Genomic DNA, 72,089 nt, shown 5'->3' with positions numbered 1-72,089 from the left:
ACAAATGTAAGTGGTGGGAATTAACATTATATAATATGTGCAGATAAGACCTAGTTTTAAAAATGATATCTGGACCCAGGACCAAAAACAAGAAAAAAGGAAAAGAAATATTATTCCAGCAAAAGAAACAGAAAATGCGAAGATGAAGAAATATAGACAAGCTTGTCTTTTTCTACAGTGACAGTTCTGTGTATTTGAAGTATAGTATACAAGGATAAGGTAGTATATGATGAGGCTAAAAAAGCTGACATGTTAGAGATCCCATAGAGCCTTGAATCCCATGATAAAAAAAAGTTTGATTTCTTTTTAGTGCAATGGAAAGTCATTCAAATATTTTAAACAAGAAGAGTGATAATGGTGTATATTTAAAATTGTGGAGGACCCTGAGTAAAGAATAACTTATTAGGAGATCAGAGAATAAACAGGGATACATGATTTTAGACTATTATGTAGTCCAGGCCCATGTAAGATAGGTTGGTAGTTTATCTTGAGGAAGTTGTAATAGAGATGAAAGGAACTGGGCAAATTTGGGCCATCTTACAGATGTATTGTAGACACGTTTTGCTAGTGGGTCAGATGTTATACTCTCTTTTGTTTATCTTTCCGAACATTTTATAGTTGGCAAACTATGAAGGAAAAGTAAAAACAAAATTGTTCCCTATGTTTGCATCAGTTTCTGATGTTTGGCATACCAGGCTATATCATTTGCTGATATATGTTTGCATCAGCTTATAAAGTTTGGCACACCAAACTACTTAGTTTTTGTTGTTAATTCGATGGATTAAAAATGGTTATCTCTTGGTTAGAAAGTTCATTTTCCACATTTAATGAAGATAAGCAGTCTTTTATTTTTGTTAACCATTTGTTTTGTGTTATATGCATGCCTTGTTAATTTGTAGAAGTTTCTAATCTTTCATAGGTATAAATTTTTATTTTACTTGCCTAAAATGTTTTGTTCAGCTCTATTAACTATTTTTAAAGTATCCTTATGGCATTTTTTGGGTAAAATTTAAAAGCCCATAAATGTAATATTGTTAATCAATCTACTTTTTGGCTCTTAATTTTTCTGGTTAAGAATACTTTTTCTAATTAAAGAACATAAAGGATTATATATATATTAATTAATTGTATGGATTTTTACATATTAGAGTCTTCATCTGGAAATAGTCTCTTGAATGCTGTATTGTGGGAAACATAATTTTTTTCCAAATATATAGCCATTTGTCCCAGTCATCACACACTCCACTTCCATGTATTCTGACAGGCACGTATCTCTTTCTGACTCCCTTTTCTTTGTTTTTCTGATAATTTGGCAATTCTTGTACCAACAGAAAAAAGTTTTCATTACAATAGCTTTATAATATGCTTTCATACCTGATAATATAGTGACTAAGAATGCAGTTTCTGAAACCAGACTGACTATATTTTAATCTAAATTTTTGACTTTATTAATTGAGTGCATTGGAAAATTCCTTAATTTTGTCTATACTTCAGTTTCTCCAATTGTTAAATGGTAATAAGTCCTAAGTGTAAGGTTTATTGCCGAAGTAAAATGAGGAAACTGAGGCATGTACAAGAAAATGAGAAGCTAATTTATTCAGCTCCGGGGCAAAGTTCTGTGGTCCAGGAAGGGGCCAAAGAAGTTGTGCCCAGCTGTTTAGGGCGTGGGGTTTTATGGTGAGGGAAGGCAATTGATTGGTTATTGGGAAACAAAGGGAAGGCAATTTCATTGGCTGTTGAGAGGCAGGAAATGCATGGGGCTAGCTGCCATTGGTTGGCGAGTGGGACCTTAAGTAAGCAGGCCTGCCAGGGGTGTACAGGGCAGGCTGCTGCTAGGCAGGGTATAGTAGGGCTTCTTTAAAAATTTTTCTGCAGGGTTTTCTAACAGCAGGCTAGGGTTAGATGCATAATTTAGTGCTGAGTGTAGTCTTAGTTATAGCATGCAGAGGCAGGGACAGGGAAGCCATGTGGCAAGACCAAATAATGAGCTTAAGTGATGACGTAGTTATCAAGTGCAAAACGTGATAAAGGTGTCCATTTAACTCCCGGCGAGGCAGCCAGCCTTACACTAAGAAAGTCAGAAACTGATGCAAACATACAGGAGAAAATCTGTTTTTATTTTCCTTCACACTCAATATTTAGGGGAAAACATGGTTATAGAAAGTTTTATAGGTAGAGAATTATACCAGGAGATGTGAGTTCCAGCCCAAGTACTGTCACTTATTAGTTATGTGACTTGGAGATAGCCATTTAAATTTCCTGTCACTTAGTTTACCCATCTGGCTAGAGGGCATAATAATGACTTTTTTTGTAATAAGATTGTTGTTAGATTATTAGATATAAATGCTTATCACAAAGCAATAAAGCTTTAAACAAATGACTGATATCACTTTAATAGCATTAGTTGTCAAAACTTTTACATTCTATTATGTTGCATAATCAGAGTTCTATGATCATTAACAGACAATAGTGATGGTGTTTCTTGTAGGTCATAGATATAATACAGCAGTAATACACGTGGAATAGAAAACCTGCATTGCTTTTATGGTGGCTTATTTTTAGTTCAGAGCACCTAAAAGCTGGGCAGCATTCAGCCCCTGAATTACAAAGCACTGGACTGGCTGAAAATTCCTCCACTAGTTCAAGAAGAATTCATTGCTATCTTTGTTCACTTTTCTCATTTACTATCAATAACTCCCATATTTCAGGAAAGCAAATAGGCAAGTATTTTGATAAGAAATGTTCTAACTTTGTAGTGATACAATCACTATTCAAGTATACACTGATCAGACACATTCAAGCAGGAAACAATATTCAGAAAATCTGGGCTCTGTTCAGAGCTATCATTTAGTTCATATAAATCACACCGATCAACAAACAACAAAAATTCAGCCTATGTGGTAGTTTTTATTGCATTTCCCATCTTTACAACCAGATATATTAGTGGTGTGTGGATATAGACAAACTGTTGGCATTGCTCTATAAACATTTTTTTTGCCTATTTTAATGTCATATTAACAAAGAAAATAAGCACAACAAATGACTTTGAAACTTCAATGAATACTTCTTCAGTGCTACATGTATGCTAGGCATCATGCTAGGCCCTAGAGATGTTAAAAAATAATAGTTTCTGGCTTTGAGAAAACTTCATTTGGTACATTCATGCAATTTTCAGTGATGAGTGAAATGACAATCGATATTTTCCTCAATTATAGTACAGAAAACCATCTTCAGTGAATTCCTGTTATCAGATGCAAGCATTGTAACAGACAGACTCCAACTACTTTTCAATCCATGAGTCAATCATCTGTTTTGCAACATGGGCTTACATCTTGGGCATCATCCTTGGCAACCTGAGTTTTTAGGCACATAGGAGAGTCAAATTCTGTCACTGACTTCTTTATGCAATTTCACATTTCTCATATCTGACCCTTCATTTGTTTATATGTTTGTTTTTGCTTTGGAATTTTGGACATCAGAGGACCAAGTCAATTGTACAGTTCAGCCCATAGCATATTATCATTGCCAGATTCCTCTTTGGTTTTATTTCACTTATATCTTATTTTTTTCTTTCATCTGGTCATCATCAACTTCCATTTTAATTTTTCTCTTTCTTCCCATAGGAACTCATTTTATGGTATTTGTATCTATAAACAATCTATATTGGTATGCTTTACATTGAAACACATGTAAATGTTATTTTCAGTAGGTATCATTGCTTTATTTTCTTCAACCAATAGCACATTTTAAAGATCTAATTAGGTTTATATTTGACCTTAAGTTCATTACTTCAGATTGGAGCATACTATCCCATAGTATATGACTACTATATTTTATTTATTTTTCCAAACAATGGACCTCAAAGTTGCCACTAACCCTGTTTCTACAAGGTATGCTGTGATGTATATCTTTGTATGTTACCTTTTGTGAATTTGTACACACATTACTTTTGGATATTAGCCCAATCAGTAATAGAAGCATTGAGGAGAGAAGAGACAGTCTCGGATCACTGAAGCCATCCCTCTCTTGCCTCCCAGCAGTGGCAATGCAGAACAGAGAGATTATCTATGTATGTAGGAGTGGGAGAGCACAGTGATTGGAGGATTTCACATTGAACTGAGTGCTACTCTGCCACAATGAAGAATAAAACCATGCTGGGCTCAACCATCAACCCATGCATGGACCAGCCCTAGCCAGAGGGCAATAATGCTGTGTGCTGATTTTAGGATAAACCCAGTGCAGTACTAGTGACGGTGGCCACAGTTGTGCTTATATCACCTTATCCCCAGTTACAAGTGGATCAGCAATGTGAGGGGGAAAAGAGAGGGAGAGAGAGAGACAGACAGAGAGACAGAGACACAGAGAAAGAGAGACTCTGATTGAGAGAAAGTAAGAGAAAAGAACAAGAGTCTGCCTGATAAGAGAACTTTCATGGATCTTATCAAAGACTATCTGGGCAGTACCTCTACAAGTCTGCAAACACCACATTGTTACTGGGATTGGGACCCAAGTTCCTTTGAATACCTGGAAAACCTTCCCAAGAAGGACAAGCACAAACAAGACCAGTCTTTGATGACTACAATAACTACCTAATTCTTTAATGCCCAGATAACAAATAACATTAACAAGCATCAACATCATCCAGGAAAACATGATCTCACCAAATAGACTAAATAAGACACCAGGGAACAAAACTAGATAGAAGATGTGACATTTCAGACAGAGAATTCAAAATAGCAGGTTTGAGGAAACTCACTGAAATTCAAGATAAAACAGAGAAGAAATTCAGACTTCTGTCAGGTAAATTTAACAGAGATTGAAGTAATTTAAAAAATTAAGCAAAAATTAGAATTGAAAAATACAATTCGCAGGTCGAAGACTGTATCAGACTCTCAATAGCCAAACTGATGAAGCAGAGAAGAGAATTAGCTTGAAGACAGGTTATTTGAAAATGCAAAGTCAGAAAAGACAAAAGAAATAAGAATAAAATCAACAAAGCAAGCCTACCAGATCTTGAAAAACAACAAACAAAGAAGGTCATTATATAATGACCTCTGCTAAAGGGGTCAATTCAGCAAGAGGATTAATGATTGTGACTATATATACACCTAACACTAGAGCAACAAGATATATAAAGCAAATATTATTAGAGCTAAAGAGCAAGCTAGACCCCAATACAAAGATGGCAGGATTCTTCAACAATCTATTTTCAGCATTAGAGAGATCTCTCCAACAGAAAATACAAAGTAACTTCTGACTTAATCTGCACTGTAAAACAAATGGACCAAATAGAAATTTACAGATTATTTCATCCAATAGGTGTAGAATATGCATTTTCCTCCTAAGCACATGGATCATTCTCAAGGAAAGACTGACAAAAAAATTAAGGAGAACACAAGAAAATGGAAAGATATTCTGTGTTCAGATACTGAAAGAGTTAATATTGCTAAAATGGCCATACTACCAAAAGAAATCTACAGATTCAATGCAAGCCCTATCTAAATTCCAATGGCACTGTTTTGTTGTTGTTGTTGTTGTTGTTGTTGTTTTGAGACAGAGTCTCTGTCACCAGGCTGGAGAGCAGTGGTGTGATCTTGGCTCACTGCAACCTCCACCTCCCAGGTTCAAGTGATTCTCCTGCTTCAGCCTCCCAAGTAGCTAGGACTATAGGTGCGCACCACCACATCCAGCTAATTTTTGTATTTTTAGTAGACATGGGGTTTTACCATGTTGGCCAAGATGGTCTCAATCTCTTGACCTGTGATCTGCTTGCCTCGGCCTCTCAAAGTGCTGGGATTATAGGTGTGAGACACCGTGCCCAGCCTTCAATGACACTCTTCACTGAAATAGAAAAAACAATTCTAAAGTATATATGGAATCACAAAAGACCTCGAATAGCCCAAGCTATTCTGAGCAAAAAGAACAAAACTGAAAGAATCATGCTACCTGACTTCAAATTACATTATAGAATTAAAATAACCAAAGCAGCATGGTACTGGCAAAAGAACAGATGTCTAGACCGATGGAACAGAATAGAGAACCTAGAGATACATCCTCAGAGCTATAGTGAACTCATTTTCAACAAAGGTACCAAGAACATAGACTGGGGAAAAGAGAGTCTTCAATAAATGGTGCTGGTTAAACTGTATATTCTTATGTTGAAGAATGAAACCTGGTCCATAACTCTCACCTTATGCAAAAATCAAATTCAAATGGATTAAATACTTAAATTTAAGACTTTAATGTATGAAACTGCTAGATGAAAACACTGGAGAAACTCTCTGGGGCATTTTTCTGGGGAAAAATTTCTTGAGTAATATCCCACAAGCACAGGCAACCATACAAAAATAGACAAATGAGATCACATCAAGTTGAAAGCTTCTACACAGCAATGGAAACTATCAACAAAGTGAAGAAACATATTATATTATGGGAGAAAATATTTGCAAACAACCTATCTGACAAAAGATAAACAACCAGAACATGTAGAGGGCTCAAACAATTTTATAGGGGAAAAAATCTAATAACTGATCCAAAAATGGGAAAAATAATTGAATAGATACTTTTCGAAAGCAAGTTTATAAATAGCACACAGGCATATGAAAAGATGCTCATCATTAATCATTAGAGAAATTTAAATCAAAACTACAATGAGATATCATCTCACCCTAGTACAAATGCCTTACATCCAAAAACAGGCAATAACAAATATAGGCAAGAATGTGAAGAAAAGGAGACAGTCATACATTCTTGATGAAAATATAAATTTATACAGCCACTATGGAGAACAGTTTGAAGGTTTCTCAAAATCTAAAAATTGAGCTACCATATGATCCAGCAATCCCAATGTTGGTTATGTACCTGAAGGACAGGAAAACAGCATGATGAAGAAATATCTGCACTCCCATGTTTGTTGCAGCACTGTTCACAATAGCCAGGATTTGGAAGCAAATTAAATGTCTGTCAACAGATGAATAAAGAAAATGTGGTATATATATACAGTGAAGTACTATTCAGCCACAAAAAAAGAATGAGATTCTGTCATTTGCAACAACATGGATGGAAATGAAGGTCACTACATTAAGTGAAATAAGTCAGGTACAGGAAGACAAACATCACATGTTGTCACTTATTTTTGAAATCTAAAAATCAAAATGATTAAACTCATGGACGTAGAAAGTAGAAGGATGGTTACTGGGGGCTGGGAAGCATAGTGGAGGGTTGGGAGGAATGTTGAGATTGTTAATGTGCACAAAAACAAGAAAGACTGAATAAGACCTAATATTTGATAGCACAGAGGGAGGCTATAGTCAATAATAATTTAACTGTGTATTTTTAAATATCTAAAAGAGCATAATTGGATTGTCTGTACAAAAAGGATAAATCGTGAGGTCATGAATACCTAGTTTTTCATGATATGACCATTGTATATTGCATGCCTGTACCAAAATACCTCATGTACTCCATATATATATGTACACACCCAGGAAAATTAAAAGTAAGAATTGTATTGTAATCATCTAATTTTAAAAAGTTAAATGATTACAATACAATACAATAAATATGTTGTGAGCTTTAACATTATAAAATTATTTTCCTATTTTTCCATCTAATAACTTCACCCAGGGAGTCTTTCATGAAATGAAATTCTTGTTTTATGTAGTCAAATACATTAATGTTTTATTTTATAGTATGTGCATTTTGTATCTTGTAAAGTCATTCCTAATTTAAAGTCCAAAACATACTTTAAACATTTTACTGCCTCTTTTTGTACTTTTCTTTTTATAGTTAATATTTTAATACACCTGGATTTAGCCTATGTGTGTGGTTTGTCATATCATGGCACATTTTCTTTCTCTTATCAATTTAATTCAAGTATAGTGGGCATACAATAAACTGCACATATTTAATGTGTGTGTCTATCTCTATATTGATATTTATATTTCTCCATTTTATCTCTATCTCTGTATCCACATATTTTTCCAACACATCTCACCATAGTCACAATAGTAATCATATCCATATAACTCCTGAATGTTTCCTTGTGTTCCTTAGTAATTAGTTTTCTACTTTTTCCCACCTCCATTTTTTTTAGGCAAACATTGCTCTTCTTTCTGTTTACTGTAGTTTGCATTTTCTAGCTAAATTGAATCATATTTTATGTCCCATTTTTGACTGGCTTCTTTAAATTAATATATGTATTTTTTAGATTTATTGATATTGTTATATGTCTCACTAGCTCACTCTTTTTATTTTTATATAGTACTCCTTTATATGGATATGTTTATCCATACAACTGCATGTCAATTCTATGTACCCACTCATGAATGAATGGGTTGTTTTCAGTTTGAGTATTACAAATAAACCTGCTATGAACATTTGTGCATAAGTCTTTATATAGACATATGCTTCATTTTCTTTTGAATAAATTCATTGCAGTCAAATGCTTGGATCCTATGGTAGGTGTATGTTTACCTTTTTAAGAAACAGCCTACCAGTTTTCCAAAGTGGTTGTATCATTTTACTTTCCAATGTACAGTGTATGAGAGTTCTATTTGTTCTACATTCTGTCCAATGGTTGGTATGGTGAGTCTTTTCAAAATTCTAGTCATTTTAATAAGTGTGCAGGGGAATCTTATTATAGTTTTAGTTTGCATTTCTTTAATGACTAATGATTTTGCACATTTTTTCATGTACTTATGTGTCATCCAGATATCTTCCTGTGAGAAGTATCTGTTAATATCCTTTTCTCTTTATTTACTGAATTGTGGTTTCCTCATTAAGTTTTGAGAGGTATTAATATATTCTGCATGTGAAAATATGATATGCAAATATTGTCTCCCAGTCTGTGGCTTGCTTTTCATTTTCTTAAAGGTGCATTGTCAAGAGCCAAAGTTTTAAATTTTGATGAATTCTGATTTATCAATTTTTTTTCTTTGGATTGTGCTTTTGGTCTCAGGCCTGCAAAATATTTACCTAACCCAAGATCATAAAGATTTTTACTATGCATTTTCTGAAAGTTTTATAATTTAATATTTACATTTAGATCTATAATCTATTTTAGTTAATTTTTTATATGGTGTGAGTTACGGATATAAGTTTTATGTTTAAATATAATTATTGAGTTGTTTCAGAAATATTTGTTAAAAATATCTTTCTCCAATGAATTGTCTTTGTATCTTCATAAAAAATTAATTGAATATATGTATGTGTAGTTCCATATCTGTCTCTCTATCCTGTTCTGCTGATCTCTTTGTCAATTTTTTGTTAAACGGCACACTATATTGAGTATTATAGCTTTATAATAAGTCTTAAATGAGGTAATGTTATAATGTTAGTCCTCAAACTGCTCCTTTTCAAAACTTAATTTAAACTATTCCAGTTCCATTACATTTCTGTGTGCATTTTATAATCAATGTACCAATTTATGCAAAAAAATTCCTTTGGGAATTTTTTGATTGGGATAACGATAAATCAATAGATCACTTTGGGCCAGGTGTGGTGGCTTATGCCTATAGTCCCAACACTTTGGGAGGCTGGCGCCAGTGGATCATGAAATCAGGAGTTCAAGACAAGCCTGACCAACATGGTGAAATCCCATCTCTACTAAAAATACACACACACACACACACAGAGACACACAAATAACTGGACGTGGTAGCATGGGCCTGTAATCCCAGCTACTTAAGAGGCAGAAGCAGCAGATTCGCTTGAACCCAGAAGGCAGAGGTTGCCTAAGCTGAGATAGTGCCACTGCACTCCAGGAAGTATTTCAAATATAGGAAACTAAAAAGCTTGACACATTTTCTCCACAGAAAGCAACAATGGAATTCAACAAAATGATAAGAAACAATTTCATAGTCTGTAAATCAACAAAAGCATAAAACAAATTTGGAGGTGTTTATCCATGGAAAAACTACCACATTTTGGCTAAGAACATAGGGAGTATGTGGCATTCTTGCTTGGGGCTCTTCCTATTAACCTCCAACAGCTCAGCTGGTTCAGTAGTTATACCACAGCTTACTCTGAGAGCAAAGTTGCTAGGTTTCATGACTTACCCTGAATTCTCATTAGATACAATGAATGACAGAAGCAATGAAATGACATCTTCAAAGTGAGCCAAGATCCTACCACTGTACTCCAGCCTAGATGACAGAACAAGACTTTGTCTCAAAAAAATACATAAATCACTTTGGAGAAAATTAGCATCTGAACAATATTGAATCTTTCAAACAAGGTGTATATCTTCACTAACTTTAGCATTATTTAATTTATCTCAGCAATGTTTTCCACTTTTCACTGCACAAATATTTCACACCTTTTGTCAGATTCATTACTAAATAATTTTTGATGCAAAATTTCAATAACCAACTTTTCATGACAATACATAAACAAATGACTTCTGTATTTGACCTTTTATTCTTTAAATTAGTTAAACTCACTTATTAGTTACAATAGCTTTTCTGTCAATTCTATTCAATTTTCTGTATAGGTTACCATGCCATCTATAAATCAAGAGAGTTTTACTTTTTCCTTTCCAAGTTGTCTTTTACTTCTTTTTCTTGCTTGATTACGCTAGACAGAACCTCCAATACAATATTAAATAAAAGTGGTGAAAGCAGATATCCTTATCCTGTTTCTAATCTTAGAGGGAAAGCGTTCCATCTTTTGTTTAAGTATGACGTTAGATGGAATTTTTTATAGAGGACCTTTATCAAGTTGAGGAATTTATCTTCTTTTCCTACTTTGCTGTAAGATTTCTTTTCCAGAATTGACCCTTTGTTTTTTCAAATGTTTTATCAATCTATTGGACTGATCATATGGTTTTCTGTAGTTTGTTAATGTTTTGAATTACATTTATTTATTTTTAAATGTTAAGCCAGCCCTGCATTCATGCAACAAATATCACTTGGTCAGGCTTTATTATCTTTTTCACATACTGCTGTATAAATTTTTTGTTTGACAGTTTTATTCCTTCAGACTTTATGATATGTCATTGCTTCTGTCATTCATTGTTTCTAATGAGAATTCAGGGTAAGTCATGAAACTGGCAACTTTGCTCTCAGAGTAAGCTGTGGTATAACTACTGAACCAGCTGAGCTGTTGAAGGTTAATCAGAAGAGCCCCAAGCAAGAATGCCACATATTTTCTCTGTTCTTAGCCGAAATTTGGTAGTTTTCCCACAGATTAAGCACCTCTAAATTAGTTTTATGCTTTTGTTGATTTACAGACTTCTGAAATTGTTTCTTATCATTTTATTGAATTCCATTTTTTCTTTTTGTGGAGAGAATTTGTCAAGCTTTTTAATCTGCTATTTTTGAAATACTTCCTCCCTATGAGCTGTTTTTCTTCCTTGTAAATGCTAACAAGTAACCTAATTATCTGCCTAGGTAAATGTGGGAGGAGAAAAAAAAAGACTGATGTTAAAAAATAAAGCCAAATATTAAACCTTCTGATCTACCTTATCTTCTATCCATGATTTCAGTCTCAATTATCATGAACTCTTTCTCTTCTCTCCTCAACCTCGGACACAGTAAACTTCTATAATTTTGCAAATTTCTCATAGGTCGTATTAATTTAATAGATTCATCAAATCTTCTTGGCACTCTCCTGGAGTTTCTGTTTTTCGTTCATGGTAGGAAGCCAGCAACTGATGGTAGTTTACCATCGTCTCAGGAATCAGACCTGTGAGTTTTTTTTTTTTTTTTTTTTGCTTTTTTTCCTAGCAGCTTTATTGCTTCTAGCCTATTACAAGCTTCATTATCTTATTCTTGGATGATTATATCTATATTCTACTCAAATTTCATGCTTTCTATTTTTGCTACCTCAATCTATATTAACTACTGCCAAGAGATTACTCATACTAAAATTCTTCTTTGCAGATGTCATTGTTGAGGAAAGTTCTGAAAGGAGGATGCTCAAATTTATGGTGAATTATTCTGGGCCCCTTATGATGTAGTGATCACTGCAGAAAAACTTACCTAATTATTTCCCCCTGTGTTATTCTCTGGATGAGGCATTGTTACACCCACTTTAATATCTTAATTTCCATATCAAGTGACAGAGAAATCAGGAGAAATGTAGTATTCTGTTTTATAAATTGCCAGATATGATTTATGCATCATGTTTCCCAAACGTTGCAAAAGGAATGGGACATACATGGAATTATTAAGGGGATGATTTTTAAGACCATAGATTAAAATATCAACTTTTTCTATGCTTTTGACAAACACTAATATGAGGTTTTAAGGATAAATATGCTCTAATTAGGAGAAAAAACTTGCTCCTAACACTTTGTCTGAAAATATTTTCTCTTTACTCCCTACTTAATTGACTCTGCTTCTTTAATAGAAAATGTTGTGTGCTTTCTCTACCTTTGACATTTGCAGATCCTTTCATGGTTTGGAGTGTGCTTCATCCTTTTTACAGTGCAGAAGTTTGGCAATATACACACTTTCATTTGTTTGTTTTTATTGTAATGCAATTAATGTATTATGACAGAAATAAAACTGCAAGCTGAAGATAATACTAATAATGCAAACATAAGTGAAACAAAGAAATTTATAATTTTCCTATTGTTAGTAGAATCTCTTCATCAGCCAAGTATGTGGTAAAAAATAATGAAGATCTGGCCAGGAACAGTGGCTCATGCCTGTCATCCCAGCACTTTGGGAGGCCGAGGCAAGTGGATCACTTGAGATCAGGAATTTGAGACCAGACTGGCCAACATTGTGAAACCCCGTCTCTACTAAAAATTACAAAAAATTAGCTGGGCATGGTGGCGCGTGCCTGTAATCCCAGCTACTCAGGAGGCTGAGGCAGGAGAATTGCCTGAACCCAGGGGGTGGAGGTTGCGGTGAGCCGAGATCTCGCCATTGCACTCCAGCCTGGGTAACAAGAGCAAAACTCCATCTCAAAAAAAAAAAAAAAAAATACAAAAATTAGCCAGGCACGGTGGCATGTGCCTGTAGTACCAGCTACGTGAGAGGGTAAGGCAGGAGAATTGTTTGAATTCAGGAGACAGAGGTTGCAGTGAGCCGAGATTATGCCACTGCACTCCAGCCTGGGTGACAGAGTGAGACTCCATCTCAAAAAAAAACAAAGATCTAATTGTCTTATAAGTCAGCCAAAATATAAAATATTTGAAATTGTCAAAAAGAGTTTTAAAAATAAGGATGTGTATCCACTACTGTTAATGGTAATCATGTTTTAAATGCATATAATGTAGATATCCTAAATGTATATTAGCTAATGTTAACAGGAAAATATATCTAGGAAGAAATTCAAAAAATAAGCAAACAGAATACATATTTCATTGTTTTTCAGTTATGTTTGAAGTCATGTTGTAGCCTATGTAGTAATTGGTAATGTATCTCAATGAAATCAAGTAGATTCTTTAAAATGCTTATAGAAATAGACAAAGGGGAGGGGGCCAAGACAGCTAATTAGAAGCAGCTATTGTGCATGGCTCTCATAGAAAGGAATGGAAGGGGCAAGTAAACAGAGCACCTTCAATGGAAACATCCAGGTACTCGCATTGGGACTAATCAAGGAAACAACTTGACCCATGAAGAAGAGAAAAAATGAGGTAGATATCACAGCCCATACAGGACTGACAGAGAGCCAAGGGAATATCTCCTACCCAGGGAAGTAGCAAGTGAATGTGCAAACCCAGAAACCTACAACCCTAAAGTCGCAAAGTGTATAAGGGAGATCCCCTCATAAACCCACTTCACCAGGGCCTTAAGTCTGACACACAGAGCTACATGAAGTCTCAGCAGAGTAGCTGCTCAGCCATGTGCAGAGACCCAGGAGTCTTAGATACTTGAGGTTTCTGGGCCTCCCAGAAAAAGTAGCTGCAACTCTAGCAAAGCTGCATGTGAGATACTCATACACACCACTAGGAAAGATGCTGAATCCACAGTGCTGAGCAAACTTATTTCCATGGCATCTCACAGGGTAAGACCTACTGACTCGAAATTCCAGCCAGCCACTGTTAAACCTCTCAGACAGAGCTCCCAATGGGAGGAGTAAGCCACTATCTTTGCTATTTGGACATCTTAGTCACTCCAGTCTTTGGAGAGTCCAAGACAATCCAGGGACAGAGGCAGTCCCTCAACACAGCACAATAACTTCTCCGTGAAAATGCGACCAAACTGCTTTCTAAAGTGGGTCCCCAACATCATTCCTCTTCACTCGGCAGGACCTTTGAAATGGGGCCTCCAGCCACCCCCATAGGTGTCCTATAGCTGATACAGATTTGAAATCTCCAGTGAAAGGGGCAGGCTGCCAGCCCTTCCAACTTTGGGCTTTAGAGAGTCGACGCTGACTGGGGGATGGAGACAGTCCCCCACCACAACACAGCTGCTCTACCATAATGTGGCCAGACTGCTTATTAAAGCATGTCCCCACACCTGTTCCTCCTCACTGGGCAGGACCTCCCAACTGGAGCTTCCAGCTACCCACACTGTTGTTCTCCAGCTGACACAGATTTGAAAGCTCTTTTGGATGGAGCTCCCAGAGGGAAGAGCAGGTTGCCATCTATGCTGTTTTGCAGCCTTCACTGGTGGTATCTCCAGGTACTGGAAAAGCAGAGGCAATTACGGACTGGAGTGGACCCCAGCATACCATACCAGCCCTATGAAAATGTAGCCAGACAGTTAGATGGGTGATCATTTCCATATTTTCTTAGCAGGCAGGTCCTCTAAGCCTAGGCCTCTAGCCACCCTCCACCAGAGTTATTGGCCAGTAGCAACTCAGCAATTCCCTGGACAGAGCTTCAAAGGGCAATTGAAAGCCTCTCTGTCACTGCCTCTGCAGTGAAACTATCTTTGCTACCCTGGCACTAACAAAGGAGCAAATACCTTAAGTACCTTATCCACACCTCCAACAAGCTGCAGTCGACCCGAGGAGAGAAGGCCAGCTCATCTCCCATGATAGGGTCCCACACACCTGCTACTGCTCATCACCAGACAGAGATTCCCTGGCTAAGGCCCACAGCACAAACCTTTCATCCTGGGCTAATTGCACTGAGTGATTACTGCCCCCCATCTCTCTGGGGTAGAGCCACCAGGAGACAAGTAAAGTGGTGGAGTAGCAGGCCAGCTGATGTGGAGCCCGGAGGGTTTGGTACAGAAGTGTTTGAAGTGGAGCACGACCAGCTGTGGCCATCCCCCTAGGCTCAACTTGCTCCCGTAAGACACTTTAGCCCTAGCAGTGTTGGATCTGATCTCTGCTGTTGTCTTGCACATCAAACGGGGCTGCTCTGAACTGAGCACCCCTTTGTCTTCTGGCCTTTTCCGGGGCCCCAGCATGGCTATGCCTGCATACAGGTCAGTCTCAAGTGTCCTGGGGCCTGCATCATAGATTCTACACCAGCATACTGTGCCTGACTAGTGTAGAGCTCCAGTGAGGCAGTCCTCACCGCCTGCACACCCAACCCCTAATCCTACCCCATACTGCAATTTCCCCCAGCTCATGGCAACTTCCCACATCGCTTTTCTGATGAGTGTCTGCACAGGCAGGTTTTGCTTTACTTACTTGACCAGCATGCAGGAGTGCAATACGTCCCCATAACCCCACTAGCTGCCATTGCCGAGAAAGCTTTGGCAGGCACAGAGCCAGCAAGCTCACCCTGGCCATTGTCCTGCCCTTGTGCTAATGTTGCACAGAGAACAGGAGATCCTTTCACACACTGAGTGATAACTCTTGCTTGCAGAGCAGAGAGAAGGCACCAAGACCTCCACTGTCCCAAGCCAAGACCACCTTCAGTGCAACACCACACAGTCTCCAGCAGGGGCCTTCAGCTTCTGTGGCTGCTTGTCTTGCCTCTGCCATTGTGGTGAATGCCCATAGAAAGGAAGGCATCCGTATATCTGCTAACACTCTGCTGCAGCTGCTGCACCTCAGCACCCCACCAGCACAGTGGACTCCAAACCTTGAAAAGCCAGAAAACAAAGTTGGGGCCCAATAAAAGTCCTGCAGAGTTGGAACATGCAGTCTACGAGTTGGGAGATGAGTGTTGGCCCCTAATATGTCCCAGTAATGAAGCCAGTTGGCTAAATCCACCCCCTTTATATCACAATCGAATCCTAAAGGTAATCGAATAGAATTAAAAAATCCCATTCAAAGGCCAGCAACCTAAAAAATTAAAAGTAGATAAGGCCACAAAGATGAAAAAGAATCAGTGCAAAAATGCTGAAAAACCCAAAAGCCAAAGTGACTTCTTTTCGCCAAATGACTGTATCACCTCTCCAGCAAGGGTTCAGAACTGGGCTGAGGCTCAGTTGGCTGAAATGACAGAAGTAGTAATAAGCATATTTAGAGGAACCAAGTTCTTTGAGCTACAGGAGAATGTTGTAACACAAAGTAAGAAAATTAAAAGTCATGATAAAACATTGCAGGAATTTACAAACAAAATAGTCAGTTCAGCTCAATATCCTTGGTAAACATTGATACAAAAATTCTCAACAAAATACCGGGAACCTGAATCCAGCAGCACATCAAAAATTGATTTCACCACAAGTAGGCTTTATCCCAGGGATGCAAGTTTGGTTCAACATATGCAAATCAATAAATGTGATTCATAACATAAGCAGGACTAAAGACAAAAACCACATCATTATCTCAATAGATGAAGAAATGGCTTTTGATAAAATTCAACACCCCTTCATGGTAAAAAACTCTCAATAAGCAAGGTATTAAAGAAACAGATCTCAAAATAATAAAAGCCATCTATGACAAACTCACACCCTGTATCATACTGAATGGGCAAATGCTGGAAGCTTTACTCTTGAAAACTGGCAGACCAGGTTGCCCTCCTTCACCACTCCTGTTTAACATAATATTGGAAGTTTTGACCAGGACAATCAGGCAAGAGAAAGAAATAAAGGGCATCCAAATAGGAAGAGAGGAAGTGAAACTATTCCTGTTTACCCATGTTATGATTCTATATCTAGAAATCCCTATAGTCTCAATCCAAAAGCTTCTTAAGCAACTGAGCAACTTCAGTAAAGTCTCAAAATACAAAATCAATGTGCAAAAATCACTGTCATTTCTATTCACCATTAGAAGTCAAGCCAAGAATCAAATCAGGAACACATTCCTTCACAATTGCCACAAAGATAACAAAATACCTAGGAATACAGCCAACTAGGGAGGCAAACGATCTCTATGAAAATAACTACAAACCACTTTGCTTAAAAAAATTAGGTATGAAACAAATAAATGAAAATACATTTCATGCTCATGGATAAGAAAAATCAACATTATTAAAATGACCATACTGCCCAAAGCAATTATTGATTTAATGCTATTCCTATTAAACTACAATTGACATTCTTCACAGAATAGAAAAAAAAAATCTATTTTAAAATTCACATTAACTCAGAAAGAACCAAAACATCCAAATCAATTATAAGGAAAAATAACAAAGCTGGAGGCATTAAGCTACCTGACTTTAAACTATACCATAGGTCTACAGTAACCAAAACAGCATGGTACTGGTGCAAAAACAGGCACATAGACCAATAGAGCAGAGCAGAAAACCCAAAAATGAGACAGTACACCTACAGCTATCTGATCTTTGAAAAACCTTACAAAAACAGGCAATGGAAAAAAGAATTTCCTACTCAATAAATGGTGCCGTAATAAAATAACTGGCAAGCCATATGGAGAAGATTGAAACTGGATCCTTTCTTTACCCCATATACAAAAATCAACTCAAGGTAGATTAAAGACTTAAATGTAAAACCCAAAATGAAAAGCCCTAGAAAACAACCTAGGCAATACCATTCAGGACATAGGCACGGGTAAAGAATTTATGATGAAGATGAGAAACGCAATTTCAACAAAAGCAAAAATTGATAAGCAGAACCTAATTAAGGTAAACAGTTTCTGCACAGGAAAATAAATTTAACAGAGTAAATCACACAACGTACATAGTGGGAGAACATTTCTGCAAACTGTGTATCTGACAAAGGTCTAATATCCAGCATCTATAAGGAACTTAAACAGATTCACACAAAAAATAATGCTGTAAACAAATGGGCAAAGGTCATAAACAGATTCTTTTCAATGGAAGTCATTTATATGGCCAATAATCATATGAATAAAAGTTCAACATCACTGATAATTACAGAAATTCAAGTCAAAATCACAATAAGATATAATCTCATGCCAGTCAGAATGGCTATTATCAAAAAGTTAAAAAATAACAGATGCTGGCAGGATTGTGGAGGAAAAGGAATGCTTATACACTGTTGGTGGTAGTGTAGATAAATTCAACCATTGTGAAAGATAGTGTATTGATTCTTCAAAGACCTAAAGACAGAAATACCATTTAACTAGCAGTCCGATTACTTGGTATACGCCCTCCAAAATATTGATTATTTTATTATAAAGACACATGCACGTGTATGCTCATTCCATCACTAATCATAACAGCAAAGACATAGAATTAACTTAAATGCCCATCAATGATAGACTGGATAAAGAAAATGTGGTATATATACACCATGGAATACTATGTAACCATAAAAGAGAAGATAAGCATGTCCTTTTTAGGGACATGGTTGGAGTTGAAGCTAATTCTTAGCAAACTAACACAGGAACAGAAAATCAAATATTGCTTGTTCTCACTTTTAAATGAGAGCTAAATGATGAGAACACATGGACACATAGAGAAGAACAACGTACACTGGAAACTACTGGAGGTTGGAGGATAGAAGGAGGGAGACAATCTGGTAAAGCTTTGTGTCCTCACCGAAATCTCATCTTAAATTTAGTCCCTATTATCTGCTTAATCATCCCCACGTGTCAAGAGAGGCCAAGTGCAGGTAATTGAATAATGAAGGCAGTTTCCCTCATTCTCTTCTTGTGATAAGTGAGTGAGTTCTCACGAGATCTGAGGGTTTTATAAGGGTCTCCTCCTGCATTTGCTTCCATTGCTCCTTCCTGTTGCCTCGTGAGGAAGATGTCTTTCTTCTTCTTTGCCTTCCACCATGACTGCAAGTTTCCTGAGGCCTTTCCAGCCATGCTGAACTGTGAGCCAATTAAACCTCTTTCCTTCATAAATTACATAGTCTCAGGTAGTTCTTTATTAGTATCAGGTAGTCCGTACAAAAACGGACTAATAAAGTGAATTTGTACCAGGACTGTGGTGCTGCTATAGAGATACCTGAAAATGTAGAATGACTTTGGAACTGGGTAACAGGCAGAGGTTGAAACAGTTTGGAGGGCTCAGAAGAAGACAGGAAGACGTGAGAAAGTTTGAAACTTCTGAGAAACTTGTCGAATGGCTTTGATCAAAACGCTGATAGTAATGAAGTCCATGCTGAGGTGAGTAGTTTATATCTCACAATTAGTGTTATAATCTGTGTTTTTTTTGGTATGTACTTAATATTTCTAGTGCATTTTAAACCTTTAGGTGATTACTTATTCATTCATATTCTTTTCATTCTAACTGAAGACTGAAGTATTATTTTGGTGCAGAAGTAATTGTGGTTTTTGCCATTAAAAGTAATACTTTTTACATTGCTTGTAGAATAGGTCTGGTGTTCACAAAATCCCTCAGCTTTCATTTGTCTGAGAACTTCTATATGTCTTCATATTTGAAGGACTTTTTCACTGGTTATACTAGGGTAAAGTATTTTGTTTTCTCCCCTTCAGCACTTTAAATATGTCATGCTACTGTCTGCTGACTATAAGGTTTCAACGGAAAAGTCTGCTGCCAAATGTATTGAAGTTCCATTGTATGTTATTTGTTTCTTTTCTCTTGTTGCTTTCAGGATCCTTTCTTTTTTTTTTTTTTTTACTGTTTTTTTTTTTTTTTTTTTTTTTTTTTTTTAATTTTTTATTGGATTATAGGTTTTGGGGTACATGAGCAGAGCATGCAAGACAGTTGCGTAGGTACACACATGGCAGTGTGCTTTGCTTTTCTTCTCCCCTTCACCCACATTTGGCATTTCTCCCCAGGCTATCCCTCCCCACCTCCCCCTCCCACTGGCCCTCCCCTTTTCCCCCCAATAGACCCCACTGTTTAGTACTCCCCTTTCTGTGTCCATGTGTTCTCATTTTTCATCACCCACCTATGAGTGAGTATATGCGGTGTTTCATTTTCTGTTCTTGTGTCAGTTTGCTGAGGATGATGTTTTCCAGATTCATCCATGTCCCTACAAACGACACGAACTCATCATTTCTGATTGCTGCATAATATTCCATGGTGTATATGTGCCACATTTTTCCAATCCAGTCTATTATCAATGGGCATTTGGGTTGATTCCAGGTCTTTGCTATTGTAAACAGTGCTGCAATGAACATTCGTGTACATGTGTCCTTATAGTAGAACGATTTATAGTCTTTTGGATATATACCCAGTAATGGGATTGCTGGGTCAAATGGAATTTCTATTTCTAAGGCCTTGAGGAATCGCCACACTGTCTTCCACAATGGTTGAACTAATTTACACTCCCACCAACAGTGTAAAAGTGTTCCTTTTTCTCCACATCCTCTCCAGCATCTGTTGTCTCCAGATTTTTTAATGATCGCCATTCTAACTGGCGTGAGATGGTATCTCAATGTGGTTTTGATTTGCATCTCTCTGATGACCAGTGACGATGAGCATTTTTTCATATGATTGTTGGCCTCATATATGTCTTCTTTCGTAAAGTATCTGTTCATATCCTTTGCCCACTTTTGAATGGGCTTGTTTGTTTTTTTCCTGTAAATCTGCTTGAGTTGTTTGTAAATTCTGGATATCAGCCCTTTGTCAGATGGGTAGACTGCGAAAATTTTTTCCCATTCTGTTGGTTGCCGATCCACTCTAGTGACTGTTTCTTTTGCCGTGCAGAAGCTGTGGAGTTTCATTAGGTCCCATTTGTCTATTTTGGCTTTTGTTGCCAATGCTCTTGGTGTTTTGTTCATGAAGTCCTTACCTACTCCTATGTCCTGGATAGTTTTGCCTAGATTTCCTTCTAGGGTTTTTATGGTGCCAGGTCTTATGTTTAAGTCTTTAATCCATCTGGAGTTAATTTTAGTGTAAGGTGTCAGGAAGGGGTCCAGTTTCTGCTTTCTGCACATGGCTAGCCAGTTTTCCCAACACATTTGTTAAACATGGAATCCTTGCCCCATTGCTTGTTTTTGTCAGGTTTATCAAAGATTGTATAGTTGTATGTATGTTGTGTTGCCTCCGGTGCCTCTGTTTTGTTCCATTGGTCTATATCTCTGTTTTGGTACCAGTACCATGCTGTTTTGATTACTGTAGCCTTGTAGTATAGTTTGAAATCCGGTAGTGTGATGCCCCCCGCTGTGTTCTTTTTGCTTAGAATTGACTTGGCTATGCGGGCTCTCTTTTGGTTCCATATGAAGTTCATGGTGGTTTTTTCCAGTTCTGTGAAGAAAGTCAATGGTAGCTTGATGGGGATAGCGTTGATTCTGTAAATTACTTTGGGCAGTATAGCCATTTTCACGATATTAATTCTTCCTAACCATGAACATGGAATGTTTCTCCATCTGTTTGTGTCCTCTCTGATTTCGTTGAGCAGTGGTTTGTAGTTCTCCTTGAAGAGGTCCCTTACGTTCCTTGTGAGTTGTATTCCAAGGTATTTTATTCTTTTTGTAGCAATTGCGAATGGCAGTTCGCTCTTGATTTGGCTTTCTTTAAGTCTGTTATTGGTGTAGACGAATGCTTGTGATTTTTGCACATTGATTTTATATCCTGAGACTTTGCTGAAGTTGCTTATCAGTTTCAGGAGTTTTTGGGCTGAGGCGATGGGGTCTTCTAGGTATACTATCATGTCGTCTGCAAATAGAGACAATTTGGCTTCCTCCTTTCCTATTTGAATACCCTTTATTTCTTTTTCTTGCCTGATTGCTCTGGCTAGAACTTCCAGTACCATATTGAATAGGAGTGGTGAGAGAGGGCATCCTTGTCTAGTACCAGATTTCAAAGGGAATGCTTCCAGTTTTTGCCCATTCAGTATGATATTGGCTGTTGGTTTGTCATAAATAGCTTTTATTACTTTGAGATACGTTCCATCGATACCGAGTTTATGGAGGGTTTTTAGCATAAAGGGCTGTTGAATTTTGTCAAATGCCTTCTCTGCGTCAATTGAGATAATCATGTGGTTTTTGTTTTTGGTTCTGTTTATGTGGTGAATTACGTTGATAGACTTGCGTATGTTGAACCAGCCTTGCATCCCTGGGATGAATCCTACTTGATCATGATGAATAAGTTTTTTGATTTGCTGTTGCAATCGGCTTGCCAATATTTTATTGAAGATTTTTGCATCTATGTTCATCATGGATATTGGCCTGAAGTTTTCTTTTCTCGTTGGGTCTCTGCCGGGTTTTGGTATCAGGATGATGTTGGTCTCATAAAATGATTTGGGAAGGATTCCCTCTTTTTGGATTGTTTGAAATAGTTTTAGAAGGAATGGTACCAGCTCCTCCTTGTGTGTCTGGTAGAATTCGGCTGTGAACCCATCTGGACCTGGGCTTTTTTTGTGAGGTAGGCTCTTAATTGCTGCCTCAACTTCAGACCTTGTTATTGGTCTATTCATAGTCTCAGCTTCCTCCTGGTTTAGGCTTGGGAGGACACAGGAGTCCAGGAATTTATCCATTTCTTCCAGGTTTACTAGTTTATGTGCATAGAGTTGTTTGTAATATTCTCTGATGATGGTTTGAATTTCTGTGGAATCTGTGGTGATTTCCCCTTTATCATTTTTTATTGCATCTATTTGGTTGTTCTCTCTTTTATTTTTAATCAATCTGGCTAGTGGTCTGTCTATTTTGTTGATCTTTTCAAAAAACCAGCTCTTGGATTTATTGATTTTTTGAAGGGTTTTTCGTGTCTCAATCTCCTTCAGCTCAGCTCTGATCTTAGTAATTTCTTGTCTTCTGCTGGGTTTTGAGTTTTGTTGATCTTGCTCCTCTAGCTCTTTCAATTTTGACGATAGGGTGTCAATTTTGGATCTCTCCATTCTCCTCATATGGGCACTTATTGCTATATACTTTCCTCTAGAGACTGCTTTAAATGTGTCCCAGAGGTTCTGGCACGTTGTGTCTTCATTCTCATTGGTTTCGAAGAACTTCTTTATTTCTGCCTTCATTTCGTTGTTTACCCAGTCAACATTCAAGAGCCAGTTGTTCAGTTTCCATGAAGCTGTGCGGTTCTGGGTCGGTTTCTGAATTCTGAGTTCTAACTTGATTGCACTATGGTCTGAGAGGCTGTTTGTTATGATTTCAGTTGTTTTGCATTTGTTGAGCAGTGCTTTACTTCCAATTATGTGGTCAATTTTAGAGTAGGTGTGATGTGGTGCTGAGAAGAATGTGTAATCTGTGGATTTGGGGTGGAGAGTTCTGTAAATGTCCACCAGGTTTGCTTGCTCCAGGTCTGAGTTCAAGCCCTGGGTATCCTTGTTGATTTTCTGTCTGGTTGATCTGTCTAGTATTGACAGTGGAGTGTTAAAGTCTCCCGCTATTATTGTGTGGGAGTCTAAGTCGTTCTGTAAGTCATTAAGAACTTGCCTTATGTATCTGGGTGCTCCTGTGTTGGGTCCATATATGTTTAGGATCGTTAGCTCTTCTTGTTGTATCGATCCTTTTACCATTATGTAATGGCCTTCTTTGTCTCTTTTGATCTTTGTTGCTTTAAAGTCTATTTTATCAGAGATGAGAATTGCAACTCCTGCTTTTTTTTGCTTTCCATTAGCTTGGTAAATCTTCCTCCATCCCTTTATTTTGAGCCTTTGTGTATCCTTGCATGTGAGATGGGTTTCCTGGATACAGCACACTGATGGGTTTTGGCTTTTTATCCAATTTGCCAGTCTGTGTCTTTTGATTGGTGCATTTAGTCCATTTACATTTAGGGTTAATATTGTTATGTGTGAATTTGATACTGCCATTTTGATTCTAAGTGGCTGTTTTGCCTGTTAGTTGTTGTAGATTCTTCATTATGTTGAAGCTCTTTAGCATTCAGTGTGATTTTGGAATGGCTGGTACTGATTGATCCTTTCTATGTGTAGTGCCTCTTTTAGGAGCTCTTGTAAAGCAGGCCTGGTGGTGACAAAATCTCTGAGTACTTGCTTGTTCGCAAAGGATTTTATTCTTCCTTCACTTCTGAAGCTCAGTTTGGCTGGATATGAAATTCTGGGTTGAAAGTTCTTTTCTTTAAGAATGTTGAATATTGGCCCCCACTCTCTTCTGGCTTGTAGTGTTTCTGCCGAGAGATCTGCTGTGAGTCTGATGGGCTTCCCTTTGTGGGTGACCTGACCTTTCTCTCTGGCTGCCCTTAGTATTCTCTCCTTTATTTCAACCCTGTTGAATCTGACGATTATGTGCCTTGGGGTTGCTCTTCTTGCGGAATATCTTTGTGGTGTTCTCTGTATTTCCTGCAATTGAGTGTTGGCTTGTCTTGCTAGGTGGGGGAAATTTTCCTGGATGATGTCCTGAAGAGTATTTTCCAGCTGGGATTCATTCTCTTCGTCCCCTTCTGGTACACCTATCAAACGTAGGTTAGGTCTTTTCACATAGTCCCACATTTCTTGGAGACTTTGTTCATTCCTTTTTGCGCTTTTTTCTCTTATCTTGGTTTCTCGTTTTATTTCATTGAGTTGGTCTTCGACTTCAGATATTCTTTCTTCTGCTTGGTCAATTCGGCTATTGAAACTTGTGTTTGCTTCGCGAAGTTCTCGTATTGTGTTTTTCAGCTCCTTTAATTCATTCATATTCCTCTCTAAGGTATCCATTCTTGTTATCATTTCCTCGAATCTTTTTTCAAATCTTTTTTCAAGGTTCTTAGTTTCTTTGCATTGATTTAATACATGATCTTTTAGCTCACAAAAGTTTCTCATTATCCATCTTCTGAAGTCTAATTCCGTCATTTCGTCACAGTCATTCTCCGTCCAGCTTTGTTCCCTTGCTGGTGAGGAGTTTTGGTCCTTTCTAGGAGGCGATGTGTTCTGGTTTCGGGTGTTTTCCTCCTTTTTGCGCTGGTTTCTTCCCATCTTTGTGGATTTGTCCGCTGGTCGTCTGCGTAGTTGCTGACTTTTCGTTTGGGTCTCTGAGTGGACACCCAGAATGTTGATGATGAAGTATTTCTGTTGCTTGGTTTTCCTTCTACCAGTCTAGCCCCTTCACTGTACGACTGTTGAGGTCCGCTCCAGACCCTGCTTGTCTGGGGTGCACCTCTAGTAGCCGTGGCACAGCGAGGGATGCTACCAGTTTCTTTTTCTGCTCTCTTTGTCCCAGGATGATGCCTGCCTAATGACAGTCTTTTGGATATAGAGGGGTCAGGGAGCTGCTTGAGGAGACTGTTTGTACTTTATAGGGGTTTAATTGCTGAGCTGTGCACTCTGTTGTTCATTCAGGGCTGTTAGGCTGCTATGTTTGATTCTGCTGCAACACAGCTCATTAAACAACCCTTTTTTTTTCTCAAATGCTCTGTGTTGAGGGGTTTGGGCTTTATTTTTGGATGTCCGATCAGGTGTCCTGCCCAGCTCAAAGGCAGACTAGCCACTGTTTGGCTGCCGAGGCTCCGCCCTGCTGTTGTGTGATTCGCGCTGTTCCTGCCGGCTCTGCTGTGGTCTCCGCCACGCCCTGCGGCGGAGTCTCTTCGTTGTAGCGTGTTGCCTCAGCAACGGCAGGCTGCGTCAGCAGTGGGCGTGTATCTCAGTAGGGACGGGTTGCCTCGGCAACGGCTGGCTGCGTCAGCAGTGGGCGTGTATCTCAGTTGGGGCGGGTTGCCTCGGTAACGGCTGGCTGCCTCAGCAGTGGGCGTGTATATCAGTTGGGGTAGGTTGCCTCCGTAGTGGTGGACGCCCCTCCCCCACAGAGCGTCTCGGACCGTCTGCCCGGGATAGTTTGAAATCGCGGTTTTGTTCGTCCCACTGGGTATCCCAAGCGATCTGTCCCTGCAATCCCCTGGGCTGGGCTTCTGTGCAAGTCTCGTTCAGTCTTAAGTCCAGCCCTCTCAAGTCTCAGGTTGCCGGTTCAACAAGGCACCCGGACAAGCGCGCCCTGTGGGGATTGCTGGGTAGGGCCGGCCGCCGCCGCCCCGGCTGCCGGCTTCGCCAGGCAGACCTACTGCCTGGCGTCCCGTGTCTTTTTATACTTGGGAGTTTCCCCGTTCTGTGGGCAACAAAGATCAGTCTGGAAATGCAGCACTGACTCACCGTTTGCGAATTCAACGCGGGCTCCAATCCTGGGTTGTTCTCACAGCGCCATCTTGAGTCCCCTCAGGATCCTTTCTTTATCCTTAATTTTTGGGACTTGGATTATTAAGTGCCTTGAGGTAGGCTTCTTCGGGTTAAATTGACTTGGAGTTCTATAATATTCTTGTACATGAATATGAATGTATTTCTTTAGGTTTGGGAAGTTCTCCATTATCCCTTTGAATAAACTTTGTACCCCTATATCTGTCTCTACCTTTTCTTTAAGGCAGAAACTCTTAATTTGACCTTTTGGGGCTGCTTTCTAAATACTGTAGGTGTGTTTATTGTTTATTCTTTTTTTATTTTGTCTCTTCTGATGATATATTTTCAATTAACCTGTCTTCAGGCTCACTAATTCTTTCTTCTGCTTGATCCATTCTGCTATTAAAGGACTCAGATGCATTTTTCAGTACACCAATTGTGTTTTTCAGCTACAGAATTTTGGCTTAATTCTTTTAAGTTATTTCAATCTCTTTGTTAAATTTACCTGATAAAATTTTGAATTTCTTCTCTATTATTTTTAATTTCTTTGTATCTTCTAGACACAGCTACTTAACATTCTCTATTTAAGAAGTCACATATTTCTCTTTCTCCAAGTTTTTCCCTAGTGCTTTAGTTTATTTGGTGAGGTCATGTTTTCCTAGATGACGCGGATGATGGTAGATGTTCTTTGGTGTCTTGGTATTGAAGATTTGGATATTTATTGTAGTCTTCACTGTCTGGCCTTGTTTGTACTTGTTATTCTTGAAGAGGCTTTTCAGATATTTGAAATAACTTGGGTGTTGTGATCTAAGCTTTTTTCTTTTTAGCAGGCACCTCACGCCCCATAATGCTGTGGTTCTTGTAGACTTATAGATTATATTTGTCAGGGTTCTCTAATGGGACAGAACTAATAGAATAGATGAATATATGAATGGGGGTTTATTAAGAGAATTAACTCACATGACCACAATGTGGATTTTCACAATAGGCTGTCTGCAAGCTGAGGAACCAGGAAGACAGTCTGAGTCCCAAAAACCTCAAAAGTAAGGAAAGCTGATAGTGCAGCCTTTAGTCTGTGGCCGAAGGCCCAAGAGCCCTGGAAAATCACTCGTGTAAGTCCAAGAATTCAAAAGCTGAGGCACTTGGAGTCTGATGTTCAAAGGCAGGAAACATCCAGCATGGGAGAAAGATGGAGGCCAGAAGACTCAGCCAGTTGAGTATTCCCGTGTTCTTTTCCCTTCTTTTATTCTAGCTGTGCTGGCAGCTAATTAGACCGTGCCCATCTAGATTGAGGGTTCGTCTACCTCTCTTAGTCCACTGACTCAAATGTTAATCTTCTTTGGCAACACCTTCACAGACACAGCCAGGAACAATACTTTGCATGCTTCAATCCAATAATGATGACACTCAATATTAACCCTTACATAGAGGTATTACTTTGATGATTTTGCACAATATCCAGGAGAATTCTCTGGATTACTAAGAGTAGACTCTTTTTCTCTTTCCTTTGATTCTCCCAAACACAGTCTTTCTCTGTTCTGAGCCCTTTAAAGCTGGGGGTGCATTAATAAAGCACCCCTGTGGCCACCACCGCTGTGACTACAAGGAATTGGACCTAAGACCAGCACAGCACTGGCTTTTGTCTAAGACCTGCTATAATTACTCCCTGCCTAATGTTTAAGTTTACCCAATACCCTTGGGGACTCTGCAATTAGCAGATGGCAAAGCCAGTCACACCTATTTTTTTTTTGGGGGGGTGGCAAGTTACCCCAGGTGCTGTGTGTATTGTTCAGGAATGAGAAATTAGGGCCAAAAATTTTAGAAATCGACCTGGTTTTCTATTGTGCCATGGGATGACATTTATACCACATGACACAGTACTTCCCACTCTTCTCCCCTTTTCAGAGGCAGAGAGGGGCTTTATCCTGGTAGCTCTAACCACCAGAGATCACAGCGTATACTGCCAGGGTACTGGTGATGTTTCCTTAAGGCCCATGGGTTTTTAAGTCAGCTTGTGGTGAATGCTGCCTGGCCTGGGAAACATCCTTCAGGGTAATGGGATCCCGCTCTGGCCAGGCGCAAGTCCAGAGATGTCATTCAAGAGTAAAGTCCAAGAATTGAGGAACCAAGGTTCCACTTAATTCTTTCCCACCCTGTGATTATGTGGGTATCTAAAGTGCAAGACAAAAAGCCTCCTTTGCTTTTCCCTCTACTTTTCTCAAGCAAAGGGAATTATGCCCCATAGTCACCACAGCTAATAATGTGCTGAGTCTCACCTGAAACCAGCAGTTCTGAGGCTTAATTGCTGCTGATTATTCAGGGCCTACAGGCTCTTCAATTAACAGGTAATAAATACTTCCAGGACTGAGTCCTTCCCTTCAAGTCATTGGGTTTCCTTTTAGCTCAGTGTGTGTCCATAAATGTTCTCCAGGAACTATGGCCTGGAATGGGGGAATCAAAACTGACCAGTGCCTTATCTTGCTGTGGCTTAGCTTTTATCCAAGATGCAAGACTAACTTCTCCCCACTCTTCCCTCTCCTCAAGTGGAAGGAAATGGGTCTCTTTTTTGTACTGTGAGCTGTGCACCTTGGGTTAGGGGAGGGGTGATTCAGCACTCCCTTTACTAGCCCAGCTTGTGGCTCGGCAGGTTGTGTTTTCCAAAAGTCCAGTCTCTGGGCCCAGCTTAATAGCCCTTAGTGGTAAGGTTTCCAGGAGCTCAAGTTCTGATCACTGAGACTGGCAATTCCCCTCTGGCATGGCTGGTTTAAATCCTCTATCCATGGGTGGGTATCAGCTGAGTTTGGTCAGTGTGTGTGTGTTTCTGCTTTAATAGCACGGCACTTAGTTCAATACCTCACAGTTAACTCTGTTCTCCCTTCCCAGCACCCAGAGATACTCTTTACACCATGCATTCACTGCTGAGGGGTGAGTGAGGAGCAACATCAGTAATTCAAAACTGTTTTTTATATCTCTTCAATACCTCTTGCAGCAATATGGACTAAAAACTGGGTGTTAGGAGAGCATACCTGATGTTTTATTCTCATGAAGATCTGTGTGTGTGCTGCCTTCTAAACAAATGTATTACCACTGAACTGTGTCCACTTAAAATGATCAGGACAATAAAATAAATATGTATATTTTATCTCAACAAAAATTTTAATTAAATTTTTAAAATAAAATACTTTTTATAATAGTATCACAGAATGCAATGTATCTGAAAGTAATTCAACAAAAGGTATGTAAGATTTCTAAAGCAATGATTAAACTGTTATAAACGTCATTTTAACATTCCAAGTATTAGGAGTATTAAGTGGGAAAATATTGAATATGTCTAATTTCCCTAAAATTAAGTGATATATTCAGTGTAATTAATAAAAATTTCAATTTTTTTTCCCAATGATTCTATAATTTATAAGTAAGAGTAAAGTGTCAAGAAAACAAGGAGGGGCACTTGCATTACTGAATATTTGAGCTTAATGTGAAACCATTAAAATTAAGAATGTGTGGTATTGTTATAGGTTAAAAACAGAATGTTCAATATGATAGAGAACTTGTAAATAGGACTGTATTATACCATTATAATATGACATAGTTAAAAAAAGGATAAGTCTCACAGGTTTTAATGTAGCATGACAGCTTTTCAATAAAATTTAAACATACTAAAATGCATAATATTACATATGTGTGCATATAATACTTTTAAGAAATACATACACACACAAATCCCTTTGCACGGGTCTAATGTGCTTGCATTTTGGTTATCCATGCTTTAAAATGTACCATCCCCAAATGAAAGTTGAAGTTACCATGGTATTTTAGTTATGAGTGATTACATAAAGTATAAACTTTGCTTCTGGCTTTTCATCCCATAAATCATTATGTAAATAAATTACACACATCATTATCAATAACTAATCATGCCATTTCTTTCAGCCTTTTCTTTCCGGTTGGTCACTGCATATCTGTTATTCAGTTCATGTACAGACAGCAGTGTGTAGTTCTGTCACCTTCTGTCTCTCAATAATAAACCTATGTGACATTTGAAAAAAGTAATAATCAAAATAGAGATTGGCCAACAACAGTGAAGGTACAGCAAAGAAACAAAAAAGGATAAAACTAGAAGTGAAAGTAGATATGATTAGAGGATTTTAAATGATTGCTGTAAGGCAGAAAGAAAGACATTCCAGCAAGATGTAAGAACAACTGATAGATAGCCAGTTTGGCAGAAATCATTCTTTTATTCCACATAATAGCTAGAAAGACTTCTTAAATATTTCTATTCTTCACAGAAACTAGAAAAATATGAAATGCATTCTAGATGTTTTTCTTAGTAAATAGTTAATACAGAAATCCTGGATTATTATATTTTTTTCCTCACTGAGTTTGCTTACTCATTTTAAACAATCGACCAGAATTTTATTGAACTTGCTACAAATACTTGTTAAGCTCTTTCTACTCCAGGTACTTTTCTAGGGATTGTGTTATACTCAAAAATTAAAATTTTGCCTTCATGAAGCTTGTATTCATGAAGATCAATGAATCTTGAGATCACAACAGTGAGATAAATAATTAAGTGATATAGCATGCCGTAAGGTAATAAATGTCATGGGGGAAAAATGGAAGGAGAATAGCAGTGCTAAATAGTGGTTGAAATTTTGAATAGGATGGTTAGAAGTTATATCACTGAAGTTACCTATGATTGAATAGGTGAGGGAAAAACTCATACAGATATCTGGGAGAACAGCATTCCAGAGAGAAAACAGCAACTGCAAAACCTCTCAGATGCCACTGTTCCTGGCATAGTCTAGGAACCGCAAGAAGGCCAATGAATCTTTGGCAGAGAAAATGGGGAGAGTGGATACTTATTGATGAAGTCAGAGAACTAAGAGGGACTCAGGTTGTTTAAGACTTTGTAGTTCATTGTAAGGACTTTGACTTGTACTGTGAGTGAGATAGAAAGCCAGTGGTTAAATTTGAGCAGAAAAGTTACATCTGAATAATATTTTTTACTTTTAAAATTATATATAATTTAATTTTTGTTTTTGATAGGCACATAGCAGATGTAAATATTTATAGGGTACATGTGATGTTTTGATACAGTCATACAATGTATAATAATCACTTCAGGGTAATTGTATCCATCACCTTAACCACTTAACTTTTCTTTGTGTTAGGAAGATTTGAATTCTACTCTATTAGTTATTTTAAAATGCACTATAAATTATTGTTGACTGCAGTCATTCTGTTTTACTATCAAATTCTAGATCTTAATAATTCTATCTAACATTTTAATGGGACTGCTAGGACTTCTATGTTGAGAACAAACCTATGAGAGGGCAAAAATAAAAACACAGACAAATTAATAGGCTATTGCATTCATCCAAGTAATACATGATGATGACTTGGTAGCAGTAAAGGGGAGTCAGATATGTTCAGATTGTGGGTATAATTTTAAGATATAATTTAGAGGATTTCCCGAAAGGATGTACAGCATAAAACAAAATGTAATCGAAGTGTAACTCTAAGGATTCTAGCATGTGTAGCTGGAAAGATGGAATTAAATGAAGATGTGAGAAAGAAATTTGGAGTAGGGGAAGATCAGTGGCCCAGTTTAGAGATTTTTCTAAAACACAAATCTATCCATGTTACTTCACAGCTAAAGCCTATTTTTGCTTCTAGAATAAAATTCAAATTCCTTAGGATATTATATAAAGTTCTGAAAAAACTTTGTCTACATTTTTAGGATCATCTAGTCTACATTTTTAGAATCCATCATTCACTATTATATTTCTAAATCATTTGCAATTTTCCTAAGTAACATTGTGTCTTGCATGCTATTCGCTGTCATTGCAGTGGACGTTCTCCCTTTTTCTCATTAGCAACCTTCCAAACATTCTTTAAGAAGTACATAAAAGATAATACCCTCTTTAAAAGGAATCCTCACCCTCTTGACCATGTACTGGTACTGGTCCATGGCCTGTTAGAAAGTGGACCATACAGCAGAACGTGAGTGGCAGGTAAGCAAGCCTTACCACCTAAGCTCCGCCTGCTGTCAGATCAGAGGCACCATTAGATTCTTATGGGACTGTAAACCCTATTGTGAACTGCATATGCAAGGGATCTAAGTTTTATACTCCTCATGAAAATCTAATGCCTGATGAACTGAAATGGAAAGGTTCATGCCAAAACCATCTTCCCCTCGCCCCATGGAATAACTGTCTTCCACAAAACCAGTCCCTGGTGCCAAAAAGTTTGGAGACCACTGCTCTATGAGATGTCTCCTACTTATGTCAAGCAAAGCCAATCAATATCTTATCTGCCTCTCTAACACTGTGATCCTATGTCTATCATAGCACATTTTTATTCCTTGTATCTTACATTAACCTTTGAGGACATAACTAATATGGTTTGGCTTTGTGTCCCTACCTAATCTTATCTCAAATTGGAATCCCCACAGGTTGAGGAAGGGAGCTCATGGAAGGTGACTTAGCATGAGGGTGGATTCCCCCATGCTGTTTTCATGATAAGGACTGTGTGTTCTCATGAGATGTGATGGTTTAAAAGTGTTTGGCAGTTCCACCCTTGCTCTCTGTCTCTCTCTTGCCTCCATGTGAAAAAGGTCCTTGCTTTCTCTTTACATTTCGCCATAATTGTAAGATTCCTGAAGTCCCCCAGCTATGTAGAACTGTGAGTTAATTAAACCTTTTTCATCATAAATTACTGAGGCTTGGGTCGTTCTTTATAGCAGGGAAAAAATGGTCTAATGCAGGAAATAACTACCAGATACTGAGGTACTGCCATAAATATAACCTGAAAACGTGTAAGTAATTTTAAACAGGGTATTGGCAGAGGCCGGAACAGTTTGAAGGGTTCAGGGGAAAAGAGAAAGATGTGGGAAAGTTTGGAATTTCTTAGAGACTTGCCGAATCGTTTTGACCATAATGTTGTTAGTGATATGGACAATAAAGTTCAAGCTGAGGTGTACTCCGATGGAGATGGAACTTATCAGGAACTGGAGCAAAAGTCAAACTTGTTATGTCTTAGCAAAGAGATTGGTGACATTTTGTTCCTGCCCTAGAGATCTTTGGAATTTTAAACTTGAGGGAAAGGATTTATGGTATCTGGCAGAAGAAATTTCAAGCCTCAGTAATTTATGATGAAATTACAAAGCATTCAAGATGTGACCTGGCTTTTTCTGAAAGAGTACAGTCATATGTGTTCACAAGGAGATGATTTGAAATTGGAACTTATATTTAAAAGGCATAAAAGTTTGAAAAATTTGCAGCCTGACCATGTGGTAGAAAAGAAAAACCAATTTTCTGGGGAGAAATTCAAGCTGTCAGCTGCAGGAATTTGCATAAGTAAAGAGAAGCCAAATGTTAATGTTTCTGGGAGAAGGTATCTGAGTTACCAGTGGGGAATCCTTAAGGGTCTACAGCAACCTCAATTCTTGCCTACTCAGTAGAAATAATTTGACTGAGGGGCATAAAGCAGACAAAGAGACTGAGAGAAGTTTTATATCAGGAATGAAAGTTTATTTAAAAATACTTCAGGAAAGAAAAGAAAGTAAACTTGGAAGAGATCCAAATGGGCAATTTGGATAAATGTGGTGTCTACCTTGACCTAGGACTTTGTAGACAGGCCCATTGCCCATTATTCTTCTTTTAGGTTAGACTGCCCACATGTGCAGTGCCCTCCTTACCCTTGTGAGGTAAGCATGTGCAGTATGTGTAGGAAGTTGTATGCATGCCCACCTGAGGCTTCCTTTTCTTTTCTGGTGGTGGTTTATTTTTATTTTTATTTTTTTACTTTAGGTTTTGGGATACATATGCATAACATGAAGGTTTGTTACATAGGTATACATGTGCCATGGTGGTTTGCTGTGCCTATCAACCCATTATCAAGGTTTTAAGCCCCATGTGCATCAGGTATTTGTCCTAATGTTCTCCCTCCCCTTTACCCCAGCCCCTGACTTCAGTGTGTGATGTTTCCCTTCCTGTGTCCATGCGTTCTCATTGTTCAGCTCCCACTTACAAGTCAGAACATATGCTGTTTGGTTTTCTGTTGCTGTGTTAGTTTGCTGAGAATGATGGCTTCCAGCTTCATCCATGTCCCTGCAAAGGACATGAACTCATTCTTTTTTTATGGCTGCATAATATTTCATGGCCATGTGGTCTCCTAATGCACATGCTAGGAAGTTGGTTCTCACTGTCATCTGCAGTCAATTAACACTTTTGTGCAATAGGTTTAAATCATAAGAAAAATGTCCTCTTCCTGGCACCCACTGCAAGTTTATCACTTTTAAAGAAGCAATGTGATAATTGCCAAACTATAACTTGACATTCTTAGTAGCGAGGGGAGAGCCCTCTTTCAAGAGTGTCTACCTGTAACATTAAGAGCTAAGACAATGCAAAAAATGTTTCCAGGGTATTTCAGAGATCTACATGCCAGCCCCTCTCATCACATGTGTTTCTCTGGGCAGGGCCCAGGGACCTGCTGCTCTGTATACCCTTGGGACATGGGGCCTTGCATCTCAGCCACTCTATCTCCAGCCGTGGCTAAATAGGACCAAGGTGCAGCTTGGGATGTTGTTACAGAGGGTGTAAGCCCCAAGCGTTGGTGGCTTTCAAGTGGTTTTGAGCATATGGGTGCTCAGGAAGCAAGAGTTGAGCTTTGGAAACTTCTGCCTATATTTCAGAGGATGTATGGAAACACCTAGATGTCCAGGTGTAAGTCTGTTGCAAGAGCAGAACCCTCATAGAGAATCTCTACTAAGCCAGTGCAGAGGGAAATTTGGGGTTGGAGCCCCCACACAGAGTCTCCACTGGGACATTGCCAAGTGGAGCTGTGGGAAGAGGGCCACCATCCTCCAGAAGTCAGAATGTTAAATCCACAAACAGCTTGTACTATACACTTAGAAGAGCTGCAGGCACTAAATGCCAGCCTGTGAAAGCCATCTTTGAGGCTGTACCGTGCAGAGCCACAGGGGCAGAGCTGCTCAATGCTTGGGGAGCTCACCTCTTGCAGCAGAGGCCCTGGATATGAGACATGGAGTCAAAGGAGATTATTTTAGATCTTTACAATTTAATGACTGCCCTGCTGGTCTTCAGACTTGTGGGTGGCCTATAGCCCCTTTGTTTTGGCCAGTTTTTCTATTTGGGAATGAGAATATTTATCCAATGCCAGTACCTCTATTGCATTTTAAAAGCAAGTTTTTAAAAAATGACACACATGGGTAGTAGAGACTTGCCCTGTCTCAGATGAAACTTTGGATTTGGACTTTTGAGTAAATGCTGAAATAAGACTTTGTGGGACTGTTGGAAAGGCATGATTGTGTTTTGAAATATGAGAAGGACATGACATTTAGGAGTGGACAAGGGCAGAATGATATAGTTTGGCTTTGTGTTCTCACCCATATCTCATCTCTAATTATAATCCCCACATGTCAAGGGAGGGACCTGGTAGGAGGTAACTGAATCATGAGGGCAGTTTCCCCATGCTGTTCTTATGACAGTGAGAGTTCTCATGAGATTTGATAGTTTACAAGTGTTTGGCAGTTTCCCTCTGTCTCTCCCTTCTCTCTCCTGCTGCCCTGTGAAGAAGGTTTTTGCTTCCCCTTTGCATTCTATCATGATTACAAGTTTTATGAGGCATCCTCAGGCATGTGGACTGTGAGTAAATTATTTTTTTATTTATAAATTAGTCTCAGACAGTTCTTTATAGTAGTGTGAAAATGAACTAATACAAGACTACGACTTACTCACATCTGTACTCTTAGGCTCTTCACATATAAATACACAATAGCTGCCCAACAAATATTTGTTTGATGTTGAATGAAGAAATACATCAGTGAATGGTAAAGCACTCATGGTGATTATTTGAAATCACAAGCTTGACACACAAATTTTGTATACTACCCATCCAGAATTGAACAATGCATTTTAAGGCTATGTGAGAAAAAATACAACAAGGTCTCTGATATGATTTGGCTGTGTCCCACCAAATCTCATTTTTTTTTTTTGAGACAGTCTTTCTCTGTCACCAGGTTGGAGTGCAGTGGCGCTATCTCAGCACACTGCAACCTCCACCTCTCTGGTTCAAGTGATTCTTCTGCCTCAGCCTCCTGATTACCTGGTACCACAGGCATGTGCCACCACACCTGGCTAAATTTTGTATTTTTTTTAGTAGAGATGGGGTTTCTCCATGTTGGCCAGATTGGTCTCCATCTCTTGACCTCGTGATCTGCCCACCTCAGCCTCCCAAAGTGCTGGGATTACAGGCGTGAGCTACCACGCCCAGCCCAAATCTCATTTTTAATTGTAGCTCCCATAATCCCCATCTGTCATTGGTGAAAGGTAATTAAATTATGGGTGTGGGATTTCCCATGCAGTTCTCATGATAGTGAATAAGTCTCACAAGACCTGATATAACTACGGCACTGCCTAATGGAACTATGACAAGAGGGCCATCATCCTCCAGACTCCAGAATGGTAGATTCACTGAGAGCTTGTACTGCATGCCTGGAAAAGCTGCAGTCACTCAACCCCATCCTGTAAAAGCACCTGGAAGGGAGAACTGAATCCTGCAAAGCCACAGAGGTGGAGCTACACAACACCATGGGAACCTGACTCTTGCATCAGTGTACCCTAGATGTGATACATGGGGTCAAAGGAGATTATATTGGAGCTTTAAGATTTAATGATTCCCTTACTGGATTTTTTACTTCTATGGGGTCTGTAACCCCTTGGCTTTGGCCAATTTATTCCATTTGGAATGGGTGTATTTACCCAATGCCTGTACCCCCATTGTAGCTAGGAAGTAACTAATTTGCTTTTGATTTTACTGGATCATAGGTGGAAGAGATTTGCCTTGTCTCAGATCAAACTTTTGACTGTGGACTTTTGAGTTAATGCTGAAATGAGTTAAAACTTTGAGGGACTGTTGTGGAGAAATGATTGGTATTGAAATGTGAGGATATGAGATTTGGGAGGGACCAGAGACAGAATGATACATTTTTTTCTGGGTCCCAACCCAAATCTCATCTTCAATTTTAGCTCTCATTACACTCACATGTCATGGGAGGAACCTAGTTTTAAGTAATTGAATCACGGGGGTGACTTTTCTCATGATAATGAATAAGTTTCACTAGATCTGATGGTTTTATAAAGGGCATTTCCCCTGCATGTGTTCTCTTGTCTGTTGCCGTGTAAGATGTGCCTTTTTTTCTTCCTCTGCCTTCTGCCATGATTTTGAGGCCTCTCCAGCCATGTGGAACTGCAAGTCAATTTAAATCTTTTTGTCTTTATAAATTACCCAGTCTCAGGTATTTCTTCAGAGCAGTATGAAAATGGACTAACACAGTCTCTCAGTAGCATCTCTTCTTTGGCAAATTTCTTATATTTCAGGGTGCAAATTATACATATTATAAATAGCATTGTGCAAACTATAACAGGTTTTAGATTGTGCTTCAATGACAGATTTTACCTACAACCCCAGTATCATTAATCAAAATGTTGATCAACTGAATAAGTACAATTTTGCCTTAAGCCATTTAAGTAATGTTTATGAATTAGTCCTCATCTTTTTAAGTGAATAAATTGTTCCATGAAATTTAAAGTACTGTGTATTTGGATTCATGCCAGAGACATTCTGCAACCCGATGGCTCAATGTGGCAGAGACACTAATGTGTTGATGCCAGATATATTCCAGCTAAGATGCTTAAATATGCTAAGGCTTAAACCTCTGTGTCACATATGATGTCTCAGCATAAATTCTTACATATTTTTTACTTAATTTGAGAACTTTGATGGGTTGTATTATATGTTCTGCAAATTCCTTTATTGACGTCCTGATCTTCAGTGCCTCAAAATGTGACTGTATTTAAATATGTCACCTTTAAAAAGGTAATTAAGGTTCAAAGAGGTCATTAGGGAGGGCTATAGTGCAGTAATACTGGTTGTATAAGAGGAGGAGATTAGGACACAGACATGCAACCAGTGTTAGACCATGTGAAAACCAATACAAAAATACAGCCATCTACCCACGAAGAAGAGAGACCCAAGAAAATCCAGCTCTTCTAACATCTTGATTGCAAATTTCCAGCCTCCAGAACTGTGAGAAAATACATTTCTCCAGTTTAACCCACCCAGTCTGTGGTAATTTGTTATGGCTATACTAGCAAACTAATACAGAATGTATATTTTGAATTCAATTTTAAACTGAGACAGATGTTTTGGAGATATGGTATTAACCATAATATCTACTCTTTTAGAGGTCTGAACATTAGCAGCTTTTGTGGTTCCAATTTCCAATGTACACACTTGCATGTTAGCTAAATGGAACTGAACATTTGAGACACTGAGTAGCAAACCTTACTGTAGATCAGAATAACCTGGAGAGATGTTAAAATTATCAGTGTTAAGGTACATTTCTAAGTCTAGTATGGGACATAGACTTGGACATTTTAACAACTTTGTGGCAAGGTGCTGGTAGTCCAAGTATCCTAATCATGGTTAGAGAAACACCAAGGATTTACCACAGTTACTTGAGAGTCTCTGAATGCATTGCTGGAGGAGACCTGACTGGGAGGCAGGTGATGCAACTCCTTACTTTGCAAAGGCTCCTCTGAGCCTTTTGTAACACCAGAACCTGATTGATCAGTTTTCAGGACGTAGCCTGATCCAAAGAGTTCTTCCATGAGACTGCTTTTCTTATCTCTGAAAGTTGTATCTTTTACTTTTGTTCTGGAAGACTTACCAAATGAGGGCTCATACCCACTGTCAGAATGCTCTAGCTCCCTTTCCTCTCTGTTACTGAGATGCTTGCTTGTACTATGACTGCACCTCGTGTTCCTGGCATTGGCTGGCCCACCCGAAGCAGGAAGCTAATGATGCAGGTTTTCAGTTGCTTCTGCGAATAAGTAATGCCTTCTTTGTCTGAGGGGGCCTTTCATGTAGGGAGCAGTGCATTTGCCAGGTGTGTCATCCATGTCATTTCTCTGCATACTTCTTTTAAACTTTTCTCTTACTAGATCATCTTGATTGGTTTCTCTTTCAGGATGAATAACTTCAATTATTTTTAGTGATAGTTCTTGCTCTTCTTTCACTGAAATGGTTTTCTTTTCTTGGTCTTCCTTTTTGTCTTTTTGTCTTCCAGTATTCTCCAGTAGTACTTGTACTTCCAAATGTTTATCTTCCTTTGATAAATCTGTAATTCCAGCACTTTGGGAGGCTGAGGAAGAAGGACTGCTTGAGTCCAAGAGTTTCAGATCAGCTTGGGCAGCATAGCCAAAAAAATAATAAAAAGCATCACACACTGGGATCTGTCGGGGGGAAATAGGGGAGGGACAGCAGGGGGTGGGGAGTTGGGGAGGGAAAACATGGGGGGAAATGCCAGATATAGGTGATGGGGAGGAAGGCAGCAAGTCACACTGCCATGTGTGTACCTATGCAACAATCTTGCATGTCTTTCACATGTACCCTAAAACCTAAAATGCAATTAAAAAAAGAGAAACACCAAGGATTTTACTGAAGTACAAATGATTAACAAAGTAAAACATAATTGTCCCAAAGTAATAGTAAAATATAAAGACTACTCATATGGAGAGCCAATTGTTACCACATCTTCCCACATGTAAGTAATGTCACACTAGTAGCTTGGAATTAGTCATTGTAATGGTAAATACTGTCAACTTGATTGGATTGAAAGATACAAAGTTTTGATTCTGAATGTTTCTTTAAGGGTGCTATCAAAATAGATTAACATTTAAGTCAGTGGGCTAAGAAAGGCAGACCTACCCTTAATCTGGGTAGGCACAATCTAATCAGCTGCTAGTGTGGCTAGAATATAAGCAGGCAGAAAAATGTAAAAAGAGACACTGGCCTAGCCTCCCAACCTACATCTTTCTCATTTGCTGGATGATTCCTGCCCTCAAACATCAGACTCCAAGTTCTTCAGTTTTGGAAGTTGGACTGGCTCTCCTTGCTCCTCAGCTTGTAGATAGTCATTGTGGGAACTTGTGATAGTGTGAGTTAACACTTAATAAATATTTCCATTAGTTCTATCCCTCTAGAGAACCCTGACTAATACAGATTTTGGTACCAGGAGTGGTTCTAGAAGATCAGAATATTGAGGATGGAGTTCTTTAATTGGTTTTGGGGTTTCTGGAGTTAAGTGCTTGATTTGATTAAACCCAAAAATGCTAAGGACTCTACTTCTAATAGTATGGAGAACACTGATAGTCCTTTGTGTGAACTGTTTAGAGAGTTACCAAACATAAAGGCATTTGCCACTCTTGAATAATCACTCATGAAAGACAAGTTTAGTGACTCTATACATAAATACCTTTGACCATATGTGGAGAATCAAGGAACATAATGAAGCTGGTTGGTTGTTGCTAATTTCAGTGGATAAAGTGATATAAGAAAATGATGAACTTAGGGATTCTATCTACCAGCTTCAGAAACAGATACTGAGCCTCAAATATGCTAAGATTCCCGAGTGAGAGCCTTATTTCCTGTAGACAAAGAGCTGAAATTGTGGAAAAACAGACACAAGCTCTTATCATGTGAGTGCCTGACCTGCAATGAAAGGTGCATGCACAGCCTCACCAGGTGTCTACTCTTTAAGTGAGGGCATTTATTGGAAAAGCAATGGACCCAGAAATTTGGTATGGGGACATGTGCCATGACCCGGATAAAGCTTGGGACACTGAGTTTGTAAACTCTGATGAAACTTTTTTTTACCAGAAGAAAGCTTTCCCAACCCAGTAGTGGTAACATCCCTTCCCTGATCCATGCTGCCCTTAGACTTTCCACATTACTCTGGGGAGATAAGCCCTGTGCTTCCTGAGGCAGTTGCCAGGCAAAATAATGTTGATTCTCCTCAGGAGCTGTCCCCAACACTCCTGTTTCCTTCCAGACTTATAACTAGACTAAAGCCCCTAGAGATGAGGTTGAGCATGTGGCCCATGAGGAAGTATACTACACTAGAAAAGAACTTTTTGAGTTCTCTAATTTATATAAACAGAAATATTGATGACAAGCATGGGAATGGATATTAATGGTATGGGATAATGGTGGAAGAAACATAGAGTTGGATTAGGCTGAATTTATTGATTTGGGCCCACTAAATACGGACTCTGCATTTAATGTTGTAGTTTGGGGAGTTGAAAAAGGTTCTAATAGTTTATCTGCTTGGTTAACTAAAACATGTATTAAAAAATGGCCCACTGTGAGGAAGCTGGATATGCCTGATCTCCCTTGGTTTAATATAGAGGAAGGGATTTAAAGGCTTAGGGTGATTGGAATGTTGGAGTGGATTAGTCACTTTAGACCTACTCATTCCAGCTGGTAGGGTCCAGATAATATTCCCTTGACCAATGCCTTGTAAAATAGATTTGTGAGTGCAGAGGTTTGTCCTCACTGGAATAGAACTTACTCCAGCTATCGGTTTGCCTATCTTGCATTCAATGCTTTTGCCAAAACTACCCATCTGTGGACTCACAGAATACCTTATTTGCTATCACATTATTCCACATAGCATTGCCTCTGACCAAGGCACTTACTTTATGGCTAAAGAAATACAGCTGTGGTCTCATGCTCATAGAATTCACTGGTTTTACCATGTTCCCCATTATCCTGAAACAGCTGGATTGATAAATGTGTGGAATTGCCATTTGAGGTCACAATTACAATGCCAACTAGGTGACAAACTTTGCAGGGCTGGGGCAAAGTTCTGCAGGAGGTCATATATGCTCTGAATCAGTTTCCAATATATGGTACTGCTTCTCCCATAGCCAGGATTCATGGGACTAGGAATCAAGGGGTGGAAGTGGCACCACTCACATCACCCCTAGTGATCCACTAGCAAAACTTTTGCTTCCTTTTCCTGTGACATTTTGTATTTTGTTCTGCTGGCTTAGAGGTCTTAGTTCCAGAGAGATGAATGCTGCCACCAGGAGACACAACAATTTCATTCAATTGGAAGTTAAGATTGCCACCTGGTCACTTTGGGGTCCCCCTACCTTTAAATAAACAGGCTAATAAGAAGGGAATTACAATGTTAGCTGGTGTGACTGACCTGGACTATCAAGATGATGTCAGTCTACTACTCCACAATGGAGGTAAGGAAGAGTATGCATGGAATACAGGAGATCCCTTAGGGTGTATCTCTTAGTATTATCATGCCCTGTGATTAAGGTCAGTGGGAAACTACAACAGCCCATTTAGGCAGGAGCACAAATGCCCCAGACACTTCAGAAATAAAGGTTGGTGTCAATTCATCAGGGAGGAAAAAAAAAATGACCTGCTGAGGTGCTTGCTTAAGGCAGAGAATACAGAATGGTTAGTAGAAGAAGGTAGTCCTCGAGGCTAGCTATGACTACGTGACCAGCTGCAGAAAGGAGGACTGTAATTGTCATGAGTATTTCCTCCTCCTTTTTTAAGAACATGTTTGTACATGTATACACTTGTACTAAGAAAATACCTTCATTTTATTTCCTTTCTCCTTTATTATGTGACATAAGATTTATTGACTTCACATCAGCAATAGTAACAGTACTTAATATTGTTTATTTAATAGTCTTTGGGTTGGGGATTAGTGCATTCCTGGTTGTAGGAAACGTAGTTGTATTATGTTAGGCATAATTATGACCTTAATGTTGTCTTTATTTGAAGATTAGGTATAATCTCAGGAGATGTGTATGAGTTCAAGTTAACAAGGGGTGGACTTGTGATGGTTAATACGGAGCGTCAACTTGATTGGATTGAAGAAGACAAAGTATTGATCCTGGGTGTGTTTGCAAGGGTGTTGCCAAAGGAGATTAACATTTGAATCGATGGGCTGGGAAAGGCAGACCCACCCTTAATCTGGGTGGGAACCATTTAATCAGCTGCCAGCATGGCTAGAATATAAGCAGGAAGAACAATGTGAAAAGAAACATTGGCCTAGCCTCCCAGCCTACATCTTTCTTCTAAATGCTTCCTGCCCTTAAACATTGGACTTCAAGTTCTTCAGTTTTGGAAGTTGTACTGGCTCTTCGTTCTCCTCAGCTCCCAGACAGCCTGTTTTGGGACTGTGTGAGTTAATACTTAATAAACTCCCCTTTATATATATGTACATATAAATAAAGATAGATAGATGGTGCATAGATGATTGATAGATGATAGATAGGTAGAGGATAGATAGATAGATATTTATCCCATTAGTTCTGTCCCTCTGTAGATCCCATACTAATACAGTCGTGGAGGATGTATTTGCAAAACAGAAATAGGCAAATTCTGCAACTCAAGGCTTTTCCCCTTGTCCCCACAGAACTGGTTACCAGCAAAATTCTGTTAATGTCTTCCTTTGAATCACTGTTCTCTAATTGTGTCCCCAACTTCTATGTGCCAACTCTCTTTAATATTATTTGGCCTCTTCTGTGGATTAATGAATGGGAGATGGAGAACACAGTTAATCTTTTGCAAGGAAGTATTGCATAAATTATTGGTATGCATTCTGGGAGGCCTTGGAGAGAATTACTGGGGCTGCTTTGTTAAGAATAAAAAGATAAATAGGCTGGGAGTAAATTATCCAATGTAAGACAAAAACAATAATAGTAATCCAGAATTTTAAGCCAGTGAAGCTGATATGTGGAAACTTTTTTTTTTTTTTTAATTTTTTATTGGATTATAGGTTTTGGGGTACATGAGCAGAGCATGCAAAACAGTTGCGTAGGTACACACATGGCAGTGTGCTTTGCTTTTCTTCTCCCCTTCACCCACATTTGGCATTTCTCCCCAGGCTATCCCTCCCCACCTCCCCCTCCCACTGGCCCTCCCCTTTTCCCCCCAATAGACCCCAGTGTTTAGTACTCCCCTTTCTGTGTCCATGTGTTCTCATTTTTCATCACCCACCTATGAGTGAGAATAGACAGGAGAATCCAGTATTAATGCCATGAAATGAAGTACATGGTGCTGGTAAAGATTTTTATCATGCAGAAAAGAGAATAATCCGAAGAAGTGTGTTAGGAGAATAAGTACCTATGTTGCTTATATACTTAGTAATTATGATACCCCATCTTAAGTACTGTCCATAGAAATTTCCAAGGGTCCAGAAATTTATTCTCAGTTGTGCAAAGATGGACTCACTACAAGCTTGTTTTCTAATTCACAATAGATGATTATTTTGACAAAAACAAACCAATATTCTACCACCACCAAAAAAGAAACCAGCAAATGAAAAAAAAAAAAACTAGCTTTGTTTTTTTGTTGTTGTTGTCATTAATTTTAGATTCAGTGGGTACATTTGCAGGTTTATTGAATCGGTATATTCCGTTATTCTGGGGTTTGGGCTTCCATTGAACCCATCAACCAAATAGTGAACGTGGTATCCTATAGGTAGCTTTTCAACCTTTACCCACGTCCCTCGCTTTCTCCTTCTGTAATGCACAGGGTCTATTGTTTCCAACTTTATGTCCATGATTTACCCCTTGTTTACCTTCCACTTTTAAGTGAGAAAACAGTGTATTTGATTTTCTGTTTCTGTCTTAATTCTTTTTGGTTAGTGGCATCTTGCTGCATCCATGTTTCTGCAAAACATATGATTTTATTCTTTTTTTTTTTTTTTTTTGAGATGGAGTTTTGCCCTTGTTACCCAGGCTGGAGTGCAGTGGCATGATCTTGGCTCACCGGAACCTCCACCTCCTAGGTTCAAGCAATTCTCCTGCCTCAGCCTCCCAAGTAGATGAGACTACAGGCATGCGCCACCATGCCCAGCTAATTTTTGTATTTTTAGTAGAGACGGGGTTTCACCATGTTGACCAGGATGGTTTTGATCTCTTGACCTCGTGATCCACCTGCCTCAGCCTCCCAAAGTCCTGGGATTATAGGTGTGAGCCACCGTGCCTGGCCCAATTTTATTCTTTTTTATGGCTTTGTAATCGTCTATGGTGTGTATGTACCTTAGTTTGTATCTCATCCACTCTTAATAGACACATAGGTTAATTCCATAACTATGCTATTATGAATTTTGCTGCAATAAGCATGTGAGTGTATGTGTCTTTTTCGTAGAATAATTTATTTTCTTTTGGATATATACCCAGTAATGGGATTGCTGGGTTGAATGGTAGTTCTGTTTTAACTTCTTTCAGAAATCTCCAAACTGCTTTCTACAGTGGTTAAAATAATTTACATTCTGACCAACAGTGTTTATGCATTCCATTTTCTGCATATTCTCATCAATATCTGTTATTTTTTGACTATTTTATAGTAGCCATTCCAACTGATGTGTGATGGTATCTTATTGTGATTTTGAGTTGTATTTCTCTGATAATTAGTAATGTTGTACATTTTTATATGTTTATGGCCCACTTTTATGTCTTTTGAGAATTCTCTGTTTAAGTCCTATGTTCACTTTTTAATGTTTTTTTTTCTTGTTGATTTAAGTTCCTTATAGATTCTGGATATTAGTACTTTGTCAGGTGCATAGTTCATAACTATTTATTTCCATTTTGTAGATTGACTGTTTAATCTGTTTACTGCTTTTTCTGTGTAGAAGCGCTTTAGTTCAATTATTTCCTATTTGTCTTTGTTTGTGTTACACTTGCTTTTGAGGTCTTACTCATAAATTATTTGCCTAGACCAATGTTCAGAAAAATTTTCCTGGGTTTTCTTTTAGGACTTTTCTGGTTTATGGGCTTACATTTACATCTTTACTCAATCTTTAATTAATTTTTGTATATGGTGAGACGTAGGGGCCCAGTCTTACTATTCTGCAAATGGCTAGTCAGTTTTCCCAACAAGATTTGTTGAATATGAGATAAATTTTTCATTATTTATTTTTGTGGACTTTGTCAAAGATCAGTTGGTTGTAGGTATATAGAAAATGTAGAGAATACATTCTCTATCCTGTTTTACTGAACTATGTGTCTATTTTTTACCAATACCATGTTGCTTTGGTTACTATAGCCTTATAGTATAGCTTGAAGATGGGTAATATGATGCCTCAGACTTTGTTCATTTTGTTTAGAATTGATTTGGCTCTTCAGTCTCTTCTGGAGTTCCATATGAACCTTAGAATTGACTTTTTAAAAGTAATTCTGTGAAAATGCCATTGGTATTGGACAGGAATTTTGCTGAATCTGTAGATTGCTTTGGGAAATGCAATAATTTTAAAAATTATTCTTATTGTTGCTTCAATAGTGTAAAAGTTTATATATGATCATTTTTAACAATATGCTTCCAATCAATGAACATAGAGTATTTTCCCATTTGTTTTTGTTACTCATGATTTCTTTAATCGGTCCTTTGTATTTCTCCTTGTAGAGATATTTCACCTCTGCAAAAAGAGGTAAATATGTTGCAGGGTGTTTTATTTTCTTTGCCAAATGTAATTGGGATTGCATTCTTGATTTGTTCTCAGCTTGAGCGTTGTTGGTGTATAGAAATCCTACTTATTTTTGTACCTTGATATTGTATTATGAAACTTTACTGAAGTCATTTATCAGTTCTAGGAGTCTTTGCGAGGAATCCATAGGGTTTTCTAGGTATACAATCATGTCAATGACAAACAAGTAATTTGACTTCCTCTTTTTCTATTTGGATACCTTTTATTTCTCTTGCAAGACACCTCTGGGCAGGACTTCCAGTATTACGTTGAATAGGAGTGGGAAGTACAGATATCCGTGCCTTTTTGTTGTTGTTGTTAGGGAAAATGATTCCAACTTTTGCTCATTCAATATGATGTTTGCTGTGAGTTTGTTGAAATGGCATTTACGATTTTGAGGTATGATCCTTCAATGCCTAGGTTGTTGAAGGTTTTCATTATGAAGAAATGTTGCATTTTATTGAATTTTCTTTTGCATTTGTTGAGATGATAGTATGATTTTTTTTTTAAATTATGTTTACATGGTAAAATAGTATTATTGATTTGAGTATGTTGAACCATCCCTGCCTCCCAGGAATAAAGCCCACTTGATTATGATGAATTAACTTTTTGATGTGCTGATGGATTCAATTTGCTCATATTTTGTTGAGAATTATTTCTGTGTTCATCAGGGATACTGGCCTGCAGTTTTCTTTTTTGTTGTTATTGTACTCTTCCCAGGTTATGGCATCAGGAATAAATTAAGAATTTCTCCTCTTCAATTTCTTGAGTACTGTTATTAAGATTGGTACCATCTCTTCTTTGTATAAGTGGTAGAATTTTGCTGTAAATTATTCTGGTCCAGGACTTTTTGTTTATTGGCAGAAATTTCATTACTGATTCAATTCTGTAACTCATTTGGCTGTTCAGGATTTCAATTTCTTCCTGGCTCAATCTTGGGAGATTGTGTTTTATAAGGAATGTGTCAATTTCCTCTAGGTTTTTTAGTTTGTGCACATACTAGATAAGAGACGTTCATACCAGTCTCTGAGGATCTTTTGTATTTCTGTGGTATAAGTCATGATGTCACCTTTCTCATTTCTGATTGTGCTTATTTGGATTTTCTCCATTTTTTTCTTGATTAGTCTACCCAGTGGTCTATTAATCTCGTTCATCCTTTTTGGAAAAACAACCTTACATTTTATTGATTCTTTGTATGGAGTTTCTGTTCTCAATTTTGAGTAATTATGCTCTGATCTTTGCTATTTCTTTGCTTCTGCTGGGTTTGTGTGTAGTTTCCTGTCATTTTCTAATTTCTTTAGGTGCAATATTAGGTTGTTAATTTGAGATCTTTCTATTTCCTTGATGTAGGCATTAAATGCTAAAAACTTTGCTTAATACTGTTTTTGCTATATCCCAAAGTTTGTTCTTATTGCATCTCTCTTTGTTTTGTTTCTGTATCAGACCATTCTCACACTGCTATAAACAAATATCCAAGACTAGGTAATTTATAAAGGAAAGAGGTTTAATTGACTCATAGTTCTGCATGGCTGGGGAGGCCTCAAAACCATGGCAGAAAGTGAAGCAGGCACTTTCTTCGCAAGGCAGCAGAACAGAGAGAGAGAGAGTGCAAGAGAGAGCAGAGAAAACTGCCTTATAAAACCATCTATGGCTTTCTTTCTTTGTTTAGCTGTATTTGCTTTATAAATCTGGGCCCTCTGGTATTCAGTGCGTATGTATTGAGGATGGTTAAATCAAACATTTCTCATTATATAATACTCTCTTTTTATCATTATTTACTATTTTGGTTTAAAGTCTGTTATATCTGAGAGAATAGCAACATCTTCTCTTTTTTGTTTTTGCATGATAGATCTCTATTTACTGTGAGTCTATGAGTGTCACTACATAAGAGATTGTTCTCTTGAAGACAACAGAAGGTTGAGTCTTTTTTAAAAATTTAATTTGCCACTCTACATCTTTTAAGTGGAGGATTTAGGCTGTTTAGGTTCAAGGTTAATATTGATACATAAGATTTTGTTACTGTCATAGTAGTTGTTAGCTAAGTGTTTTGTAGTCTCAATTGTGTAAATGTTTTGCAGAGTCTGTGAGGTTTGTACTTTAATGTGCTTTTATGATAGCAAGTATTATTTTTTCATTTCCATGTTTAGAACACCTTTGAGCATTTCTTGTAGTAATGGTCTGGTGGTAGCAAAAACACTTAGCATTTGCTTCTCTGTGAAAAACTTTATTTTTCCTTCACTTATAAAACTTTGTTTTGTGGCATATGAAATTCTTGGCAGATATATTTTTCTTTAAGAGAGCTAAAAATAGGCCCCCAGTCTTTTCTGGCTTGTAAGGTTTTTGTTAAGAAGTCTGCTGTTAGTCTAATGGGATTTCCTTTATAGGTAATTTGGTCTAGCTACCTTTACAATTTTTATCTTTCACGTTGACCTTAGATAGTCTGATGACCACATATCTTGGGGATGGTCATATTGTATAGTATTTCACAGGAGTTCTCTGAATTTCTTGTATCAGTCTGTTGATCTCTCTAGCAAGATTAGAAACTTTCCTGTGGATTATATTCTGAAATATGTTTTTCAATTTCCTTACATTTTAACTCTTCTCTCTTGGGAATACCAATAAGTCAGTGTTTCATCTACTTTATAATCCCATATATCTTGAAAGATTTGTTCATTTTTAATTTTTTTAATCATTGTTTGGGTTAATTTGAAAGAATGGTCTTTAAGCTCTGAAATTCTTCTGCTTGGTCTGGTGTATGATTAAAATTTAGAATAGTATCTTGAATTTCCTGTCATGCATTTTTCAATCCCAGTTCTATTTGTATTTTTTTCCTATAGCTATCTCATCTTTCATATCCAGAATTATCTTTCTGTTTTTTTTCTATAAGAATTCAACTTTCTGTTGAATCTTGTTCATTTTCCTTGCAATCCATATTTTGAAATATTTATCTGTTATTTCTGGCATTTAATCTGGTTAGGATCCATTGCTAAAGAGTTAGTGTGATCCTGTGGAGGTGCCAAAACACTCTGGACTTTTATAATGCCAGAGTTCTTATGCTGATTCCTTCTCATCTGAAGGAGCTGTCACTTCTCATTTATGAATTTACTATTGTTCGGGTAAGGCATTAAAAATTTTCTTCCTTGACGGTATGACTGTGATGTGTGATGTGTTATGGTTGTTTGGCTTCCTTTCTGGGTGCTTTCAGGGGGTCAAGGCTCTACATTGGTCCTTTGTTTTTGGATAGCTTATTTGTGGTGGCTTGCTCAGATAATACTTGTTGTAGCAATATATTGGATACAAGAGCTGACACACTATTTCCTGTAGGGCTGTGGGTATAGGGGTCTCAGGAAGTTTATCTTATGGACTCTAGTACTAACTGCTTTTGGTAGCCAGTTTTTGATTTGGTGGCTGCATTTCAGTAAATACCACTTAAGGGCAAGAGCTGGCAGGTAGGCTGGTACAGAGTGAATTCATATTCCCCTATGGGTTTGGTGGGAAGAAATCATGTTGAGCTGTACTGAGGTCTTGAGGGAAGGTGTGGGAAGGTATGCCTGCATTGGAAGGAATGTGATCCACTTACCTAGCATGCCTCTGTTGTGGTGATTATGACCTTCAGTTTATGAAGGCTTTACTTGATCCTTTGATTCCAGGCTTCAGTGTGGCTGTGGGCCACTGATATGACTCTGATGGTTACCACCAATATAGGGCTTGGAGCAGAACCTTTCCCACCAAGATAGAGCAGGAAATTTCATGGTCTGTCCTTTGTTGCCAAGGTCATGCCACTTTGTGTAAGAAGGGGTAGTTGTATCTGACCCTTTATGAAAACCCAAGCAGGCATATGGGTTCACTTTTAGTGGGAGTGGAGCCACCACAAAAAGCATGAAAAAGGCTTTCAGTGAGTACTTTCCTGGAGGGACCATTGCTGTGTCTGCAACAGTGTATGGGGAGGATCAGATGACCCCCTCTTCATATCTGTTCCTGTGTGTCAGTGCTGGCTCCTTAAATAATTGGTTGCATGCCTACATTTCTTTTGTCCCAAGGGCTATTTTGGTAGACTGTACTCCTCCCTCTCTTAATGGCATCCCGCACGGAGGGTTAGATTTCCAGAAGTCCCACAGTTCCCAAGGGACCCACCAGTACCCTGTGTTTGGCAAAGTCAGAGCAGGTAGTGGGGTATGTTTACAGAGGATATGATGGTGTGGTGGCTCAAGGGCAGAGAATCCCCAGGGAAAGCTGAGTGCAACCATGGGTGCACAACCAATATAATTCCTGCTCTTTCAGTTTGGGTCTGAGGGGAGTAAAGGCACACCTGCATGAGCTGGTCACCTGGTTCTCTGTCCCCAGTAGAAGTTCTCAGATTGTGACCAATGATTGTGACCAATGATGTTGCCCTGGATCATTAAGAGATGAGGGACACCCCAACAGTTTAGTAGTTGGCAGGTCATCTGAAGGGTGAGAGGAGCAGAGAAGCACTCCTACCTATCCTTTCCACAGGGCTCCGAATGCCTTAGGTGTTTATTTCTCCCAGACTCTTGATGCTTTTATTTTCTGCATTCCAGCTTCTCTCCATGGGCAGTCCAAAAGATTTTAACACTCTTTCCTCAGTTTTCTGTTCAGCTGTTGTCCATTCACTGGGTCTTTGTTATTCTTTCTGTAAACGGGCATCGAATGTCCCTAGTCAGCCTTGCCAAACAGAAAAAAAGTAAAACAAACAAAAAAATGCTTATGTGTTAAAGAAAATGATACATTTCCTAAGAAATGTATTTGTCTACACAAAGTCCTTAATATATTAGGCTGATGATGTAAACACTCTGTACCATGGTACAATGAAGGCTTATTTGAGTGGTATTGCCTATTTCTAGGATTGGGCAGTGATATGATTGAACATATAATGCTTTTAATAAAACTTTGACTATTTGAGAAAAATATTAATCTGTTAATATGAGTGATAATGGAAAACTAACTGTATTATACTATTTTTAACTCAAATAAAATTTAAAGATTTTTTATATAAGTTACAAAACAAATTTATAATCATTTTTTAAAATTGGAAAACACAGAAAAGCTGCCGAGTGTGGTGTTTCACACCTACAATCTCAGCACATTGAGAAGCCGAAGTGGGCTGATGGCTTGAAATCAGGAGATTGAGACCTGCCAGGCAACATGGTAAAACCCCATCTCTACAAAAAGTACAAAAGTTAGCCAGGTTCCACGTACCTGTAGTTCCAGCTAATCAGTAGGCTGAGGTGGGAGGATGGCTTGAGCGTTGGTGGCAGAGGTTGCCCTGAAACAAGATTGTATGCCTGCACTCCAGCTTGGGCAATAGAGCCAGACCTTGTCTTAAAAAAAAAAAAAAAAAAAAAAAAAAACCCAAATAAAAACACACTGTTACTTGTGATAGCACAATCTACACATAATTGATGTATGCATTTTGGTGAAAAGCTTTCTAATCTTTTGATAAAAGACTTCTTTAGAAAAGTTTTAGGTTCACAACAAAATTATGAGGATGGTATACAGATTTTCCATATACTCCCTACCCCCACATATGCACAGTTTCCCACATTATCAACATTACCAATCAGACTCGTATATTTACATTACAATTGTAAACCTACACTAAAACCTCATAATTACCCAAAGTTCACAGTTTATCTTAGGCTTTACTCTTGAAATTGTATGATCTAAGGGTTTGGACAAATGTAGAATGACATGTATCTACTATTATAGTACCATACAGAGTATTCTCACACATCTAAAATTCCTCTGGGCTCCACCTATTCATCCTTACCTCCTTTGTAAATCCTAAAAACCACTTATCCTTTTACTGTCTTTATAGTTTTTCCTTTTTAAAAATGTCTTATAGTTAGAGTCATATAAACTTTTTAGATTGGCTTTTTTTTCACTTAGTAACATGTGTTTAAGGTTTCTCCACACATTTTTATGGCTTACTACCTCATTTAGAGCTGAACAATATTTCATTGAGTGCCCTACAGTTTGTTCATTTACCTACTGAAGGACATTTTGGTGGCTTCCAAGGTTTTGAAATTGTGAATAAAGCTGCTGTAAATATCTATGTGAAGGTTTTCGTATGAAAAGAAAGTTTTTAGCTCTTTTGGATCAATACTACAGAGCACCATTGCTCACTTGTATAGTAAGGTTATGTTTGGATTGTTACAAAACATTTAAAAGGTCTCCCAAAGTAGCTGTACCATTTTGCATTTTCACCATGAATGAAGAGAGTTCCTGTTGCTTCACATTCTTACCAGCATTTGCTGAACATCAGAAACCAAGGAGACGAGTGGAAAAAATGAAACTTAGAAAAGATAAAGGAGTCAGATTATGTAAGGTTTCATATATCTGTTAAGGACTTTGGGTTTTACTCTGAGTGATGTCAGTAAGGTGGAAATGCATTGGAAAGTTTTTAGCAGAAAAGTAACATATCCTTACTTAGGTTTTAATAAGATTGCTTTGGTGGCTGTGTCAAGAATAGAGGGCAAGGGGTCAAAAGCAGAAGCAGAAAGAACAGTTAGGTGGTTATTGTATAATTATTCAAGGAAGTGATGTTGGTTATTTAAATCAAGCTCATGGCTGTGTGAGCGATGAAAAGTGATGGAATTCTAAATATATTTTAAATATAGAACTGACAAAAATTGTTGGGACTTTAGATTTGTATGTGAGAAAAATAGAAAAAGGGAACATTAAAGGTTTTTGAGAACACAAATTTAACCGTGCAGTCATAATTAATATAGACATTCTAAATTTCTAGACTGTTATATCGAAAGCACAAATGTTTGTTACCTAGAGATTGAGAAGACTGCAGAGTAGCTAATTTTGGGTTGAAGAGAAATAATAGAGCCTCCATTTTGGATAGTTTCAGGTTTCTGTTGGACATTCATGAGTCAATGTTAAGTAGAAGTAGAGATCAGAACCCCAATGCATACTAAATTGGTACTAATAAGGGGGAAAGTGGGAATCCTGTTACCTCATCCTCACATTGTTTTCAAGATTTTCACCTATAACTTATTTTTGTGGGGGTTAACACTCACTTTTTTATATAATTCAACTCCCACCAATAAAGTAAAACAAAATAGTTGAGGATAAGAGCAATCTTGATAGCCACCTTAATTAATATAGCTGTCCTTTCTCTTCAGTTACTCCTCTGTGGGATTTGCTAAGAAGTGCTCCCTAACCTTAGATAATTTTCTAGAGCAATTTCTACAGGTCTGTAGCTAGTCTTATTTGCTAGATTTATGAGCTCCCAGGACTTCCATGTATATTGTCATCCATATTCACATTCCTATCTAACCCTTTTTGATAATACATGTAGCATATTTTTTTGAAAATGCCGTAAATGCCATAAGAGTTCTGAAAAGGTGTTTTAGTTAAGCACAAGGAAAAAGCTTCAAAACCATGAATCATTAGAACAGTACAACACAAAATGTACTGATGTGCTAAAGAGTTTGGTACAAATAACAAAGCTTGTGGGAAGTAATGAAGAAAAATTAGTGTGACCCAACATCATAACATTCTTATTAAGTGCGCAGGTGATGATTGATGTTATGGAAATTGGAAATATTAGGATTGAGAGATGGAAAAGATTTTTAAAAAATAAGTGCTGATTTTAAGTGCCTGGAGCCTGAAAGTGGTTTAAAGCTCTGTACTTCTTGTTTAATGTGGACATTAAAGGTGACACATTTGTGGTCCCTCTATTTGAAATTTCTTCAAACTTACATTATTTTTTATTCTATAAATGTGCAAAAGTCCAAATGTAAAATCCTGTTATGCTTTCTGTTTTCAACATTTATTTTTGTTATTTTTTAAATTCAAACAAAACTCAACAATTTAATTAGGAAGCTTAAGCTGGAATATGTCAGAATCACCCAGCTCAGATCATCAGTTTTTCCCCAATTTCAATTTATTCTTTTTGATTCAAGGTGGTTTGCACTGCTGCTTGCAAGATATTTAAAAATTCAAGGACTTTATGAGCCTATTCTACAACAAAAATTATGCTAGGTGCATTATATAAAATTAATCAATATTTGTAACACTACGATGCAGAACATATTTTCCCTCATATTACAAGGTATAAACTGAACCTCCAAGGGATTAAGGGAATTCTTAATATTATATAGTCAACATTAAGCCAGAGTTATGTCTATTTCCAAAATTTGTATTCCTTCTACAAGATCTTCTTTCTATAACATGACAGCAATCAGTTTTGTAACTTAAAAAACTAAATTTTCTACATCTAACAGACACTCACTAAATATTTGTTGAACAAATGAATGAATGAATGGATTAATTTAAATGTTTTATTATATGGGTTTTGAACACTATTCTAAAATTTGGGATATATCAGTGAATAAGGGAAGTTTAGTTTTGTGAGCAGACAATGAAAAAATGAAATAGATAATTATATAGTTTTCACAAAAATGATATGTATTAAAAAATGAAAAAAGTAATTTCTCAACACTATTGGACACTATGTCCTTTTTTATAACAAATGCTTTTATTCTGAAATAAAATTTATAGTTAAGAAAACCTATATTTACACATTATTTCAAAAAGCAAAACAATGTCCTATGTTCTAAAAAAACAAAAGGGAAGTAATATATACTAAAATAATGCATATTTCAGTATGTAAATACTTGAGCATGACTCTACTAGATGTAATGCAGTAATCAACTACTGGTAATCACCATGAATGTGACAAGTGTAAAACTAAACTGACAGTGGAGTGTTTTATTAGAGACTTAAATATCATTTTCTGAAATGACAAGTTCTGATAAAAACAGTGATTACAATTTTCCCTCAAATAACATAACACTTATATGTCTAGAATATTCAGTGTATATTAAAGCCATACCTTCAAAATAAGGCAAAAACTACAATTACTTTTGCACTAACCTGATGGATTAAGCCAACTTTTAATTTTTTTTCCTACACGACTAAATAAATACAGTCACAAATTCTGCAAGATATAAATAAATTACTTGCTAACTGGGTCTGTCCCACACATTATAGCACATTTACTCTTCCTAGTCTCTAGCTACTAAATGTAGTGTGGAAACTCCATGATTTTAGCAAGCAGAATACATCCTCAACACTTTGCCCAAATGCCCACTAAATGATAATATAGCCCTCATTAAGATCCACTGTTGGAAGACTGCTTTCTGTTTCTTACCTGTATCTATAATCACACAATTTACAGTAAAATTGACCTGTTTTACTTCTTAGAAAGGGGATGAAATCCTCTTTTGTGATCATTATGAGGATGGCAGAATCATTGTATTAAAAAAAATAATTGAAGACTTTGTAGCAGAGAGCATTAGACGTTAATTAACATTTAACTTCTGATTTTTGATTTTTAAATTATTTTATATTTGAGCATAATTGTCTTTCTAGAGAGTTAATTTACTGCCCACCAATAGTTGTAGTACCATGATAACCACTTCTTGTTCTGTGAGAAGAGTTAGCAATAAAAACTTATTTGACGTGTAATTGAGTGATAAACTGGGAAATGTTGCATGAAGAGTAGTTAGTTGAGCTGGCAAGAAATCAAAAGACAAAGTAATCAATAAGAACAATTTCTGTTTTCCCATAGCCACACAAATAGGAAATATATCTGTGATACTGGAAAACATGGTCAAGTAAAGTACATTGTGGACAAAGGGCCAAGGTCCTTACTATTGGTAGAGTCTAAGTCTAACCCCTTTAGCAAAATGCAAATAACAGTACAGTTAGCCCTTGGACAACATGGATTTGAACTTGGCAGCTACACTTCATGGATTTTCTTCCATCTGTGCCACTCCTGAGACAGCAAGACAAACCTCTTCTTTGCCTCTTCCTCCTCAGCCTTTTCAACATGAAGACAATGAGGATAAGAACATTTATGATGATCCACTTCCACTAAATAAACAAATACATTGTCTCTTATGACTTGAATGACATTTTTTTTTTCTCACCTACATTATTAGAAGAATGCAGTATATAATACCTTTAACATACAAAATATGTGTGAATCGTTTTGTCGATGTTATTGGTAAGGCTTCCAGTCAACAGTATGGTAGTAGTAGGTAAGTTTTGAAGAAGTCAAAAGCTATATGTAGATTTTTGACTGCACAGGGGTTAGTGCCCTTAACTCCTACATTAAGAGTTAACCGTACTGGAAATGTGCTTTTACTTTGTAAAATATTTATGGCTAAGAGCTATGTTTTCTGACACTTCTTCCTCAAAATGGGAAGGAAATGAAACAAAAAGAGTGCTAGAGCAAACTTTTTGAAGACAAATAACAGCAGCATTAAAAATGAGGTGGCAAGGGCAGAGAAAAGGAATCAGGCAAAGTTTTGTTCATGGGCATTCAGGAAGAGTATTGTCTGGGACACAATTGTTGGCAAAGCAAATACTATCAAGAGTTCTGGGTATACATAGTTCTCTCATAAATAGAGAAAGCAGTGGAAAGTATATTATATTGCTGCAGATGAGTAATTTAAACTGAGAGCTAGTTTATGGTATCTGAAGGCCAGCCAGAGAAAATATAAACTAGTTACTCTTAGAGTGAAGACTTTGGTCATGATAATTCAAACATACATAGTTAGATGTGCTAAATCAAGCTCAGATGAGCACTTCTCTTTCTACTTACTAATATGGTCTATTTGTCAAATATTTAGTAAATTAAAAATACACATCATATATTTGTATATAGGTATACTGTGTAGGGGCTGATTATGCCCTGAAATGGCTCCTGTTGGCCAAAATGCAATCAAAGATGTAACAAGAAATCCTATTAATTTTGACAGAACATAAGATGAGAGAAAGGGCTCAGTTCATATTGTGAATTTCTTGTACCTTCACAGACACTTAGAAAAATTTGTCCATTTAATGAGAATACCTAGGCTGTGACCCTCACTCCAAGTTTTCTATTATAATACATCCAACCATTTATTTTATTTAGTACACATTTACTAAGAACCTACTATGTATCAGACACTGTTCTAAGAAAGTAGAGTACACCGGTTAAAGAAGAGCCCTTCAATTATGGAGCTTACATTGAGGTAGATGATAAGAAATGATTGTAATAAATGGTTGAAAGTTGATTAAATGCCTTTTTATAAGATAATAAGTATTATGAAGAAGTGACATTAAAAGGACAATAGATAGGAAAGGTCAGGATAACTGGGAATAAGAATCCCTTTTTTAAATACACAATATTTGTGAAAGGCAGGAGTGAGGACATGATGTGTAGTTTTTTTTTTTTTTTTTTGGTTTTGGCATTAGGGTAATACTGGCCTCAAAGAATGAGTTTGGAAGTACTCTGTTCTCCTCTATTTCTTGAAACAACTTCAGTAGGATTGGTATTAATTCTTTAAATGTTTGGTAGAATTTAGGTATGAACCCTCAGTCCCTGTACTTTTCTTTACTGAGAGACTTTTTTTTTTTAATTTTTTATTGCATTTTAGGTTTTGGGGTACATGAGCAGAGCATGCAAGACAGTTGTGTAGGAACACACATGGCAGTGTGCTTTTCTTTCCTTCTCCCCTTCACCCACATTTGGCATTTCTTCCCAGGCTATCCCTCCCCACCTCCCCCTCCCACTGGCCCTCCCCTTTTCCCCCCAATAGATCCCAGTGTTTAGTACTCCCCTTTCTGTGTCCATGTGTTCTCATTTTTCATCACCCGCCTATGAGTGAGAATATGCGATGTTTCATTTTCTGTTCTTGTGTCAGTTTGCTGAGGATGACGTTCTGCAGATTCATCCATGTCCCTACAAATGACACGAACTCATCATTTCTGATTGCTGCATAATATTCCATGGTGTATATGTGCCACATTTTTCCAATCCAGTCTATTATCAATGGGCATTTTGGTTGATTCCAGGTCTTTGCTATTGTAATTTTATTATAGCTTACCCCTCATTACTTCTTGGTCTGCTCAGGGTTTGTATTTCTTCACAGTTCAATCTTGGCAGGTTGTATGTTTCTAGTAATTCATCTATTTCTTCTGTATTTTCTACTTTATTGGCATATAATTGTTTAAAGTAGCCACTGATAATCCTTTGAATTTCAGAGGGAGCCATTCTAACATCTTTCTTTCTATCTCTGATCTTATTTGTTTGAATCATCTCTATTTTTATCTTAGTTACTCTGGTTAAATCTTTGTAAACTTTATTTTGTCAAAAAACTAACTTTTTGTTTCAGTGACCTTCTGTATTGTTCTCTTCATTTCCAATGTACTTATTTCTACTCTGATCTTTATTATTACTTCTACTAATTTTGAGTTTTGTTTGCTCTTGCTTTTCTGGTTATTTAAGATGAATCATTAGGTTATTTATTTAAAATTCTTTGTTGAGGTAGCCAATTATAGCTATAAAATTTCCTTTTAGTTCTTCCTTTGCTATATCCCATCAGTTTGGGTATGTTGTGTTTTCATTATTGTTTGTTCCAAGAAATGTTTCAATTTTCTTACTATTTTTTCATCAACCCACTGGTCATTCAGGAGCATATTTTTAAATTTTCATGTATTTGTATAATTTCCAACGTTTTTCTTGTTACTGATTTCTGGTTTTGTTCCATTATGGTTTGAGTAGATGCTTCATATTATTTCAGTTTTTTGAATGTTTTAAGACTTGTTTTGTGACATAATATGTGGTCTGTTTTTGAGAATGATCTATGTGCTGAGGAGAAGAATGCAGCTGCTACATAAAATATTCTGTAAATATCTATTAGGTCAATTTGTTCTATAGTCAATTTGTTCTAATCTAATCGCAGATTAGGTGCGATGCTTCTTCACTGGTTTTGTGTCTCACAGATCTGTTCAATTCCAAAAGCTGGGTGTTGAAGTCTCCCTCTATTATTTTATTTTACTCTCTCTCTCTCTCTTTAGCTCTAATGATAGTTGTTTAATATATCTGCATGCTCCAGTTTGGGGTGCATATATATTTACAACTGTATTATTTTAATAAATTGACCCATTAATCATTATATAGTCACCTTCTTTGTCTCTTCTTAGAGATTTTGTATTAAAGTCTATTTTGTCTGATATAAGCATAACGAATTCTGCTGTTTTTTGGTCTCCATTAGCATGACATCTTGTTTTATCCTATTATCTTCACTCTAGGTGTATCTTTAGAGGTGAAGCGTGTTTCTTGTAGGCAACAGATGATTGCGTCTTGTTTTTTTTTAATCCACTCAGCCAATCTATGTCTTTTAATTTGACAATTCAGACCACCTACCTTCATTGTTATTGATATGAAGGAAATTAGTCCTGCCATTTTGTTATTTATTTTCTGGTTGTCTTCTCCACCTTCTTTTTTGTCTTTCCTGTCTTCCTTTCAGTACAGGTAATTTTCTCTAGTGGTATGCTTATTTTTTTGTTTTTCATTTTTATGATTTTGTTGTATGATGTTCATGAAGTTACCATGAGGCTATCAAATTCTGTCTTCCAACTCCTTATTTTAAACTGATGACAACAGTGATGAAATAAAAAAACACACATTGAGAAAAATATTAAAATTCTACATTTTAATTCATCTCTGTTTTTGACATTTTGTTTCTCTTTGTGTCTTATTGTACTGTCTATAGTTCTATTGTAGTTATTTTTGATTAGTTTATCATTTTTTACTTAACAGTAAAGTAGTATGCACACCACAATTAAAGTGTTACACTAAATCTGTGTTGTTCTGTATGCTTACTATTGCCAGTGAGTTTTGTGCCTTCAGGTGGTTTCTCCTTGCTCATTAACATCCTCTTCTATTATACTGAAGAACTCACTTTATCATTTCTCATAGGAGAAGCCTGGTGTTGACAAAATCCCTTAACTTTTTACATGTTTAGCAAGATCTTTATTTATCCTTCATGCTTAAATAATATTTTTGTCAGATATGCTATTCTAGGGTAAAGGTCTTATTTATTTATTTTTAGTACTTTAAGTATGTTATGCCACTCTCTCATGGCATGTAAGGTTTTCACTAAAAGTTTGCTGCTAGACATATTGAAGATCCAGTGTGTGTGATTTGTTTATCTTGTCTTGCTACTTTTAGAATTATTTCTTTATCCTTGACTTTTGGGAATTTGACTATTAAATACCATAAGATAACATTCTTCTGGTTAAATCTGCTTGGAGTTTTATAATCTTCTTTTACTTGAATGTTGAATCTTTCTCTTGGTTTAGGATGCTCTCTGATATTACCACTTTGAATAAACGTTCTACACTTATATCTTTCTCTACCTTTTATTTAATTAGAGTATCCCTGTTGAGGTTATTTTCTAGATCTTTTAGGTATGATCTATTGTTTTTTTATTCTGATTTATTTTGTTTCCTCTGACTTTATATTTTCAAATAGCCTGTATTTGAGCACACTAATTTTTTGTTCTACTTGATCAATTCTACTATTAATAGACTCTAATGAATTTTTTATTATGTCACTTGCATTTTTCAACTTACAAATTTCTGCTTCATTATTTTAATCCCTTTGTTAAATTTATCTGATAGAATACTGAATTTCTTCTCTGTGTTATCTTGACTTTTTAATTTTTTTAAGTTTCCTCACAACAGCTATTTTCAATTATTTGTCTTAAAGGTCACATATCTCTGTTTCTTGAGCATTAAATTCTGGGGTCTTATTTACTTCATTTGGTGAGTTCATGTTTTCTTGGATGGTGGTGATACTTGTAGAAGTTCTTTGGTGTCTGAATATTAAAGGGTTAGGTATTTATTGCAGTCTTCACAAACTGGTCTTGTTGCCTATCCTTGGGAAGGCTTTCCAGGTAGTTGAGGGGACTTGGGCTCCAAGCTTAATAGCACTGTGATATTTGGAGACTCATAAATATCATTTTGGTGGTCTTGGATAATATCTGCAAAAATTCTCTAATTCTCCTGATTATCAGGCAGTTGTGTTCTTTTTTTTTTTTTCTCCAAAACATACTGAGTCTCATTCTGTGTGCTGAGCCATCTAGAACTGGGGGTGTGGTCTTGCAAGCACCCCTGGGGCCACCACCATTGGGACTGCACTGGGTCATACCCAAAGCCAGTACAGCACTGGGCCTTGGCCATGACTCTTCCCTTTAGTGTGGTGAGTTCCCCCAGGCCCTGGATATTGCTGTCTGGGAACATGGGATTGGAGTCAAGTACCTTAGCGATTTACCTGATGTTCTATTATACTGCAGCAAGGCTGTCACCTAAACCACAATATAAAGTTCTTTCTCCTCTTTCTTCCCCCAACCATAGGCAGAGGAGCTTCTCCCTGTAGCCATTATTACCACCAGTCCATAAGAAGTTCTGCCATGCCACCATCAATATTTACTTAAGGCCCAAGGGCTCTTCCATCAGCTTATCATCAATGCTGTCAGGCCTGGGGCTCACCTTTCAAGGAAGTAGTCTTCTCTCTGGCCCAGGGAAGGTCTAGAAATTCTTCCAAGAGCCTCAACTTTGACTCAGGGACCCCAAGTGCCTGCAAGTTTTTCTACCCTACTGTGGCCAAGTTGGTGCTTAGGGTGCAAGGCAAATTCCCTTTTACTTTTCCTTCTGCTTTTCTCAAACAGAATGAGTCTTTCATCATAGCCACCACTACTAGGAATGTGCTTAGCCTCTCCTAAAGCCAGCACATCTCAGAGCCCAAGGCCAATAGCATACTCCCTGGGTATTGTCAGTGATTATTCAGGGCCCATGGTCACTTTATGCAGCAGATGATAAATCTTGCCAGGACTGGGTCCTTTGCTTTAAGGCAGCAGGGGTTTACTTCTAACCCAGGTGGTATCTAGAAATGTCATTTGGGAGCGAGGCCCTGGAAACTGGGCCTCATAACTACACCCTGTGTCCTGTCCTACTGTGGTTCAGCTGGTATCCATGATGCAAAACAAAGTTCTCTTTACTCTTTGCTCTTCTCTCCTTTTGCAGAATAAAGCAGTTGCTTTTGTTGTTATGAGCTGCACTGCTTGGAGTTGGGGGAAAGATGGAATATGGCATCCCTTAGCTGTAGCAGCTGGTGTTTCCCAAGGTCACATGCCACCCTAGTTCCTAGTTCACGAGCTCTAAGCCAAACTTAACACTAATAGTTGCCTAGGAATTAAAGTCCTGGTGTCCTAGACTGCTTTTCATGTTTACCTAGGACCCTAGAGCACTTCAGCCCATGGTAGTGAGGCTTTCTGAGAAAGTCAATTTCTATCTACTCGGATAGGTGATTTTGTTTTTGGAGGGCTGGTCCAAATGCATCCTCCATGTGAGGAACTCACTGAGGCCAACGTGGCTTTATTGTTCACTATGAAAAGGCAGAAGTGAGTTCAGTGTAAAGTACCCCAGTGGCTGTGCTCTCCTTCCCCAAAATGCATAAATTCTCTCTCAGTGTTGTTGGTTGCTAATGGAGGATGAGGGAACAGTAGTGTGGGTAATTCAAGGCTGTCTCCCTTGCCTTTATCAATGCCTCTTTTTAAAATCAGCTACTGTGATTGCTCCTCTGGTTTTTGTTTCTTGTGAGGTACTTTCTGTGTTCATATAGCTGCTAAAATTTGGTGTTTCAGTAGTGAGAGGGCAAATGGTGAATGGTGTAGACTCTTCTTCCAACATCTTGTTCTGACACTTTTTTTAATGTGGCAAGAATACTTATGAGATTTATTCTTTTCACAGATTTCAGGTGCACAATAGAGTATTGTTTAGTACGGGCAGAATGCTGTACACAGATCTCTAGATTTTATTGATCTTGCATAACTGAAACTACATATCTCTTAAACAGCAGCTCCCCATTTTCTTATCCCACAAATCTCTGGCAACCACTATTCTATTAATTTCTATGGGTTTGACTATTTTAGATAGCTCATATAAATGGAATGATGCAGTACTTGTTCATCTGTAATCTGGTTGATTTCATTTGTTATAATATTCTTCTGTTTCATTCACGTTGTTGCAAGTGATAGAATTTTTTTCTCTTTTTAAAAATTGAATGGTATTTCATTGTATGTGTATACCACATTTTCATTATACATTTATCTGTTGATGGGCATTTAGTTTGTTTCCATAGCTTGGCTTTTGTGAATAATGCTTCAGTAGACATGAGAGTTCAGATATCTCTTTGAGATCTTGATTTCAATTTAATTTGAAAGATTTCAAATATCAAGAGTTAAACTTATTAAATTACACATTAATTCTATTTTTAATTTTTTGAGGAACGTCTAAACTCTTTTACATAGTGGCTGCACCAATTTGTATTGCCACTAACAATGTGTAAATATTAAAATGTCTTCATGTCTTCACCAGCACTTGTTATCATTTATCTTCTTTTAATTATATTTTCTTTATTTATTTTTGAGACATAGTTCCACTCTTTTACCCAGGCTGTAGCGCAGTGGCATGATCTCAGCTCACTGCAACCTCTACCTCCCAGGTTCAAGCAATTCTCCGGCCTCAGCCTCACAAATAACTGAGATTACAGGTGCATGGCACCACGCCTGGCTAATTTGTGTACTTTTAGTAGAGGCAGGGTTTTACCATATTGTCCAGGCTGGTCCTGAATTCCTGACCTCAGGTGATCCACCCACCTCGGTCTCCCTGGGTGCTGGGATTATAGACGTGAGCTACCACCCCTGTCTATTTTCTTGATTATAGGATTTCTAACAGGGCTAGTTAGTATCTCGTTGTTTTGATTTGCATTTTCCTGATCATTGTGATGTCAAATATCCTTTTTTATATCTACTTGTCATTTGTATATTGTCCTCAGAGAAATGTCTTTTCAAGTCCTTTGGAAACTTTAAAAAAATTATTATACTTTACGTTCTGGGGTACATTTACAGAACGTGCAGGTTTGTTACATAAGTATACACATGCCATGGTGTTTTGCTGCATACATCACCCCATTATCCACATTACATATTTCTCCTAATGCTATCCCTCTTCTGGCCTCCCATTCTCCAATAGGCCCTGGAGTGTGATGTTTCCCTCCCTGTGTCTTATTAAATTATTATTATTATCATTATTTCTATTGAGTTGCAGAAGTTTCTTATTTACTTTACATATTAAGTCCTTATCGGCTATGTGATTTGCAATTATTTGCTTCCATTTCATCATTTGCCTTTTTACTTTGTTAAGTATTTGCTTTGCAGAGTCTTTTTAGTTTGATGTAGCCTCGCTTTCCATTTTTGCTTTTGCTGTTTAGGATTTTGGTGTCATAGCCAAGAAATAATTCACAAAATCAATAACATGAGGCTTTTGTTTATGTTTTCTTCCAGGAGTTTTATAGTTTCAGGTGTTGTATTTAAGTTTTAATTCTACTTTGAGTTGCTTTTTGTGTGTACTGCCTAATAAAATTTTAATTTTATTTTTCATGTGAATTTCCAGTTCTCCCAACATGATTTGTTAAAGTTGTATGATTGTTAAAATGTCTATACTACCCAAATAAATCTACCGATTCAATTCAAATCTCTATTAAAATCTGAATGGGATTAAAAAAAAAATCCTAAAATGTGCGTTGAACTACAAAAGACCAAAAGAGCCAAAACAATCTTGAAAAACAAGAAGAAAACCTGAGGCATCACATTTCTTGCTTTCAAAATATATAACAAAGATACAGTAATTAAAACCCTCTTATTAACTCTGGTATTTTATCTCTACATTATTTTATGCTTTCTATGAATATAGTCATATCAACTGCAAATAACGGCAGTTCTTCTTCTTTTAATTAACCCTTGCCATTTTATTTTTTCTATTGTATTATTTCACTATCTAGGGCCACCATTACAATGCAGAATATTGCATGAAATTATTTGAAGTTTATAGAAATATATTTAAAATAGAAATGGTGTGTATGTGTGGGGAAATCAGGTTATCATCTATATGTACAGAATATATATATATATATATATGGAACAAATAATGCTGCATTATTCACTACATATATCATACAAATATCTATTCATCTATATATAGAATATGTACATGTTTTATATATATACACTGAATGTATATATAGTGAATAATGTTTCAATGAATTTGAGAGTTCAGACATCTCTTTAAGATCTTGTTTCAACTTATTTTGAAAGATCTCACAAAGAAATAAAATAACTGAATTATATGCTAATTACATTTTAAATGTTATTGAGGAACTTCCATTCTTTTTTATATAGGGGATGCACCATTTTACATTGCCAGTAATCATGTATAAGTATTCCAGTTTCTCCATGTCTTAACCAGCAGTTGTTATCATTTATTTTCTTGATTATAAATTTCTAATAAGAACACGTTAATATCTCACTGTTATTTTAATTTGTATTTTCCTAATCATTAGTGATGTTGAATATATATATAATGTTTAGCAAACATAGCTTCATGTGACAACTGCTACTGCCTGGCCAGTGATAATAAAATCTGTTACATATACTGCCACCTTCCTTTGGTCATTTTATGGTTATCTCAGAGAAGGAAAAATAAATAGCTTTGCAGGAGAGCATACATTTACTAAATTGTGGCCAATGAATGTTAATAATCTCTAATATGAGTAGTCACCATAGGCAGACAACTTTACCACACCTAAGCAAGCTGTTTCTTGTACAAAATAACTCAGGTGACACAGAGATCACAGAAGGCTTATGGACATTTCTAAATTTTAAACAGCACAAGATTATTTTATATGAGCAGTGCTGGAAATAAACTACATTTTATAAAGAGGTTATTTAGGTTTAAAATATATATATATTTAGCATACTTGAAAAATATGTGGATAAAAATATAAAATGTAATTATTTACAATTTTTTTCTCAATAAAAAAGCAAAGTTTTGTTTTTCCTAATTTTAAGTTTCAAAAAGATAACAAACTATAAATCTACTCAGGTGAAATATTTAAGGAGAAGCAATTTTAAGTTTTGAGGGGATTACAGGAAATAAAGTTGTACATGTTTATGTTGTCTATATTCTTAATTCTTTTTGCCAGCGTGACAAATTACTTACACAGGTAGGTTGCTATCCCTTCCTGCACCATGTCAGGTAATATTTTGTTATAATAGCTTTTCCTGATGAGCCCTTACATAGCTAAAGATTATTTTTCAGCATGGCACTCCACATGGTCAGTCAGATGAAACTGGTATTCAGTGTGGAACCTATGTATTATAAAGTAAAACAGAACGTAACACTCAGAAGTATCTTTTTGGCCATAAAAGACTTGGTATAACTTTCTTTTTGTTGTTTTTGTTGCCTTTTCCCACATCTTCTAATGCTGTTTCTTTCATACATGTCTGGCATCTTGCCTCCATATCATCATGCCTAAAAAGTAGAGACCATTTTAAACCACTAGAATCTTAAGAGAAATAAATTCAAGTTGTATTGGTGAACATGTAAACTAAGCTGCATTAGTATATGTGCTTTGGAAAGGGTGAAATGTGTAAGATTTCTAAATTTTGAAGGTGAAGAAGCTAATGTGATTATGTTACACTGTTCTTATAAATTGCTGAATAAGTCTCAGTGAAAGATTTTTAGGGGATGTTAGTCAACAGAATTTTCTACATGTTCATTTTTTCATGCAGCTGGAAGCAGGTGTCTCACTGTCTAATTCAATGTTAAGTGGGGCAGGAGGGGAAATTGAAAAAAAAAAAAAACTTTTGTTATGGGGCCTCAAATAAATTTCTAATGGCTGCAATGAGTATTATAGCAAACCATAATTATTTCTGAATACTTTGTCTTTAAGATGATATTTGGGTAAATAATTAGCTTATAATAGCCTTGATAATTTCTGACATCTGTTACCTCAAATCTGCTGATTTTACCTTTAGAAATAGCAGAAAAATATTTTTGAGACTTTGCATAATTGAATGCAGCCATATTACAGCTAGTGACTTGGAAGGAGACATGTATATCTATCCCTGTATTTTGAAATGCTGCGATTTAGCATAATCAGAAAAAGGAATCAAACCATAATATGTGGAGATTAACAACTGTCTGTAAAATGTCTCAATTTTTTCTGATTGTATTTTGTATATAAGAGAGAAACCATAGCATGGTGTCTTATGCATTACTGTGGGAAAAAAAGCCATCATGTCTGAAGAGTTCCTTATTGTGAGAACTTAATTAAAGACATACCACTCATTTATAGGAAGAAGACATAAACCTTTGATTTTTTTAAACATAAAGAGTATTAACAGATAAAATTTGAATGCATTACAAGAAGCAAAGTCATATTTATTCATCTTCGATCAGTGAGAAAGAAGTCAGAAAATAGTGTATCTGGACAAAGCATCATTGATCTCTGCCTTAAGAACCCAGATCCACACTCACTTTGTCCAGAGAGTCTTTTGAAATTAACTATACCTCAGTGAGTAAAGCTTAAAACATATATAGAAAGCATCACAAAATTTAGCAGCATGTTACCTAGAGTTCTGAAAATAAGCTTTTTCAAAAAATTAGTCACTATGCATTTTAATTGTGAACAAATTTATTGCACACAACACTGGTTTAATACAAACAATTTATTTTATAATGTAACATTTGGTGCATGTATCTTGGAATAACTAAATACCATTTCTTGAGGAAGTTGTAAGGACGCCTTTATAAATCATAGCTTTTCATGTTCTTAGTTCATAACATAAATTCATCAAAAAATGTAAAATGCAGTACCGCTTGGATAGACAAGCAATTTACATTAGTTAATGCTTTCAAGGCACTCTTTTTGCCCCTCTAGGATCGTACATGTGCTAATAAATTAGGCTTGTTCTAAATAAAACAGAAGAATAAATTTCACTAAAACACATAACTTAGAAAACAGAATTGTTCACTGAAAATGCATTGCAAATATTAAAAAGCAATCTTATGATTATTTGGAATGCTAAATGAGTTGCATTAATTGGATACATTAGGTCTTCTGTAAAGCTTCCAATAAATGGCATTATTGCAATTATATAATTGTATATATAAAAAAGAGTGTAAAGATGTGCATTTCATATGCACGTGTGTGTGTGTGTGTGTGTGTGTATGTGTGTATACAAGCCCTAGACTGCACACAGCAGAGAGACCCTGGATCCAGCCCAGGAAATCATACACATACACACACACGTACGTAATTTTACCATTGGATATGGTTATGCTTTGTGTTCCCACCCAAATCTTATCTTCAATTACCATCCCCAGGGGTTGAGGGAGAGATTTAGTGGGAGGACATTAGATTATGGGGGCAGTTTCTCTCATGCTGTTCTTCTGATAGTGAGTGAATTCTCATGAGAGCTGATGGTTTTATAAATGGTAGTTTTTATTGCGCTCTTGCATTCTCTCCTTCTCCTGCTGCCATGTAAGATGTGCCTGTTTCCCTTTCTGCCATGATTTTAAGTTTCCCGAGGCTTCCATAGCCATGTGGAACTATGAGTCAATTAAACTTCTTTTGTTGATAAATTATCCAGTCTTGGGAAGTATCTTTATAGCAGTGTACGAACTGACAAATACAGCATTATTTAGTTGAATTAATTTAGAAACAACTTCTAAGATAATATAAGTGTCATTCAAGATTGCTTTTATTCCCAGACTCATATAAGTGTTCATACCCATTGTTATGTGACTTTGCCATTATACAGATACTAAAGTATGATCAAAGGATCCATTTTATAGTTTGTTTTTCTGTTCTTTCACAGGTATCTGCCACCAGGTGAACTGTGGAGGTTAAATTAAAAATTGCTAGTCCGATCATTAAGGTCTTTTTCTAGGGAGTGTGTATTAGTCCATTTTCATGCTGGTGATAAAGACATACCCGAGCCTGGGAAGAAACAGAGGTTTTAATCGGACTTATAGTTCCACTTGGCTGGGAAGGCCTTGGAATCATGGCAGGAGGTGAAAGGTACTTTCTAAATGGTGGCAGCAAGAGAGAAATGAGAGATAAGCAAAAGCAGAAACCCCTGATAAAACCAACAGATCTTGTGAGATTTATTTACCACCATGACAACAGTTTGGGGAAAACTACCCCATAATTTAATTTTCTCCTACTGGGTCCCTCCCACAACATGGGGGAATTGTGGGGTCTATAGTTCAAAATGAGATTTACGTGGGTACACAGCTAAACCATATTATTCCATTCCTGGCCCCTCCCAGATCTCATGTCCTCACATTTCAAGCCTAATCATGCCTTCTCAACAGTTCCTCAAAGTCTTAACTCATGTTAACATTAACTCAAAAGTCCAAAATTCAAAGTCTCATGTGAGATCAGAAAAGTCTGTTCTAACTATGAGCCTGTAGAATCAAAAGCAAGTTATTTACTTCCTAGATACAAAGGGAGTACAGGCACTGGGTAAATACAGCCATTCCAAATGGAAGAAATTTTGCAAAACGAAGGAGTTAACTCCCCATGCAAGTCCTAAATCCAGTAAGGCAGTCAAATTTTAACAGTCCAAAATGGCCTTTTTTGACTCCAAGTCTAACATCTGGTTCATGCCGATGTAAGAGTTGGGTTCCCATGGTCTTGGAAAGTTCTGTCTCTTTGGCTTTGTGGGGTACAGACTCCTACCTGGCTGCTTTCATGGGCTGGCATTGAGTGTCTGGTTTTTTCAGGTGCATCTGTAAGCTATTGGTGGATCTACAATTCTGGGGTCTGGAGGATGGTGGCCCTTTTCTCACAGCTCTGCTAGGTAGTGCCCCAGTATGGACTCTGTTTAGGGGCACCCACCACCCCATTTCCCTTATGCACTGACTTAGCAGAGGTTCTCCATGAGTGCCCCACTTGTGCAGCAAACTTCTGCCTGGACATCCAGTCACTTCCATACATACTCTAAAATATAGGCAGAGGTTCCCAAACCTCAACTCTTGACATCTCTTTACCGGCAGGCTCAACACCACATGGAAGCTGCCAAGGCTTGGGGCTTGCACCCCCTGAAGCCATCCCTGAGCTGTACCTTGGCCCCTGTTAGTCACAGCTGGGGTGGCTGAGGGCAGGACAACAAGACCCTAGACTGCACACAGCAGAGAGACTCTGGATCCAGCCCAAGAAATCATTTTTCCTCCTGGGCTTCTGGGGCTGTGTTAAGAGGGGCTGCTGCAAAGGTCTCTGATGTGCCCCAGAGATATTTTCCCCATTGTCTTTGTGACTAACATTTAGATCCTCATGACTTATGCAAATTTATGCAGAAAGCTTGACTTTCTCCTCAGAAAACAGGATTTTCTTTTTATTGTATTGTCAGGCTACAAATGTTCTGACCTTTTATGATGTTTCCCTTTTAAAATTGGATGCCTTTAACAGCACCCAAGTCATATCTTGAATGCTTTGCTGTTTAGAATTTTCTTCCACTAGATAGCCTTAATCATCTCTCTCAAGTTTAAAGTTCCACAAATCTATAGGGCAGGGGAATAACGGTGCCATTCTCTGCTAAAACATAAGAGTCACCTTTATCCATTTCCCAACAAGTTTCTTATCTCCTTCTACAACCTTTTTAGCCTAGATTTCATTGTCTATATCATTATCAACATTTTGGTAAAAGCAATTTTAAAAGTCTGTAGGGAGTTCCAAAATTTCTCACATTTTCCTGCCTTCTTCTTAGTCCCCCAAAATGGTCCAGCCTTTGTCTGTTACCAAGTTCCAAAGCTGCTCCCACTTTTTCAGGTATCTTTTCAGCAGTGCCCCACTCTACTGGTACCAGTTTACTGTTTTTATGCTGCTGATAAAAACATCCAAGACTGGGTAATTTAGTGAAAAAAAAAAAGGTTTAATGGACTCACAGTTCCATGTGGCTGGAGTGGCCTCACAATTATGGCAGAAGGTGAAAGGCATATCTCCCATGACAGCAGACAAGAGAGTTGAGAGCCAAGCAAAAGGGGTTTCCCCCTAAAAAACCATCAGATCTCATGAGACTTATTCACTACCACAGGAACAGTATGGGTGAAACTGCCCTCATGATTCAATTATCTCTGACTGGGTCCTTCCCATAACATGAGGGAATTATGGGAGCTACAATTCAATATGAGATTTGGGTGAAGACACAGCCAAGTTATGTAATAGTGAAAACTGAGAGTTGAAATTAAAATGTAAGTCTATATTTAAATATATCTTTTTTCTTGAAGATTGATACATACTGAGATGGCATTAATGTTAAGACTATAAGTAAATCAAATAAAATTTTCTCACATTTTTAGTAAACTTTGTTTGGAAAGATAACATTTGGAACAATGTTTAAGGTATATGTACCTCTGCCCTCTTATTATCACATGATGTATTTAACTTTTTTAACATTAGTTACCTCAGTTCTATGATTACACTCAACTTTTCCATTTGTAGTATGTTTTACTATTCTCAGGTCTGTTTACGACTCCTAACACTATTTTGGCACCTAAAACCTATAAATGTCTACTTTCAGCCACTTCTAATGCATAGTGATCTTCATCTCTAGTCATTTCATCGGAGAGAAGATATTAACTTTCAACTGTTAATGTCTTATCCAGTTCACTTAAAAAAGAGAAACACACTTTTGGCTTCCTCTACCCTGGCTGAACTTATAGCATGTTTCTTTATTTTAGATATTTTTCATTTTTCCCAGCTATACTGAAGGATATTCCAGAACCTTCACATTTGTGTTTTCTGCTTTTGG

At 37.4% G+C, this 72,089-nt stretch overlaps 1 pseudogene; it reads right to left on the bottom strand.

Moving 5' to 3' along the window:
* Positions 1-38,695: 38,695 nt before the first annotated feature.
* LOC100894418 (lebercilin-like protein pseudogene) lies at positions 38,696-40,989 on the bottom strand (annotated as a pseudogene).
* Positions 40,990-72,089: the final 31,100 nt, after the last annotated feature.

This window comes from Callithrix jacchus, chromosome X, assembly GCF_049354715.1.
Source record: "Callithrix jacchus isolate 240 chromosome X, calJac240_pri, whole genome shotgun sequence".
Taxonomy (NCBI): domain Eukaryota; kingdom Metazoa; phylum Chordata; class Mammalia; order Primates; family Cebidae; genus Callithrix; species Callithrix jacchus.
This window is presented reverse-complemented; position numbering and strand designations above follow the sequence as displayed.